Source organism: Clarias gariepinus, chromosome 6 (assembly GCF_024256425.1).
Source record: "Clarias gariepinus isolate MV-2021 ecotype Netherlands chromosome 6, CGAR_prim_01v2, whole genome shotgun sequence".
In the NCBI taxonomy this organism is placed as follows: domain Eukaryota; kingdom Metazoa; phylum Chordata; class Actinopteri; order Siluriformes; family Clariidae; genus Clarias; species Clarias gariepinus.
In genome coordinates this window covers 8,183,406-8,246,431 of record NC_071105.1, presented here as the reverse complement: position 1 = coordinate 8,246,431, position 63,026 = coordinate 8,183,406, and the positions used below count along the sequence as shown (strand labels likewise).

General features: G+C 38.2%; 2 protein-coding genes across 3 annotated transcripts; both read right to left on the bottom strand.

Moving 5' to 3' along the window:
- Window positions 1–21,485: 21,485 nt before the first annotated feature.
- rgs16 (regulator of G protein signaling 16) lies at window positions 21,486–23,122 on the bottom strand. Its single transcript, XM_053498907.1, has 5 exons — window positions 23,028–23,122; window positions 22,832–22,921; window positions 22,639–22,700; window positions 22,237–22,403; window positions 21,486–22,135 (listed from the first exon to the last, which is right to left on the bottom strand). The coding sequence occupies exons 1-5, from the start codon at window positions 23,069–23,071 to the stop codon at window positions 21,932–21,934; spliced, it is 567 nt and encodes a 188-aa protein (XP_053354882.1). The 5' UTR covers window positions 23,072–23,122; the 3' UTR covers window positions 21,486–21,931.
- Window positions 23,123–41,673: 18,551 nt separating this feature from the next.
- Window positions 41,674–55,661, bottom strand: rgs8 (regulator of G protein signaling 8). 2 transcript variants are annotated; one of them, XM_053498794.1, is made up of 6 exons: window positions 55,554–55,661; window positions 55,202–55,261; window positions 46,929–47,039; window positions 46,729–46,790; window positions 43,713–43,879; window positions 41,674–42,295 (listed from the first exon to the last, which is right to left on the bottom strand). In XM_053498794.1, exons 3-6 carry the CDS (start codon window positions 47,027–47,029, stop codon window positions 42,101–42,103), a joined length of 525 nt encoding a protein of 174 aa, XP_053354769.1. In that variant the 5' UTR covers window positions 47,030–47,039; window positions 55,202–55,261; window positions 55,554–55,661; the 3' UTR covers window positions 41,674–42,100. The 2 variants fall into 2 exon arrangements, with proteins under 2 accessions (XP_053354769.1, XP_053354770.1); XM_053498795.1 differs by lacking the exon at window positions 55,202–55,261.
- Window positions 55,662–63,026: the final 7,365 nt, after the last annotated feature.

The following is a 63,026-nucleotide window of genomic DNA, read 5'->3' as shown; positions in this document are numbered from 1 at the left end:
GAAAATATAAGTATAAATAAGTATATGTACAATAATACGGAAAAGGGTCACCTTCATATGAAATTAATTATGTAGATTATTATGTCATTGAATAGATCTTTACAATGGGTTACTAACTAAGTACAAACAGTCAAACACTGTTGGGAAAAGATTTTTTTTTCACCAGTATACTAATCACTGGCCCGATCATCTATCATCATCTGCACCTAGTTCTCACTGGTTCATGCCTTAAAGTAGATGTTTTTTTCTTATGCTGTAATCATTCATAGATCACTGTGTGGCTTAACAAACAAAAACATTCCTCTGAAATTGCTCAGGTAAATGAGAGCCAAAAATATCCTCTAGCCTGGGAAGGCTGGATAAATTTTCACTGGGGTGGGTGGGGGGGGGTGCTTTGCTTAATATACTTAATGCCAGATAAAGCTTGGAATTTTTTGGAAAAATATTTTTTGATAGCCAGAGACAGACAGACAAACAGATAGATAGATAGATAGACAAACAGATAGATAGATAGATAGACAGATAGATAGATAGATAGATAGATAGATAGATAGATTGTGTTGCATCATCTGTTTTTCCTAGAAATCAGTGGAATCTAACTGAAAACAGATGGAAGGAAGTGGTTTAAATTACACTAAGGCTAAACTCAATCCATTTAAATGTAGATCTGTGCAGAGGGCAAGAGACAGGTAAGTGGAAGGTACAGTATATACAGCTGCAGTAAATATAAATAATTAATATTCTGTGCTGTCGTTGGCCATGAAGCAAATAAAAATGGGGCAGTGTGAAAGCTGAGCAGCGTGAAACATGTCTTGAGATGTATGTGTCTTTTATGTATTCCGAATAAATGCTGAAAATTGCAACCAAGATTCCAAGGTCATGTGATTCCCTGGTGTGATTTCATGTCCTACTTTTACAGGTGCTGAAACCCTGGAATCAAAGATACGTCCCTAGGAGTCCTTTCATTTGCAGACATTGTTAAAACCCTTACTGGCCTCCACCAAATCCAGCACTGTAAGAGCCTCTTAATGCACTCAGAGCAGCAGGAACAGTTCTGATCTCTGCACATGAGTCCGGTTGCCAGATGCAATGAAGGTCTAACTCAAAAGTCTAGGTCAAAGTGTTTTTTATTGTCATTTCAACCCTATACAGTAAGTTTAATACATACTGTAGTGAAATTAATAAATGTTCCTCCATGACCATGGGACTATAACATTGTGCTAATATAATAACATAGAACTATATGAGACTCTAAAAATTATGCTAAAACTACATAAAATGAACAACCACACTGTACTGTAGGACAGCAAGCAAGACAACATCCAAGGCAATGGCAGTTAGGGACAGTGCATTAGTGACATAGCATTGATTGCGCCCTGACCAGAGTCTGGGACTGGCTATCCATTATCCATTACTATTCAGATGTTACCTACCTACTGACTGTTCTTACTAAGAAAGGGATGCCAGATCCTATTCAGTGGACGTAGTCATGCCTGCAGGCTCTTGTTGAGATTAAAGCTGCATGCTCCCCAATGTTTTACATGCTTCCATCTCAAGATTGTAGGTGATTGAAGGGAATTGCCCAGAAGTTCATCACAGCTTGTCAGTATGGTTTCAATAAAGTTCAGGACAGCTTGCTGCGGTTATTTTAGAGAAATCACAGCCATCAAAAATGTTTTACGACATACTTGAACATTTTAAAATGTAATTGCTAACTAAAATAAACATTATAGCATTTGCATGTTGATTGTTGTAGTTCTTTAGAACTTCATGGGTGGTTCATGCTTTTTCTAATCATAGAGCCCAAAAAAATAAACCAAATTCCGACAATTTGCTTCAATTTAACTAGTCTTGCCAAACTGTCATGATTTTAACTCATGATTATACATGAATTCTAAAAACTACAAAGAACTACACTTTACCCCCCATATTTCTAAAGATTACAGAGACATGTGTGTTGTGAAAGACTTTGATCTATGTTAAGGTCAGGACTTTGATGTCTAACCGATGTGTGAAAATGATAGCTTATGCTTCTAAAAGCATTGTTTCACAATTTTAGCCAGAAAAATCATAGCATTGTTCTCCTGCAATATGGCCTAATTATTGCCATAATGTTGTTAAGCCCAGACTTGCCCACCTGAAGCAACCCCATATTATAACACTTCCTCCAGACGCTTGTACAGTGGTCCCTATGCATGATGGGCGCATTGCTTCATGTGATTCCCTTCTTACCATGACACCGCGTTGCTCTGGAGTGGGGTTAATCAGAACTCACCAGACCACATGACTTAATAATTTAATGTAAGTACAAGAGGGTGAGTCTGATTTGGGGCTGAGCTGGTTATTCTTTTCATATTTACTCTGCTTTTACATCATAAAAAATAGACCCTGGATTTGTTGTAAATAAGCCAACCTGCATGTTAACTTGCAGATTTTGCCACTGCTAGCTAGCTAATGGTGCACGATGTAACCTATAAACAAAGCATAATAACTGATGCTCAAATACAATAGTTTAAACTTAATGCAATGTGCAATGAATGCACAATTAATTAATTAATTTCCCCTGAAATCCAATTATGCTGGGTCTTTGTACAATTATTTGGCTTTAAATATCTGACAACACTGTACTGCACTCCGATCATAGACTGATGTTATGTCAGAAGCGAAGCCAGGCTGAATTGACTTTCCTTGGTTTAAGAAAAAAAAAACTAATCAGGTTTGACAAACTGTTATCTTTCAAAGCTATGCCAAGGAAAGCCAGATTGGCTTCACACCAATTAAAATATAACAGCATGTATGTTTTGGTCTATGTCTATGGTCTTTGTCTAGTTTTCTATTGTGTATCTATGTTTGTACAGAGCTGTGCATGAAGAGGAAGTAAGGAAAATTATGTCCTAACACAGTTGCTAGATTTTAATTGCTAAACTTGTGAAATCTCCAAGTATTTCATACTGTAGGGGTGAATATGTTTAGGTAACAAAGTTCATTACATGTTGTGAAATTAAAATTTACAATAATAATAATAATAATAATAATAATAATAATGCAATAATAATAATAGAGTAATAATAATTATATATATATATATATATATATATATATATATATATATATATATATATATATATATATGATTTTATATATTTCATTGCCTTTTTATGCATGCATGCATGATGTGTCTGATGTTCTCTGTTGATTATCAGCAAAGAGAGCATATCAGGTGCTCTGTGTCAGGTTCGTCCCATCCTGTACATCAAAAGAACAAAAGTATTTAGCATGTAAGTCAGAGACCAGGAGACAGACAACAGTGAACACCTTATCATTTCCGGGTTCTCCAGAAGTCATCATGAGATATTTGCATGCACGTTTGTCTGGCCACAGGATATAGGAAGTATTACCATATAAGGAATTAGGAACTTCAATAAGAGGGTTGTTTTAAAAGCATACAAATGTTACACTACCTTAAAGTGAGCTTCCTTTAGCATGCCCTGCAGGTAGCTGGGATTGTGTTTAAAATGCTTTTTTTTTCTGGTTCATGCGTATTTGTAAGTAGAATATCAGCTGAAAACAAATGGCACCCCAATTAATGAATTGCCCGTTACCTGGCTCCATTTGCTCCCTATGTTGTAACTCTTGGTCTATCTTGTATCTTGATAGAACATTAACAATACGCCAGGCAGGCACCACCTATCTCCCATGGAGCGCCAAAATATTGTGATAGAACTCAGGCACTACACCATAGGCAAACAAAAGCTTCCCACTGAGCCGACTCTTTGTTTCTCATGTAAATGTGATTAAAAGAAAATCATAATGATATTAAGGTGTAATATAAACCATTAAGCAGTAGTAAGAGTTTGTCATGTGAAAGTAATGAATGCACTCTAGAGCCATGTTTAGCAGGGTGTAGCTGCAGTTGTGGAGCTTAAACAAATATGGAGCAGCTATTTTTTGAGTGGTTTGTTTGCTTCGTTGCAGAGGATATCAACCAGCTTCCTGGCACAATGGACCATTAAAGAAGCTGTTGATGGATTCTGCCCCATTGAACGGCTGCGCGATTTGCAAGAGTGCATGTTTAAACGTTTGGTGAGGCTCCACTCATCTGTGAAGTGAGCACATTTGGAGATCGAGCTAAGAGTGCAAATGTGGACTTTAACTAACACTTGGTGGGCGAAAACAAGTTGCTTTCAGTTTGTAAATGGTTTTGTTGCAAATGTCGCTGCTTGGCAGGATATTCCTCTATTTAAATTCATTTGGCCTTTGTTTTTCTCCAGAGTAAGAGGTTTTAGAATCCCATCTAACCTTTTACTTGTTCAATGAGCTGGAGATAATAAGAGTGGTTAAAGTGCCTGAATTGACACCAATGACCAGCACTTAGGGAAAACACAGACAAATAAATAGAAGTATAGACAATTGTCTTTAAAACATAATATTACATTATAGATGTCATCCTTTCAGCTGATCCCATCAAGGACCATGTGACCTGTGCATTTTAACTTACCATAGATTTGTGCACATCTTGACACAATTTTATTAGAGCTTGGGACTGGCACAAGGGTGACCTGCATCCAGTGACTTGGGTTTGGGGAATTAACTGGGAACCTGGATTTTCCACATGGCAGGTGAGAAGTCTTATATTTAAGCACCAATTAGGGTAAAAAAAAACAACAAACAAAAACAACTCTAGACATAAAGACGCAAAAAAACTTTTCAGTGCTTAAATCCAGTAAATTCTTAACAATGATGCCGCTTCCAGTGATTATCAGCTTCGATTACAAAGGCAATGCTTTAAACTTCAAGAGCTAAATGTGGAAAGAACATAGATTGTGCAACATTTGTAAAGTCATATTAACAAGCCTGTAGTGTAAACGTCTTTACCACACTTCATGTTTAAGATAACAGACAAACTATTACTGGTTGCCTATTGAGGTCAGATGTTTACAGTAGTAAATATAAATTGACTTGGACAGTAACACATAAGCGATCAGAAAACTATTATTTTTACTCTGTTTTCCATTAGTGTGTTGTAAGAAGTGACTTCTAGTACATAATTTTACTGAGACTATTAATTAAGGGCTCTCGAGAAGAATTCAGAAAGCAACTGCAAGTGGACTGACACAATAGATAGATAGATAGATAGATAGATAGATAGATAGATAGATAGATAGATAGATAGATAGATAGATCGGTCGATCGATCCTGAATTAAATTCCAGGCATCCAGCAACAATAGAGACAGTAACACAATATATATATATATATATATATATATATATATAAGTAACACAATATATATATATATATATATATATATATATATATATATATATATATATATATATATATATATGTGCGCTGACCAAAGTTACTAATGCAATGCTAAAACCAACAAGATATATAAAAATATATATAGTAAAAGCATATAAGTCACAAGTAATAATAATAAAAAAGGCATAAATTAATAACACAACAAAATAATGCAGTGCAATCTTTGATGTACAATAATATTTATGACAAAGTGATAATGAGTTAAATAATTATGTTGAAGAAAAAAATACATAATTCATACAAAGTTCCTCCATTTTCAAAGACTGAAACATATTTGGAATACCTACAAAAACAACAGTTTAACGTTATTTATATAGATTATTGCTTTAGCGATTACAAAACACAGTTGTGTGTGTTCCCAGGTCACATGTGCAGTGCATGTAGTCATAAAACCTGCCACAGATTTGATCTTGTTTATGTAACTGCAGGAGGTTGCAAGGCGACAGTGCTACACCAAATATGGTCCTGAGCTATAAAGACTGTAACTTGTTATTTAAAACAATGATGTCAATTATTCGCAAAAATAAGTATGTACCAGAATTACCATCTCGTCTGCTGCTAAATAAAACGCAGACCTATCAGATATGATACCAGGCCAGAAAAAAAATGGCTGCCAAAACATTATTCTAATGTGTCTTTAGGAATTCTAGATTCAGACCATAGCAACAGCTTCTCCTCCAGGATCCAGTTAAAATCTTCAGATTCTAACAACAATAATAAATGCCTGGCCTTTTACTGAAATAGGAATGTTTACTGATGTTACCTGCACGACAATGTGAATTTTAATAAACCAAAAATAGTATATTACGCAAATGCCAGGCAAATCTTGTTTTTATTATTTTTCAATCTAGTTTTGGTAATCTGTCTGAAGATCTGTTAAGCTTTGTTGGCTAATTGGAAATTCTTCACACAGAGAATGTTAGACTTTGATCAAGTTGTTCAATAGCTACGTGACACAGACCCAAGCCTAATCAATTGAGATTGTAAACAGTTTGTGTCAAAATGTCAGAACAGAATGTTTGAACGCTTGTAGTTAAAAGAAACAACATTCCACCACGTGACAAGACCTCCACACATATACAGTCCTACAACTATTATGTAACCACTGAGTATTTATGTATATTAATAGGGGAATAACTGCATGTTAACACAACTTATCCAAAAACTACAACATGTACCTTGAAAAAAAAGAGAAAAAAAGGCCGTTTTGTCAAACATTAAAGTGGTTACTAAGTATTTAAATAGTTACTAAATGATAAAACACTTTGTGCAGAGAATGTTAATGAAAGGTAACATGGGATAAACTCACTCACTCATCTTCTATACCGCTTTATCCTGTATCGCATGGACCTGGAGCCTATCCCAGGAGACTGAGGGCATGAGGCAGGGTACACCCTGGACAGGGTGCCAATCCATCGCAGGGCACACACACATACACACACTACATACAATTTTAGGGAACGCCAATTAGCCTAACCTGCATATCTTAGGACTGTGGGAGGAAACCGGAGTACCTGGAGGAAACCCACCAAGCACAGGGAGAACACAGAGACGGGAATCGAACCTGGACCCTGGAGGTGCAAGGCGCCAGTGCTAACCACTACACCAACGTGCCCCACTAATAATTATAAGCTAATAATTATAGCTTATTAATTTTTTTCCCATATTTTTTCATTTTGTAAAGCTGTTTTGTAACAATGACCACTGGTAAAAGTGATGAAAAAATTTCAAGTAAAAAAACGTCTCTGACTATATAGTTAAGGGCCTTGCTCAAGGGTCCAACAGTGGTGATGGTTGGGCTCAAACCCTAAAATTAGCAACCAAAAACCTCAACCGTATAAACCTGTACTTCAATAAAAAACTAAATAAGATGAGATTTTTCTTATATGAAATACTGGATTAGTTTAGGCTGATGTTTTTAGGATTAATATCTGAAAAGAAAAAAATTAACTTCTTTTAATCCACTGTTATTATTGCTTGAGTCTATAGTTTATAGACAATAGTATGCTCTTTTTTCTTCCACTCAATATTATTCTGCCTTGGCTTTGTTTTTTTGTTTTTTTTGGTTCATTCCTCAGTCATTTTATCACACACATCTGGTTCAAATCATTATTTACTAAACATAGATGCCTGAAACTGTTTACTGTGATGTATAACTTGAAGTATGTCAATAGTGAGTTTATCAATAATGGTTTAGAATATTGAATTTGCTTTGGCTAGTCCTTGACCCTTACACAACATCGCTGCCATTTGTATTGGTCTTTTTCGCCAGTTAACCCGCATGTACTGTACATTCAAACCCCTGCCTGTTTATGATCGTATCATGTTGGCACTGTATACTGCAATGAGTAAATGAGAAAAGAATGAATAGGATCAAGAGCTTTTAGGGGTATTTAAGTGAAAAGTGATGCAGTCGCTTCGATCAACATTCTCTAAAAGAGGTCTTGTGCTCTGCGAAGCGGCTAAGTGGATATAAATGCGCTGCCAGTGAACAGATTATGATGATCTATCACTGTATTTATGATCATAAACTTTACAGAGCAAAGGTTAAGCAGAGCGTCAGATTCACTACTGGATGAGTTTGGGAATCGCAGCTTCACAAACACTCTAGCCGCTTGGAGGAAATTAAAATTCTTTTCCCACAGTGCGATTAATTGATTTTTTAATAAAAGGAGTTTATTTGCTATGGATCCTGTCCCAAGTAGATCCTGCACTAATAAAGAAATAATTATGTCCATGTAAGCATAAACTAATAAATAAAAAACAAAACAAAATAAGCTCAGTTCCATCAGTTACATAAATAAATACATTTTATTGTTGGGAAAAATCTAAAAGTATTACAGTACATGTATCTGTTTGTATGCGGGGTTAGAGGGCTTGTTTTTATGATATACACTATATGTACAAAAGTATTTGGCCAGACCTGCAATGACAGTGTATCCAAATAAATGTTATTATGGGATGTTGTAAATGTTATCATGAGATTATAATGCGAATATTTGAATGTTTTGATGGATTATATGGAGCATCCAGCTTCGAATGTTGTAAAAACAGAAACAATAATTTATTAAAATGAATTTATTAATAGAATCCTAGTGACAACACATTTCCAAATTGATTTTGTCTCTGTCTTAATACACTGATGTATGCAAAGATAATTTGCCCTAATTATAACTGATTTGAATTACTGTACAAACAGGAATATTGTCAGAGCTGCTGCTTTAGACAGTTAATAACCACATTCTAATAAATCAAGTTTGTTATTAATAGAATCATGCATAGATATTACTCTTATTATTAATGACTGTTAAGCACCTGACATCATTTAACATATATAAAATAAATTAAATATACTATAATAACTACGCCACTGTGTATTGCTCCTATAGGAAAATCTGTCCAAGACACATTCAAGACAAAACAGGACTAGTAAGCAAATTTTTTGTAAATTTAGTGAAACACCTGATGCTTGCCTCAAACTTGTCTCTAACTTCTGGAAGAGACGCATAGCACATTACAGGACGTCGCTTCAAGCCATTCCCACATGTTAGGGCCACTATGGGAGAATTTCTAGGGTGACTGTAGAGAAATCGAGAAATAAGGGTAGTTTTTACTTTTATAACTGTACTCTGCACAACACAATCAAAAGTCCCAGTTTGACTTGATTTATCTTATTCATGCAATTCAGCAGTTGAAGATCAACGGCCTGGGGCGCAGCAATGACAACCTGGCATTAGATTATGAAATTACAACTTTCTGAAGAGTAACCCCACATCTTAACCACTAATCCAATTTTTATATTATATAAACTTTATTATAAAAAGAATTATAGATGGAGGAAAAATAGCACAAAAGGTTATTCACTAGCGCCTGGTTTAGTTTGCATTAATTTGAGAAGATGAAGACAGAAGTCTTATCTTTTCCCAACAGCCCTTCTGTGGGAAACATAAATATCTCCCACCCCACAGACCTCACTAATCTTTAATCTTTAGCTGGAATAGAAGGAAGTGGAGAATAAAAGCAGTTACTCACATATCACAAAAGAAAGAAAAAAAGTCTCAACTGATTGCATTGTAATTGCCTATGCACACTACATGTCCTAGAGCTGTGATCATAATGTTTTGGATTTCTTTTTAATGTTCTGTTATTCATGTTTAAAAACACCAAGCTATCTATATGTTTTACTAGTACTTATTTAAACAAGTATTATTATTATTATTATTATTTAAAAAATGATATTAACCTTGGAACACATTGTTGATTTGGAAATTCCTGTATTTGCTTCTTTTTGGAGGTCAGTAGACAGCGTTAAATTAAAAACAGGCCCCTTGATATCTGCAGCTTAGGAGATATGTGAGTTCTGTACATACATGTGCTTTTACCCTCTGTTTGTCCCGTTCAACCTGAAAACACTTGAGGCATGCTTACGCCTTATATAGTAATGAGGCATGCACTCAAAGTCTGTGTTTTTCAAATAACATACGTTCTCAATTACGCTGCCTGCAACCAGCAGGTCAAACATTCCTTAATGTCAGATGTTTCCTGGATTTTTTACGGAGTCCAGTTTATCAACATCCAATGATCTAAGATGCTGTAATTTGATCTTCCGAAACTATCTAGTTCTTCACGTGGCTTTGGCAAAACAAACATGATACCTTGAGCTGACTGTATTCAGCATCCATCATTGTCTTTTGCATTAATAATTATAAAATATTATAAACTTCAGTATACGGTAATAACAAAAAAAGGGGAAAAATTATACGAAAAAAAAGCACTTTTGGAAAAATTTAAAGTAGCTAAGAAATGTATGAGAATTAATAAATGAAGACTACACAGAAGACTTCCCAGCCAGATTGCTGCTTTCTAAAGCAATGTGTCTGTATCAAACAGACTAGTCAATAGACACTTCACACATCTTCATTGGGACTCTGGATGAAAACCTCGATGTGACAACTGGAGAGCTGCAGTCAGCCTTTTATATCATGTCAAGTGACCAGAAGTTCACTTTTCTATTGACATTTTATTTTGCTCCTGTCATTTTATTTTTTCCTCCAAAGGCTTGCTAACAGTTTTTTTCCATTCAAAGTCCAGCAGGTGATATTATACCCTATCATTTACACTGAAATTGAAGACTTGATTGAGCTCAGGCGCATCCTGTTTCCCCTGATCATCCTTGAGATGTTTCTGCAGCTTAATTTGAGTCCACTTGTAGTAAATTCACTCAATTTTGCAAAGGCTGTGAATACTTATGTACATGTTCTTTCTCATTTTTTTTTTTTTTTTATAAATTTGCATTCATGTTGTCATTATGGGGTGTTGTGTGTAGAATTCTGAAAAAAAAAAAAATTAAATCCATTTTAGAAAAAGGCTGTGACATAACAAAATTCTTTAAAACTTCTGCGCCAATCAAATGTTTTAGAGCTTGACGTCTTTTGTAAATGAACATTAATTTTATGTCTTCATTTACAAGAAAATGCAACACAAGTCCCAGGTTCATTCCTGTTCCATGGAAAGGAAAAATCTGTCCACTTAAGAAATATATGTAAACTGTTGCCTTTTTGCTATATAAACTTATAAGTAGGTGCTGTGAGTTTATTTATGTTACGACTCTAGCGGCAATGTAGGATCCTAACTTTAAGAAAAGGCTTGACCAAACCAAAACTCCTGGGCTCGTATTCACGAAGCTTCTTAAGCATAAAAGTTACTCCTTGTGATGAAATTCTAAGAAAATTCTTCAATTATGACATTTGACAAGATGAATATGATTCACGAAAAATCTTAACCCTAAAAAGTAAAAATTGTTAAGAGTAGAGAGGAGGACTTTTATGAGGCTTACGAGTTTCTATAGCAAAGGACAAAATAGTAGAAATACAACTTAAATAGACTCTCCTATAATCATGTAAATTTTAAAAGCTGAGCCATTTTGCTCCCATCGATCTGAAATGGATTACAAGTAATAAAATCAGTACGGTAAATAAATGTAAGAACTTTAATATAGTAACTACTGTGTGGGAATTGGTTGCTTTAAAAGTAGACACACTTTCAACATTTGGCTGTTTAATTACCTTTAATATATTTAGCCTATAACAGACACTGTGCATAAAGTAGCCTGTAGTCATAATTATACAATTACATTACATTCAAACATTATGATTTCACTGTCTCATCTTTGCAGAGGTCAAAGTTTTTTTTTTTTTATCAACTAATCACAGTCCTTGAATTGCTGCATCATCCCTAGCAATGGGGTCAACCACACCTCCTCACTAAGATAAAGGTTTATCTACTTTCCTTACTCAGATTCGCTCTAAAAAGTTTCCTAAATCACTTTTAATCTAGGACTCCCAGCTAGGACTGGTTTCTTCTTAAATAAAAAGAAGCTGATTTTATGTGTATTTTAAGTGGATGAAAATACATTATTAAAATTAAATTCCAAGCATTAAATGATTTGTAAAAGTGTGTTCAGCCCCTATAAGAGGGCTAAACCACATGGAGTATTGCTTTAAATAACAGATGGCAGCGGCACTACGATTAGAGCATGATCAGCTGGTACTGTAGGTACGCACGCAAATGGCAGACCAGCCCTTTTCCTGTTTACCGTCAGCTCTTTTAACATATTCCTTCCAGACAATACAGCTAATCAAGCAAACCAAACAGACGTTAAATGCCATTACTTGTACTAATACACTACACTGGTTACACCCTTTCGAGTTAATGTTTTCAGGTTGTCACTAAAGAGTGTGAAGCCTTTTCATAGACTGGTATCGGTTTTAATAAAACACTCATTCTTTTACACTTATGATTTGACTTTTTGGAAACGTATACTGACAAAGTTAATGAATAACTGAGATGTTTGCACCATAATAAAATTTCATTTCACCTTCAGTGTCAAAAAACTACTTGGTCACTACCACCAGTCCAAGACCTCAGTGTTAAATTCATACCTTACCACAGTGCATTGCCATAATGCTGTAAGAGAAATGAGAGATGGAAATTAAGGTTAGAAATGTGACCGCAGACACAGTAATCCACATGAGACCGAGTCTCCAAAGCCCTCATGACCAAGGTCATTGCATAACACGGTTTTCCTCAATCGCAGGGGACTAACAGTGGACCTTTTCCCACGCTTTTCAGTGCTGGACACAGTAGACTATGTCCCCTGAATGCTGATATGATTGAATTACAGTTTCTCGTGTCCCTTTGTTTCGTACTCATGGTCTCCATAAGAAGCTCTGCAGATCAGTATGATAATGTGACACACACACACACTGCAGCACACACTGATATGGTAAGGAGGAATAAATGTGACATAATAGAGGAGAAGGTCAGGGAGTTCTAGGGTCGTCCTGGAATGCTCTGCTTTTTGTATTAAACAAGTGTTGGATTTTCTTGAACAGTTTGTACTTACAAAGGTCACAGCTGACATCCAGGAGATCACTTTAGGGAGTCCTTGTTTACATCAAGCTGGACTCATTGCGTATGCTTCATGTTATCATTGTGTCTTTGTAGTGTTCTGAGTTATAGCTTGTAATTAACAAGGACGGAGTGGGCTGTTATATGAAAAATAATCAACAACTGACCGGTGTCATGTGACTTGGTGCAAAGCAGTTCTATTACTGTTACTATCCAAACTTATGTTTTTTAGTAACTTCACATCCAGAAGTTCTTTTTTTAAAAAAGAAACTTAAAGTATTACAGAATACAAATTAGTGTTACAAATTATTTTGTGCATTAGTTTTAAAGAAAGCACAAATGTCAACTTGTGACTATGTCTAATTGGTTGTTAATTAGATAAAAATGAGTAAATTTTTGCAAAACGCTATACAGTAACTCGACCGACCGCAGTATTGTCTCTATGGCAGGTAAGTAAAACCAAAAAAAAGGTATGGAGTTTTTGTTATACATAGATGATTAAGTACAAATTCTATTAAAGATCATAAGAAACATAAAAAAACAATATAAAAATTTTAATTTGTCTCTTTACCCATCCAGTTTCAGTTTCTCTTAGACATTTCCTTATCTCAGTACAGGGATGCACATGCAGTATGCACTGTATAAGATTTGCTTGCGCATCAAACAACTTTCTATGCATCTGTGATCTCATGAAAAAAAACCTGTATATATATATATATATATATATATATATATATATATATATATATATATATATATATATACTGTAGCAGTTTTTCAACAAAAAACATTTTGCCATAGACAACCTTGTGTGCTTGAGATAATAATATGAGTAAAAGTCTAAAAATAGCTTTTTTTTATCCCTTTATGCTGTTACACTGTTAATTAATTAATTAATTTGTTTATTTTATTTCAGTCCGTTGGATTATGTGGATCACTGGTCATGTGGATGAATTGTTACTATAGAAACAAGTGCATTTTGTTACTATTGTCAATGAACACTTTTGATCCTTGATTTAAGAATTTAACAGCACTGTGGTATATTACTAATAACTACAACTCAGAAGCAACAGTTTCACACAAACTCATTTCTAACCCCAGTGACAGTTTAAACATATGCTTTAAAGCTGTCATCAACTTTTTTATGTCCCTGTCTAATTCTCTGATATATGTTTGCTTTCTGTATGTTTGTACACACACACACACACACACACACACACACACACACACACACACACACACACACACAATGTAGGGAGACGATGATTGAATCTATCAAAATACTAAACTAGGTGTGCTGTTTATGGCTTTGATTATGCCATGATGATGATGATGATGATGATGATGATGATGAGCAGATAATTAGTTTAACAGTGTTAAGAAAGAGTCCATCTCTTCAAGAGTACAGGTATGTATGGTCCAAACATTCAAGCTAGCAATTTGTTAATCCTGCTTTTTTTAAACTTTGCATTGCAATATATTTTCTTATTCCTTTTTTAAATTTTCTACTTTATTTATTTATTTATTTATTATTTATTTATTGTTTAACTGTTTTATTTGCTTATTTTCTACAATGAGGTTGGACTTTTTATTGTTGTGTATTGTTTTATTTGGATTAGGATTTTATTTCATTTAAATTTTCTTATTATTGTCTGTTTTCATTGTCTGTTCCTACAGTATGTCTGCACATTATATTTCAGGATTGTACAGAACATATATAACATTAACTAAATTTACAAGTGTATTTTTTTGTAGCAGTTCAAGCTGAATCTCAGTCCTTATTATTTATTTCTGTAACATTTGTTGCCCTCTAGTGTCAAAGCACATGCAAGTTACAATAAAGTGTGGATGTGGATGGAAGTGTGATTTGGAAGACCATTGAATACCTTTTACCACTTCATGTAAATAGCATCAGTCTGTCTGAAATAATACCATTGTCCAATGTCATTGTTATTGATTTTTTATGATATTTACCATATCTACAAGTTAAACTTGACTTTAGGTCGTAGGGAACCTGTTTTGGGGGGATGATGAATTCTGAAGACGAATGAATGCATTAAGGGAATTCGTTGGTTGTTGTCAATAATGTTATCGTGAGGGCAAGCTAGTTAAAATAAAATAATCAAATTTAACTGTTTTTTTTTTTTTTTTGCATCTGTCTAATTCCACAAAACCTAAACCACCCTCTGGGCATGTACAAGAGACTCACTTACGCATTTTAATAAATAATAAATCACTAGAGGTTTTAAACGCTCCATCACCAGGAAACTGTATCATATCTCATGTCTAGAATCTAATAAAAATAATAGACATTCAGTTATTGGACATTTATTGGATATTTCTTTCCACCAGGTGTTTATTTTTTATTGAGCCAAATGTTATACACAAACACACTGCTGCCAAATAAATCAGTTTAATGTGCACACAGGCCTATATTTCCACCAACTACAGGCCCCTAGTGGGTCCTTTGCCTATAGCAGAAGACTGTGATCCGGATCCGTGGCAGATGGGATGTGGATTTGCCAGAGGCAAAGCGGATCAGAGTCATCTGCTATATGTGGGTACTTACAGTATCAAGACTTCATCTTGCTAAAGGATAATCCTATGAACCAATAAAATCCGCAGAATGTACTCAGTGGAGAGGCAAGACTACTGAGATAACTGCACTTGAACCTGTAAATAAAATTAAGCGTGAACTAGTACTCGGGAAATGGTGACCTCTGCAGGCAGGGGAGGAGGTTTCTATCTGTGACACTGTGTGGATTTACCAAAGAGAGAAAATAATCTGTTTGTCTTTAGTCTGTGGGAAGAAACCCACTATGCACGGGGGGGATCATGCAAACTCGCATGCACACAGACCCGAACGTGCACACAGACCCGAGGTGGGAATCAAACAAACAAAAATCTCGGCCACGGTGCTAACCACTACACGACGGGCCGCACAGCCGTTGCATTTAAACAACACAATACAATAATACAATTGTGCTTTTTGCAGCCTAAAAAAGTTATTTTAAATATGTTGATTATATTTAGGCAGCACGTGGCTTAGTAGTTAGCACTGTCATCTTGCACCTCCAGGGTCCGGGTTCAATTCCCAGCCAGGTTCAATTCCCAGCTCAGTGAGTTTGCATGTTCTCCCCTGTAGTGTATGTGTGTGTGCCCTCCTGGGATAGGCTACTGAACCCCCATATACAGGATAAAGCTCTTTCAGTTCATTAAGAGTTTATTACTTTCCATAACACATTTTAAACTCTAGTCTCTCTCTTGCTTAGTGATAGATAAGGACTTTTGTATATTTTTTCAATCTTTCTAATCATAATGCTAGGCACTCAGGCACCGTCCACACTTACAGTATATGGGTATTTCATTTCTTTTCCTTCTGTTATTCTAAAAAAATAAAAAATCATTATGTCAAGATCATTTTAAACCAACAGGTCACAGTACAACCATAACTGTAAAGTGATGATAGGAAAAATATTTGAAAAAAACCTGGAAAAGTTAATACCATGTAGGTAACACTCTGATATTATTCAATTGAATTGAATTAAATTTTATTTATATACAGTTTATATATGATTTTATGTGCAACAACACAGTTATTATTTCTGTACAAGGTTGCACTACTTTTTGGTCAAACTATGGAAAGTTTTTAAGACTTTCATTTTTTTTTTTAGGTAGTGCATGCAGACAAGGCCTCACTCATCAGTACTATTCTTGGGCGTAGTCACTGTCATATAAAACACGTAGTATAGTTTTTTCTTGATCTGAGATTACAAGACAGTGATAAAGAATCCCACTCTGTTCAGAGGATATATGGTACTATTTATACATGCACCAATATTGTAATATACTGTATTATATTGTCAGTATTCAAATTAGGATCAAATCCTGACTGTATTATACTGTATTACATAGTATGGCTGGTTCCAAAGCATGGCTCTGTGGAGGGCAATAATTTTAATAATCTCCTCAGTTGCTTTCTTTGCTTGATGAAGGCCAATATTTTGACCCTTCTAGAATTCAACCTCTTTCCCACAACTATTCAGGTACGTCTCACAATATCGGATGGTCCACTGTGGCGACCCCTTACTGGGAGCAGCCGAAAGACCAACAACAGTAATCATCCAGTCTATGGTTCTTAAGCACATGCTTATTTACATCCAAATGGCAACTTTATGATTATTATTATTATTATTATTATTATTATTTTTATTATTATTTATTTTTGTATTATTATTATTATTATATTGTTTTAAACGATGCAGTGTACCTCGTAACCATTGGGAGCTTGTTTTTCTAAAGACAGGTAGTTATATGTTCGTTGACTGAGTTACAAAATATTTCAATAAGAAGGTTGTTAAGCACTATGCTGAGGTGTAGTAACCTTCACTGATTGTATTTTTTTTATAATTTTTTTTTTTTTTTGCTGTAGTAACTGGTAGATTATGCCATCTTGCACATCACCTTGAATTGTTTAACCTGAGTGATTCATTATCACTGTAGCTTGAAACAGAGGTCTATGCACCCTCTCCTAATGCCTTGGAATAGAGCTAAGAGCAGTAGAAGAAGTTCAGTAGCAACTGTACTGTAAAAAGTGTGTGATATTGCTTATGAAATTTTATCTCTTTATCCATAAGAAATTTCAACAAAAGATCTGGTTTGACCTGACCGCTTTAAATAGATATATGCGAAAAACAAATACAAACAAAATAGAGATTGTGAACTTTGAGGTTATAACCTTTATTTTTGGAGCCATGCTTTCTACTTGTCCATTGTACTGTATGTAATAGACTGTAATGCGTTATCATTGGTTCATCACTTGGTGGCGATGTTGGTCTTTGTTTCAAAAGAAAAAAACATCAACAAAACACACATTCATAACACATGCATAAGTGTCGCATGAATATTTTAGAAATACTGAAAAAAAATGTAAGTTTGATATTGAAATAAGAAAACAGAACAATTTTGGACATTGCCACATCTTTATGTGAAAGAGAGTTATTCTGCACTATTATTGTATTAAACATATTAGAAATCAGTATTTTGCCTTTATTCCATTGTTCTATTTGATTATCCGGAATTACTGTAAATGATTTTGAGTGTTTGTTTGTTGTTGTTTTTGTTTATACCTGTTAATGTAATTTTTACCATACTGTAAATTATCATTGTACTGCAAGGGGGCAGCACGGTGGTGTAGTGGTTAGCACTCGCACTTCCAGGGTCCGGGTTCGATTCCCGTCTCTGTGTGTATGGCGTTTGCATGTTCTCCCCGTGCTTGATGGGTTTCCTCCGGGTACTCCGGTTTCCTCCCACATTCCAAAGATATGTAGATTAGGTTAATTGGCATTCCCAAATTCCCCTTAGTGTGTGTATGTATGTGCGCCCTGCGATGGATTGGCACCCTGTCCAGGGTGTGGGTGTACCCTGCCTCGTGTCCTAAGTCTCCTGGGATAGACTCCAGGCTCACTGTGACCCTGAATACTGAATAAATTGGTATAGACAATAAATGAGCGTGAGTCTGTTTTTTTTTTTTTTTTAAATAAACTATCTAGCAATAAACAGGTTAAAAAAAGTGCAATCTAGCAGAAACCATGTAATCTTTATATTGTAAAGCATTCTGTAGAGGGACTCTTACGATAAACAGTTATGGAAAAAGTTTCTTCTGTCATTAATTTGACGTTTTTTTAAAAGCTTGAATGACAGTTTATTGTGACTTTTAAAAACTTATTTCATCATTTCAAGAGAGTAAATAATTATAGAAATAACTCAATGATATGTTAGTTCCTTTCTGGCTATGTTACAATTTTCAGAAATTGTTCGTACAATACAGATGTGGTCAAAACTTTACAGAGATGCATCATAAAATTAATTTGGGGAAATTAATTGGGCTTACTTTGAGTTTAAAGGAAATAATGTAGGCATGTCAAGATGATCTGCTAAAGTTCAAACAGAGCATCAGAATGTGGAAGAAAGTTGATTTAAGTCATATAGTTGTTGGTGCCAGTTGGGCTGATCTGAGTATTTTCAAAACTTATGATCTTTTGGGATTTTCAGACACACCCATCTCTAGGGTTTACAGAGAATGGTCTGATATACAGTAGAAAAACTTACAGCTGAAAAGCATCTCTGAATGCACATCATGTTAAAACATCGAGAAAATAGGCAACACCAGCACAAGACCACATTATGTGTTTCTTCGGTCAATAAAGAACAGAATCACCAAAAATCAGACAGTAGAAGACTGGAAAAAACATTGCCTGGCCTGTTGAGTCTCGAATTCTGATGCAACCAATTTGGATGTAATGATCAGAATTTGGTGTAAACATGGTGAAGGCATGGATCAATCCTGAGTTGTACAATACTTATGTTTCAGGCTGGTGGTGGTGTAATGGTGTGGAGGAGGTTTACTTGAGCATCATTTATAAGCCACGGTCTACAGTACATGTGATGGGTACATTCTTCTGACCCTCTGTGGAATTTCATACGCACAAAATATATGAAAAAGTGAGCAAATTCAAATTAGTTTACTTCTATTAAAAATGCACATTGTACAATAATTCCTCCCCAGATAAAAACCGATTCAAAAAAATCAATGAGAATCCAACATGAGATGCAATTTAAGTTCATGATGAATTTATTGAAACTTCTGTTTGTAACTGTATAATTTTGTTTCCATAGCAACAAATACGTAGTTTGGATACGTGTTTATTAATGCTTTGTAAGTAAATAATCTGTAAATAAATACTATTATGAGGGGCGTTCAAGTCAAACCGGGACTTGACGTCTCATGAGTAGAAGAATGACTTCGAGTACAGTATGGTGATGAGACTCTTAACCTCAGTAATACATTTCAATAGTGAGAATGTCTTAATGAAGGCTATACTTTTGTGAATGATGATCACAGCAGCCCACTGCAGTTGTTTCAACCTTTCATACTGTACAATCATGACCTCGCTCCAAGTCCTTCCCAAATGTTTGGGCCACTAAAGGAGTTCCTGGGAGGCCAGTGTTTTAAACATAAAGCAGGTAGTCCAAGCATGGTTCTGGCCTACTGAGAAACTTTCTACCTTAATGCTATCCAAGCTCGAGTGGAACTCTGGGATAAGTGTAGAAGGTTGATTATATAGAGAAATAAAGAAAGTTTTAATAACTGTATTCTGTTATCCTGCACAATCAAAAGTCCTGGTTTGACTTGAACACCCCTCATAGATGGTAACTGGATCCTACGGGATGTTTATGTGGTTAACATTGTGACATTCATGAACAAAAACAAGCTTGATATACTGTAACACACAATTTTACCCAACACTGGATTTAAATGAAAGCAAAAATGCTTTAGGTCCTCCACATTTCTTTTATGTATTTGTTAGAAACCATGCATCAGTGATTTTAGCTGAATCTCCTTAAACCTCATGCCGAATCTGGAACGTGTCCGTAAGTCCGGCGTTACATAACATGCATTAACTCTTAGCTAATAGATTATAAAAGCCTTTCATATTCAATGTCATTTTTGAGTGATTGAATTTCTCAAAAAGAGAATCTGTTCTGCAGCTCTAATAGGTGTGTGTGCATGTGTGTGTGTGTGTGTGTGTGTGTGTGTGTGTGTGTGTGTGTGTGTGTGTGTGCAGTTTAATCTGTTGGAACATCTGAATTGTGGTAGACATGGCTTAGAACAAAACCCACATATAATACACAGCTAGACCAGGGACTGCGTCTCCACAGGGTGGTGAACGCTGAATATTACAAACATGTCTACTGTACCATCTGTCGCTGGCCTCTTAGCTGATGAAATTGCAATATTTACCAATTCTGATTCGAAATGGTTTAAACATATTACCTTTGTGATATGTCTGTTGTAGGCAGAAGTAATGTTGTGAATATTAACTGTATTACATGAACATGAGAACAACCGATGTGATTTGATTCTGCACCCCCAACCACCCTCACCACCCTCACCACCACCACTACCACCCTCACCGCCACCCTCACCACCGCCACTACCACCCTCACCACCACCACCACCACCCTCACCACCACCCTCACCACCACCACACTGATGTTTTTTTGTGTTTTGTTTTTTTGAAGTAAAGCCTCATACTTGGCTCTCATGACATTATGTTTACCTTTAGGCCACCCTGGAAATGTGGAGATGGCAGATTTATTATGTTAATTCCATGTGAGTTATAGTTTGAGCAAACACAAAGACAGCGGATCTGCTTTCAAATACGCAAATGCCTTATCAGAAGCATTTTCTTTTATATAAGTATTGGCATTCAAGATTGTTTTTTCCCAACACTTTAGAGACAACAAAACAGGAAAAAAAAAAAAAAAAAAAAAAGGTGAGGAAATGGTCTGGGTGTTTTTTTGGGTTTGGTGCCAAGCTCAAACGGTTGTGTTTTCCCAATTATTTATTCATTTATTTATTTATTGAAAGAACAGCAACCAGCACAGACTTGTTTTTCACAGTGCATGAAGTCTGGTATGTAGACATACGCATTTACACCTTATCGAAATGACAGCTAAAACTATATATAAAATTATTATTATTAATATCTATCTATCTATCTATCTATCTATCTATCTATCTATCTATCTATCTATCTATCTATCTATCTATATATTAAAATTGCAATAGCATGAAATGCATGTAATAAGGACAATATGAGAACTTCATCTTTCTTTCTTTATTTACTTCATAAAGTACAATCATAATAAAAATATTGCACACATTCTACAAAAGAAAAAAAACATTTAAGTTAAATAAATGAGTCCATAAATAAATATAGAAATAAATAATCACAATTTAATTAGCTTCCTTATTGAAACGTACGTGTTAAAAAAAATATAAAATATTGATTGTAATTTGAAGAGCTTATTTGCATATCCAAATTGTGGATGGTTTAGTCCCAACATGTTGGTGTGGCTGTGATGGAGGTGCTACACAAGTCCTTTCCATGACTTTGTCTTTCATGCCATTAAAGGGAAACAATAACGGCAAGGTCTTCTCCCACCCTAGGCTGCTAGAGTTTATGATCTGAAGCCATCAACTTTGTCTTCATCTCCAGTTACAGGCATGCTGTCCTATATCAGGATCAGCACAGGGGCCGTCTCAAAAAGTCTAGGCTCCAAGCCATCAGAGGTTCACAGCACTTCTTCTGTCATCTTTCCGCTTCTTTACACATTTTTGGAAAAGCTTCTCATGCTTTTTTGATGGCAGCTTTGGCGTGTTTTTTGGTTAGCTGCATCACCAGGTCACGGTAAGCACTGGAATGGAGGAATCGTGGGTAGCAGTCCTTTTCCATGAGGATGTAGATTCGGTGCTGAGCTTGATCAAAGCAGGTTGATGTAGGGAGCTTGATGTTGGCCTGGGTGATGTCTCGAGTCTCGTGGTCAATGTTGACCTGGAAGAAAGCATGAAGTGAGTTTGTGTGTGTCTAAATACAATTCTGCTATCAAAATATAATGATATACAGAAACATATCATAACCATAACATTCATCACCTCTCTTGGAGCTTCACTTCCAATGAATTCGTTGTAAATCCTCTCGGCTTTGGCTTGGAGTTTAGCTTCGGATTTTGTGTTTTTATAATCCTTGCAGGCTAGGTAGAAAGCGATGTTCTCCTCACTAAATTCAGACACCAGAAAAGCTCTAAAGGCATATAGTCCATCTGTTAGAGAGAGAGAGAGAGAGAGAGAGAGAGAGCACAGATTACTTATAACATGCTGCATAATCTTGCATGATCCTGCATAGATTACACATCTGTGCACTACACTGACATTGCTAAGATTAGAATTGCATCGCCATCAGCATCCTACCCATGTCCCATTTGTCCCATTATTAATCTGCAAGTTAAGTTCTTAGGTTTTGCAAACTGTACTTTTTTTTTTTTGTAGGTTACTTACGTTTGCTAGAGAGCAGATTTTCAAAAGACTCCTTCCATATCAAACATTCCTCCAAGGTCAGTCTGAAAACAAAGGAAATAAAAATACTGGGTCAATACACGCATACTGTACACATCCTTCCCATCATAATGCATGCAAAACACCACTAAGGATAACTGGGTCACACAAACGAGATGCAAAACGACATGACTACCTTGGTTTTCTCAGCTTGCAAGCATAGCACAGAATCTTCCAGTCTTGCTTCAGCAAAAAGCTGCTCATGCGTGCTTTTAACCCTTTAGCCCTGCAGAGTAAAATTATATTCTGTTATTACACCAATACACATATAGACGTGTGTTATAGAATGTGAATTCAAAGATGTGTGCTAGTGCAAGGTGAAAACTCTGTACCTTTCCAAGCAGATATTTTGGAGTGCTGCTAGTCCTCTGCACATTGTGTGTCCAGGGATGGTAGAAATATCCAGATAAATGTAGTGGGAGTTTATCAGCAGTCTGGCTATGGACGAGCAGCTAGGAGTTTATATAGAGCAGGAAGAGAATCGTCATCCTTGCTCTGAACCACTCATAGTGCAGCTCACCCTGCCCCACTTTCTCTCTCTGACTCTGTGTGTGTGTGTGTGTGTGTGTGTGTGTGTGTGTGTGTGTGTGTGTGTGTGTGTGGTAAACTTGGGAAATGGAAAGTCCGTACCATTTCAATGTTGTGCAATATTTATTGGTTGAAAGAAGAAGAGAAGTGTTTGCTTCTGGAATGTCTGGTGGAAAATGGTGATATCCAGACAGAGAGAGAGAGAGAGAGAGAGAGAGAGAGAGAGATGGGGGCGTCATCCAGCAGGGAAAGTGTTTAGTGAGAAAGTTTTTCTACTATTTACCAACTTGTTTTTTTTCCCCTGGGAAATGTACATTTTACTAGTGCAGTGTTTCTTCTCTAGTGGTTAGCGAGGGTTCGAGTCTCGTCTTCTTGTCTATGTGTGCGGAAGTTGCATGTGCTTGGTGGGTTTCCACCAGGTACTCTGGTTTCTGCCCACAGTCCTAAGACATGCACAAATGTCCAGGTTCACCACCACTGTCCAGGTTTTGTACCTCACCTTATGTTTCCTGGGATAGGCATTGTGGCTTCTGAGACTTTGTACAGTATAAGTTGTATGGAGAGAGAGAGAGAAAGATAGAGAGAAAGAGAGAGAGAGAGAGAGAGAGAGAGAGCAAGAGCTTGGTGTGATGGTGTTGGTGAGTTTTAAAGCTATACCCAAAAAATAAGATTAGCATCAGAACTCACCAAAGACAAACCAAAGTTACTTTAGGGTGAATTAAATCTCACACTAGGGAGCTCAATTCCGAGTTATCGATCCTGCCAGGAGAAAGGTTAAAAAAAGACAAGAGGCAAAATGTCTAACCTCATACAACAGCATAGACCAAAATGTTATTCCTTTTGTACTAAGAGATTTCCATTGATAATTTCTTTCTATTATATTTCTGCTATTTTTTCCATTTTTATGTCGTCTGCCTGTGAGGCATAGGCGACACGTAGGGATCACCGTCCATCATCTCATGTCAGCGTCATCTGTCATTATCACACATTTCTTCTATCTTCTATTCTCTTGTGAAAGCTTTTACAGGAATCTGGGCTTTTTCTTTCAAGCTCTTTCTTTCTTTTTCTTTCTTTCTTTCTTTCTTTCTTTTTTCAAAACATGTCAAGTAAAAAAAAATTAAAGAGGAGGGTCTATTCTACTATCTACAACTCCTCCTAAACCACTCATTGGAACTTGGCCAGTGCCTTTTTCAGAAATAAAAGATGTGCACTATTCTATTCAAAAGGTCCGAACGCACTGTGGGTTTAGATATTGGAAATACTTAAATTAACGTCTCAAAAACTGTAACATCTCAATACCAGAATTATTCTTTTAAATACACTTCCTGGCCAAAAAAATTATAATAATAAAAGTTGCATACTCTATAATTTTATTATAATTTTATAATTACAGCACACAATGTGTTGTCCAGTTCATGTGCAGAGATTCCTCTTGGTCCTAGAACAACTTTCACATTCTTAGTCCTTAAACCCATGCAATCAGAATAAAAACTCCATAGACATAAAAACCTGGTCTTTCAGTACATTCAGGCCGTCAGCTGACTTCATTTTATTTCCACATAACACTGCCGCCAGAGGATTGTACAGTACAGTATGCATGGTGGCTTCATCACTTCATGTGCTTCCCTTTTAACCCTTATGCACACATCACTTTGGAATAGAGTCAGTCTGAACTCATCGAACCACACATTATTGCCACACACCTCTGTCGTCCCAATCCTGTGAGTTCTCATCACGTTGTGTGTGTGTGTGTGTGTGTGTGTGTGTTTGTCAATGCTCTTACGATCACTATTAAACACAGCTCTGGTTTTTACTGTTGATATTTTTCTTACCATACAACTTCAAAGTGATCTCCAGTAATTGTTACTTTTATGATTACATTTCTTACACAAAGTTGACAGTTCATCACTAGGCTTTGATACAATCATACATATCATCATCAAAGAACAAAAAAACAAACAAACAAACAAAAAAAAACATTGTGACTCTACTCTACCTGTGACTTTGTTAAGCAATATTTAGCTTCTTGAAAAAGTTTACGAGTGTAGCATAATTGTGTAGTATATATATATATTTATATTTATATGTGCTTATATGAGCGCCTTGCAGGTGTTTCAGACCTCAAACAAAATTTTTTAAATAAAAATTCAGGTCATCATATTACCTATTTTATGCCTTAAAAAGGATATGTCCGTCTATACTGCACAGTCCTAAAAAAACTGCAAAACAAATAATGACTAAGATGCTATGAGCTTTATCTACAGCAGTGTAGCACATTTAGTGGGCAAGTGACGCATGGAAGACTCACATCTATTTTATTAGTTTATAGTTGTGGAAATTCCATGAAAGAAGTTCCTGTTTGCAATTATTTTATAACAGTTATAAACATTACTCTTGTCATCATCCTCTCACCTTTCTCAGTCTTAAAGCTAAAACAAACAAACAAAAAAATCTAGACCCGTTTTTCAATAAATAAATAAATTAATAGGTAAATGAATAAACTAATGAATAATAAAAAAATAATAATATTAATAATAAAAATAACAATAATAATTATAATAATGATAGTAATAATAATAATTACTATATATATATATATATAAACATATATTATTACAATAATATATAACATGATCATATAAATTAATTTCCCAGCACAGAAAGTAATAAGTGTATGCATCAGACGTGTCTGAGTTGATCATGTGGTGCGTATCATTGTCGCCCCTTAATCTGGTAATACTTGATCATTTGTGGAAAGGAAAAAATAAGCCTGTTATTTCCTCTTTCAAAGGTACCATTTCCTATTTTGAGGTAGCATGCCCTCGAGCAAGACAATCACTCTAATACAGTGAAGACGTGTTGAGGAAAGACGAAGAGGAGATATTTTTTTCTACTTACCCTCAGAACAAGATTGGAGTGGACCACCTACAGTTTGTCCAAAGCTCCCGGAAATGGAGACAGTGTTGCTCGCGGTTGAAGTATAGAAGGAGAAATACTATTTAGGCCATGTAAGGATAAATCTTATATAAATATATCTGTATGTAGTGTATATTTGTTTTCCAACTTCTGTTTAAAGTTTTTAGACCAAGTCCAAAAGCATTCGCTCACCTGCCTTCACATGCATATAAAATTGAGAAACATCCAATTCTTGATCCATAGAGTTTAATATGATGTTGGCCCACCCTTTGCAGCTACACATGCACTTCTGAAAGAATGGCCAAAAATCCATATGCACGTGAAGACAGGCAAAAGTTTAATTTCGGCAATATAGTGTAGCTCAGTAGTATCATCGGTTTTGTAAAACTAGTACGTGACGAAGTGCAGGCCATAATTTAAATGTAATCAATTTAGCTTACATAATTATTTACGCATAAAAATGGAATGGTTGTGATTGCATGTTTCTGTGAAACCCTTAGCTTCAGTGCAACCGTAGTGCAACCTCAGCAGTAATGCACCTGTCCCTTAAAGCTCCCCGAGCTTATTAGTGTATACAAGATGAATGGAGCTTTAAAAAATCTGTAACAGATATGAAACTGGGACAGATGTTTTCTGCCAGCGCTACACTGAAGTTGCGACTGTCTGAATACACTTTACATTAAGCATGCATCATGCATTCAGCAGCTACAGTATGAGGATGACCAGCTGAGAATAACCAAGTTTTAAGACAGAACACTATCTGTTCTAAGGAATGCATGGTGGACTTGCCAGTCCCTGATCTTGTGAGATTTATGCCTGCAGCACATTCCCATTTTAGATCTCTTTATACAACTGAACATCTTTTATGTCTCAATCCATAAAAGATATACAACAAAAGCTTTCCACTGCACTGCAACAAGCAAATAATTATTTTGGACTTCATTTCAGTTGTCTTATTAATCTGCTAAAGTGGGTTATATGGGTTTGGATATTTGAGATTTAAGAGTGAATCTCTATTTAAAACCATCTACACTTTACAAAATATGTTTCAGAGCATCTAAATTTGTGGGACAGAATCATGAACAAGACACAAGACAATAACCAGAAATCTCAAAAAATTCACATTGGAAAATGGCAACACTCTGTAATGATGATATGATGAGTGATGACCAAACTGTGTCCAGATGTCTTTTGGATTACAAGTAAATTTCAGTATTGCATTTTGGAGTGTCTTTAATATTTTTGTGGGTGCAACCGAAAACATAAATGTTCTTCCATGTGTGGATTTAAGTATGATCGACATGGGAGACCACCTTTGGTGGCATCTTGTCATGGGAAGCACACCTAAATAAAACATAATTTATTCACTAATTATTTGTAAATATACACTGTACTATAGGCACATTTCACCCACTCACTCACTCACTCACTGTCTACATCGGTTTATCCTGTATTATGGGTGACGGGAGACCTGGAGACTATATCCCAGGAGACTTAGGGCACAAGGCTGGGTACACGATGGACAGTATGCCAATCCTTCATAGGGCATACGCACATACTGTACACACAGTCCTATCCTTATTCACATCACACACTATAGGCAATTTGGGAACACCAATTAGGTTTATCTGCATGTCTATGGACTGTGGAAGGAAACACACAGAGGGAACCAACCAAGCACTGGAAATCATGCAAACTCCATGCACACAGACCCGAGATGGGAATCGAACCCGGACCCTGGAGGAACAAAGCGACGGTGCTAACCACCTGTGTGCTAGCAAACGTGCCACCCAGGCATATTTCATTCTTCTGTTTTGTGTAGAATAAAATATAACCAGTCTGGACACTCCCAAGGTGAAATAATTTATGCAGCTCTGTCATCCCTTTATGAGTATCATATTATGTACATAATAAAACAGGCTAGTATAACATTTATGTTTATTAACCTGTGTTGCTAAGTTGCTGTTGTTTTGTTATGAAGGTTTTAATTATTTATTTGTGTTGTTGCAAATGTCTGATTAAAAAGGAAGAGCAGATTGATCCTTTTTACGTCATTATGTGATTGAAATAAACATAAATGTAAGTTATTATAAATACAAAAAAATAATAATGCTAGATATGTGTTTTTGAAACCTGGATCTTTAGGAAGTCAATAAAAACTTTCACAACACCTGTATTTTTTTTAAAGTGCATCACCAAAGCATTTTGGATGCAGATGAGGTTTACAATAGATCGGTTTCCCCCAAGGACATTTTGATTTAAGAACCACTGCTTTATTCCTGTTCACTGTTTGTGTACATTCTATTAATTACACACTAATGGATATTATTCTTACGTAAAATTGCGGTAGACAGTACACAGCAGAATACACCTTATACTGTACGTGCAAAACCGTAACCTGTTATATTTGATTTAAACTTGATGCAGAAATGGGTACAACATGTTTGTCAGCTTATTTTTCAGCACTGATTCTTGTTTCCTAGCAATGTAGAGAAAGGACAGCTGAGTGCTAAGCCCCAGCTCAAGGTATATTTAACCAGGATTGTCAGTCTGGAGTTCATGGAGATCTTTCTTCTAATATAAAATGATACAAACACAAAACAAACAGTATTACAGAGTTCCATCGTTTTATTTTCAAATTCTCTTTCTAAAATAAACCTGGCAAGAGTTTCCAATCTTCAGTGACCTACTAAATCTGAAACATCTAACAGCTGTTTGGTTTCCACTTATTACTGGGATGAAAAGCTCATCCAGTGAGATGAAGTATAGTCAGTTTTGTCCGTCTATTTTGCTTTCTATAGCAGTGTTTTTTTCAATGCACGAAAATAATACTTTCATTGTTTTTTTTTTTTGCTTATGAAATATGAACTTTGATTTGAATGAAAAACTAAAAGCAACACAAAAGCCTTGATTTCCATTCGTAGTATCCTGAAACCCCCTGACACACTTTCACACCACTTTTATTTCACTGTTCAGTTTAATGCATTCATGACCTTTTTATTACTAACACTGTTACCATTCATCAGCATTTAAAGTCTATCTTCTCCCCCTTAGTAATATGTTTAGGAAATTTAGAATTCATTAACACTTTTATTGTAGGCAAATGATGCACAGCACAAAGCGTGAGCATTCCACCCTCCTGCCTCAAGTTTTTTACCTTTCCATTAAAGATTTCTCAGTTTTTCCCACTTTTCCAGTGAAGAACTTGGAAGTCTGCTTAGACAGCGCTTTGTATTTTAAAGTCAAAATACATCCATCTTCATGGCTTTGCATGCCTCTGTATAGTCCTTCTCCACAAAGCAACATTATTTTGTCCGCTCCCACACTGATCACTGGAATACTCTTCTATCTGGTCTACCACATACACTTCTCCATAAACATCAGCTGATTAAAAAATTGATCAGAGTCCCTGCGTACAATATAATTCATTACCTGCAACAATCCCTCCGGCTTTCCGATAAATTCTTCATTCTCTTTTCCCCTCCAGAGCTCATACACTTCAACACACCAACCTGATTTCTTTGCATTCTCACATTGGGGATCCTCTTCATACCCCAGAGTTATGAAGTTTATAACTCTTCTTATTTGAATGAAATAGTAACCTTACAGTCAATTATTTATTGAGCTTGTAAAGGCAATGCAAAAGCCTTGATTTCCATTCTTAGTAGGAGCCCAAAAACCCCTGACATACTTTCACGCCAACTTTATTTCACTGTTCAGTGTGATTTATTTACGGTATGACCTTTTTTGTCACGGAGCGCTAGAGGGCGTGATGGATCCAAGCGCAGAGTTAGACCTGTGATTTGTGGTAGTGCTTGTGTAGCAGACTGAGCCGGCCGAGTGGATCAAAGAAAAAGTGCCGGTTTAGCTCTGTGCTGTGGCGTGAGCAGAGTCTCGCTGGAATGCGGAAGCGCGTGTGAGCGCTCTGTGTGCAGCGTGGACCTGTGAGGAATGCTAAAGCGTCGCGAGTCGGCGAGAGCGCCTTGTGTGTCCTGTGCAGGAATGCGGAAGTGCAAAGAGCCGGTGAGGAAACTTGGTGTGCAGCGCGATTCGCGCAGTGTTGCAGAGACGTGGAGAACCGGCGGGCGAATGGAGACGCCGCACAGGTTGGTGGCTGGTTTTGCAAAGCTTTATCGTGGTCAAAGGTGAGCAAGGTTCAGAGCCAGAGAGACAAGAGAAGGTCCGTGATCCGAATTCGTGGTCGTTGAGGCAAATCCAAGGGTCGATAACAAAACTCCGTGAGCGTGAAATCCAAACGTGAGACAGTGGCGTGGTCGAGAAGAAACGAAGCGTGGTCGGTAACAGGTAGTCAAGACATGAAAGTAACGCTGGAAAATTGGGCTACGAAAGGCACACAATAATCTGGCAACGTGACTGTGGCAGAGCGTGGTTTAAATAGGTAAGGAGGATGATTGGAGATAATGCACAGGTGTGTTGAGAGCGGAAGGTGAGGTGGCAAGAAGCAAGGAGTGGTTGGGAACGTGGAGCAGGAGTGCTTATATGATCATGGCAGAGCTGTAGCTTGACGGTTTGTGACAGTACCCCCCCCCCTAAGAACGCCACCTGGCGTTCTAGTAGGCGCCTCAGGGTGAAGTCTATGAAAGTCAGCGATTAGGGAGCGGTCCAGGATGAATTTGGCTGGTACCCAACTCCGCTCCTCAGGGCCATAGCCCTCCCAGTCCACCAGGTACTGGAGACCACGACCGCGGCGGCGAGACCTGAGGAGTCTACGGACTGTGAAGGCTTCACCTCCGTCTATGAGTCGAGGGGGGGGAGGGGGATGGATGGGTGGAGATAGTGGACAGGGGACCAGTCGGCGGATCTGGGAAACGTGAAATGTAGGATTGATTCTGCGCATAGAGAGTGGTAGAGCTAGTCGGACGGAGCATGGATTTATGATCCGGGTAATGGTGAAAGGGCCGATGAATCTTGGTGAAATCTTCTTGGATGTGGTCTTGAGGGGGAGGTCACGTGCAGACAGCATGACCCTTTGGCCGACAAGATATCTAGGTGCTGGTGACCGATGACGATTAGCCTGGCTTTGGAAGGCACTTACGGTGCGCCGTAGTTGGTTGCGGGCACGCTGCCATGTTCTCTTGCAGCGCCGGATAAAGGTTTGGGCTGAGGGGACGGCTACCTCCTCTTCCTGGGTCGGAAAGAGGGGTGGTTGATAGCCCAGGCAACAGTGGAAGGGGGACATGCCTGTGGAGGAGGTAGGAAGCGAGTTGTGGGCGTACTCGACCCAGGGTAAAAAGCGGCTCCAGGAGGACGGATCCCGGGTGGCCATGCATCTTAAAGCTTTCTCCAGCTCCTGGTTGACTCGTTCCGTTTGGCCGTTAGTTTGGGGATGGAAACCGGAAGAAAGGCTGGGGTTAGCACCGACGAGGTTGCAAAAGGCTTTCCAGAATTGGGCAGAAAACTGGGGGCCTCTGTCCGAGACGATGTCGACTGGGAGTCCGTGAAGTCGGAAGACATGGTTGATTAGGAGTTCAGCTGTTTCCTTCGCAGACGGGAGTTTCGGTAGTGGTATGAAATGGGCAGACTTAGAGAAGCGATCCACAATGGTCAGGATGCAGGTATTGTTTTGGGATGGTGGTAGGCCGGTGACGAAGTCGATGGAGATGTGGGACCAAGGGCGGTGGGGAATGGGGAGCGGTCTAAGGAAGCCCTCTGGAGGGCGGTTGGTGACCTTGTTCCTGACACAGGTGTCACAGGACGCCACAAAGTTCTTGACATCCTCCTTCATCGTGGACCACCAGAAGCGCTGTTGAAGGAGGAAGAGAGTGCGTGCTGCCCCAGGATGGCATGCCAGTCTGGAACTGTGAGCCCAGTCCAACACCTGTGGTCGTACAGAGACTGGAACAAAGAGCTTGTCAGGTGGGACGGTGCTTGGGCCTGGTTCCCGTTCGAGGGTCTGCTGGACAAGCTGCTCCACAGTAAGCCGGGTTATTGCCACAAGACATTGGGGAGGAAGGATAGTCTCCGTGGTGGATGCGTCCTGAGAAGTGGAGAATTGGCGAGAGAGGGCGTCAGGTTTAGCGTTCTTGGAACCAGGGCGATACGACAGCGTGAAGCGGAAACGAGAAAAGAATAACGACCACCGTGCCTGGCGTGAGTTGAGTCTTTTTGCCGTTCGTAGGTATTCTAGGTTCTTATGGTCAGTCCACACAAGAAAGGGGTGGTCGGCCCCTTCCAGCCAATGCCTCCATTCTTCTAGGGCCAATTTGACCGCCAATAGTTCACGGTCCCCAATGTTGTAGTTGCGTTCAGGGGGTGTGAGTCTGCGGGAGAAGAAGGAGCATGGGTGAAGTTTGTTGTCCTCAGTGGACCTCTGGGACAGGATGGCCCCCACCCCAGTTTCGGACGCGTCTACTTCCACGACAAACTGGAGAGAGGGGTCGGGAAAGATGAGGATAGGTGCAGTGGTGAAGCGCTGTTTAAGATCCCTGAAGGCTATGTCTGCCTGGTGGTTCCATTTAAATGAGATCTTGGACGACGTGAGGGTCAAAAGTGGGGCCGCGACCATGCTGTAGCTCCGGATGAAACGGCGATAAAAATTGGCGAACCCTAAGAAGCGTTGGAGTTCGCGTCTTGATGACGGTACTGGCCAGTCGGTGACTGCCTTCACCTTGGTGGGGTCCATCTGGATGCCCTCAGGGGAGATGCAATATCCCAAAAAGGATGTGGACGAGCAATGAAACTCGCATTTCTCTGCCTTGACGTAAAGTTTATTCTCAAGTAGCCGTTGCAGGACCTGGCGAACGTGGGATCTGTGTTCCTTGACTGAGCGTGAGAAAATCAAAATATCGTCCAGGTAGGCAAAGACAAAGACATTGAGAAAATCCCTGAGAACATCATTTATGAGAGTCTGAAACACTGCCGGCGCATTGGTTAAGCCAAAAGGAACCACTAGATACTCATAATGGCCGGTGGGTGTGTTGAAGGCAGTCTTCCACTCATCACCCTCCCGTATCCTGACAAGGTGGTAGGCGTTTCTCAGATCCAACTTAGTGAAGACACGGGCGTCCTGGAGAAGTTCGAAGGCTGATGACATCAGAGGAAGGGGGTAGCGGTTCTTGACCGTGATCTCATTTAGCCCTCTGTAATCAATGCAGGGTCTGAGGGATTTGTCCTTCTTTTCCACAAAGAAGAACCCTGCCCCTGCTGGCGAAGAGGATGGGCGGATGATCCCTGCGGCAAGTGACTCCTTTATGTACTGTTCCATGGCCTCTCTCTCAGGGCGAGAGAGGGAGTAAAGTCGCCCCTTGGGGGGAGAGGTGCCGGGAAGGAGGTCAATCGCACAATCATAAGGGCGGTGTGGGGGTAAAGAAATAGCCCGTGACTTACTGAACACCTGACTTAGGTCATGATAATCTGTGGGAACCCTGGTTAGGTCGGGGATCACCTCTCGTGGCGTAGACAAGGTTTGGCCCATAGGGGCGGAGCGTAGACATGAAGAGAGGCAGGTGGGACTCCAATCCAGGACCCTTCTTTTGACCCAGTCAATGTGTGGGTTATGCAGCCTTAACCAAGGGAGGCCTAAAACAATGGGTGCATGAGCATTATGAACAATTAGGAGCGAAATGAGCTCTGTGTGGTTTCCTGAAAACTGTAAGGTGATGGGGGCAGTACGGTGGGTAATCGGGTTTAATTTGCTGCCATCAAGAGCCTGAACCACGAAGGGTTGATGCAAGGGCGTGAGAGGAATATTGAACTTGGAGGCAGTGCAAGAGGAGATTAAGTTCTGATCGGCCCCGGAGTCGACTAGTGCATGAGTGACGTGGGATTGGTCGTCATGGGTCAAAGTCACGGAAAAACATGATCGTTGGTCCGGGGAAGAAACAGATGCGGGGCCCCCCTGCATCCCCAGAACTACGGGGGGGCCTGCCCTTTTAGTGGGCAGGAGTGCACAGCGTGACCGGTCTGGCCGCAATAGAAGCAGGCGCCGTTATCTCTGCGGCGCTGGCGTTCCTTGGGAGAGATGCGTGTGCGGCCTATCTGCATGGGTTCAGGGGGTGCCTCGGAAGTGTCTAAGGTTGGTGCAGAGGTGCATGGTGTGAAACAAGGCTGCCGTTCAGACCGTCGAATCCGCTTGCGAGCGTCAACACGTGTTGCCAGGTCAATGAGTCCCTGCAGGTCCGAGGGGAGTTCACGAGCTGCAAGCTCGTCTTTCACTGAGTCTGTAAGCCCATGGAGAAAACAGTCAAAAAGAGCTTTCTCGTCCCAGTCACAAGAGGGAGCTAGAGTCCGGAAATCAATGGCATAGTCAGAGACAGAACGTGCTCCCTGGCGTAACTGAAGTATTTGGTTAGCTGCCTGATGTCCTGTGAAGGAACGATCAAAAACCCTCCTCATTTCCTCAGTAAAAGTTCTATAAGTGAAGCAACATGAAACTTGAGCATCCCACAGTGCCGTTCCCCACTCTCTCGCCTTTCCAGAGAGGAGAGTGATGATGTAGGCGACCTTAGAGCGCTCTGTGGGAAACGACGTGGCCTGCAGTTCCAGAACGAGCGAGCATTGGGAGAGAAAAGAGCGACATGTGGCTGGATTCCCGTCATAGGTAGGCGGAGCAGGGAGGCGTGGCTCATGGACTGGAGAGAGCACCGGGGGGGGATGTAGCAGAGCGGGTGCAGGAGGTGGCTGATTTTGAATCTGAATGGAAAGAGACTGCAAGGTTTCGGTGATGGTTTGAAGTGTAGTAGTGATTTGTGTGATTTCCTGCTGATGTGTACCTAAGAGGGTTCCTTGGCTCTCTAATGCCCCCCTCAGGCGAGCAGCCTCTGCTGGATCCATTCCTTTTGGCCAGATTATTCTGTCACGGAGCGCTAGAGGGCGTGATGGATCCAAGCGCAGAGTTAGACCTGTGATTTGTGGTAGTGCTTGTGTAGCAGACTGAGCCGGCCGAGTGGATCAAAGAAAAAGTGCCGGTTTAGCTCTGTGCTGTGGCGTGAGCAGAGTCTCGCTGGAATGCGGAAGCGCGTGTGAGCGCTCTGTGTGCAGCGTGGACCTGTGAGGAATGCTAAAGCGTCGCGAGTCGGCGAGAGCGCCTTGTGTGTCCTGTGCAGGAATGCGGAAGTGCAAAGAGCCGGTGAGGAAACTTGGTGTGCAGCGCGATTCGCGCAGTGTTGCAGAGACGTGGAGAACCGGCGGGCGAATGGAGACGCCGCACAGGTTGGTGGCTGGTTTTGCAAAGCTTTATCGTGGTCAAAGGTGAGCAAGGTTCAGAGCCAGAGAGACAAGAGAAGGTCCGTGATCCGAATTCGTGGTCGTTGAGGCAAATCCAAGGGTCGATAACAAAACTCCGTGAGCGTGAAATCCAAACGTGAGACAGTGGCGTGGTCGAGAAGAAACGAAGCGTGGTCGGTAACAGGTAGTCAAGACATGAAAGTAACGCTGGAAAATTGGGCTACGAAAGGCACACAATAATCTGGCAACGTGACTGTGGCAGAGCGTGGTTTAAATAGGTAAGGAGGATGATTGGAGATAATGCACAGGTGTGTTGAGAGCGGAAGGTGAGGTGGCAAGAAGCAAGGAGTGGTTGGGAACGTGGAGCAGGAGTGCTTATATGATCATGGCAGAGCTGTAGCTTGACGGTTTGTGACATTTTTAATACAGAAATATTAAATATTTGCTTGCATTGGCCTCCGGAGGCAACATATTATATAACTTCCCCTACCAAGCTAAATCATTTGTGTCAACTCGATCTCAGTTCAGCTAGTAAAAGCCTGTATGCACTCACTTTTATTACTTTTTATTAATCCATTATATTATATCTGCAATTAGTCCAATCCTTAAGAAACCTGGTGCCAACCCCAGAAATCAAATTTTTTTCCTACCCAATCTCAAATCTTAAAGCAGTATTAATGTCTAATAAAAATTTGATTGCTTGAGTGTAGCCTTTGACAATGTTTTGCACAATATTTTGTGAAAACACTTAATTGTTGCTACTATTGGCATCAGTTACATCCTTCTTCTTCTATTTTACTTATACTTCACCCACTTTGTTCAACTAAAACAAAACAAACTAACGAATAAAAATACACCCATTTTCATTATCAGGCTTTCACTGGCAGAACTTGTTGGTGTTCCCTAAGGCTGTGTTCTAAGCCCTTCTTGTCCTCCTAGTCTATTTTTGTCTCCCCTTAAGCACATTTTTAGGAATTTCGTATTCATTACCGCTGTTAAGCAAATGATGCACAATACAAAGACTGACTCTACAGGTCTACCATCCTGTATCAACAACTGCTTTCATGAAATAAAATTTGTTTTTTCTTCACCTTTATCATATAAAAATAAAAAAGATGGAGGTTAGTTTAACATATACTTTTTAAAAGCCTGTCTTTTGATGTTTTTTCAGTTTCTCCCACTCTTCAAGTAAATAACTAGAAGGTCTGCTTTGAAAGTGCTTTACATTTTATATTTTGAGTCACAAGTCAAGATACTCTTATCTTCAAGGCAAGTCTTCATGCTTAACTTTTTCTAGTCCTTACCTCACAAAGCAACGTCTTTCTCAGACATGCTTTTGTCACCTCCCTCATAGATCATTGGAATTCTCTTACATTTACATTTAGTCACTTGGCAGACGCTCTTATCCAGAGCGACTTACGTTTTTATCTCTTTAGCCATCTAAACAGGCCTTACTCGAAGGCCCAACAGTGACAACTTGGTAGTGGTGGGGTTTAGACCTGGGACTTTAGAACCACTAGTCCAATGCCTTAACCACTGAGCTACTGTTTGTGGCAATGTTCTAGAGATAATGGGTTATGTAGCTCTTTTTGGCCAGTACTGACTTGACATGTCTTTATAACCTTTATGACCAATCTATACTGCTACAGCGGGTAACTAAACTGCTAGGGTAACTTTTTTCTAGTATTATTTAATGCCATGTTTAATAAACCAGGATTTTAAAATAGAGCTGACACTGTAAAAGTGACACTACATGGAAAGTAAAAAAAAATAAAAAAAATAAATAAATTTAGTGAGCACTGTTGCTTTGCACCTCCAGGGTCTATCTTCGCCCATTCCCACCTCAGGGTTGTTTTTTTCGTGGAGTTTTTAACTTCTCCCTGTGCTTGGTGGGTTTCAAGTTTCCTCCCATAGTCCAAAGACATGCAGATTAGGCTAGTTGCCCTTAGTTTGTGAATATGCATTTAAATGTTGACCGGAGGTCCTACCATGGTTGTAAAAATAGAAATTAATACAATGGTCACCATTGGCCTTATAACCAGCATGCCCAAATGTAAAGTTGCCCTTTGTTTACATGGTAAAGCAGTGCTGAAAGAACAGTGCCCATTCAGCACCTCTCATGTTTTAGTATAAACAACTTGCTATGGGCTATGGAACTTTCTAATTCTCTAATTATTTCAAGACTTGCAACTGCAACTTACTCTTGGCAGTCCTGCCTCTATGAACAATTCGTCTTCTGCAGCTGACCCAGAATGAAGCTGGAGCTTGTTTTCCATCTTCCTAACTTCTCCCCCACCACCCCGATTCTTCGCTCCCAACGCTCTTCCTTTTGCTTCCCGAATCAACCTTAAGACACTTCAAAAATGGCCCAGCATCCATTTACCTTAAAGACCTTATCACATCTTGTACTGCATCATGTTCTTTCCGATCCAGCACAGCTTGACTGGTCCCACCATTTTTCAGGGAATTGAGGACGACTGTTTTCTGTCTTGCCACTTTTGAACTTCCTCTAGATGTCACTGGTAATATTTTAGTAGGGAGTAAAAACCTCTAAAGTATTTGTGGTACCTCTCTTCCTCCTCCTCAAAAAAAAAGACATCCCAACAGTTTGACTGATGGCACTTCTAGTTAGCAACCTAGTAACCCATATATCCAATGATGGAAACTTCAAAGCACCTTTGTAAGTCGCTCTGGATAAGAGAAGCTGCCAAATGCCCAAATGTAAATGTAAACTAAACAAATGTGACGGTAGACATAGACTTTATAAAAAAGAAAAAGCCTAAATGTGGGTGATTTGGCTGTTACCATCTCGGCAGGAGTTGACTTCCCCTGGACCTCAATTAATCCATAAATTTGAAAATAAGTGTAACATAAGGAGCCTGACTGTTGATTGGAATCTGCCTACCTAGCTCATTTACAACCCACAAGCTAGCAACCTTAGCTTTACCTTAGTTGAAATGTGATGGTGATTAACATTTATTTGTATGCTAATGCATTTGATTAAACTCCTTCATACATATTTTAAACAATAATCTGTGTCGATTCATACATTTCTTGTGGTAAGTTGTGCATAGCAGACAGTTAGCAGGTTGACACCTGCAATGCAGCTGTCACTCCCCTTGGCAACAAATAATGATCCAGCTGCCCCTGATATAAAGGCATACCAAACCATCAAAGGGGTTAGTGTGCAATGGGCTAATGTCATGTGTCATATTCTCTACTCTACAGCTAGTGACACTGCTGAGCCTCCCCTGCCTATAAACAATCTGCCAATACTTGACTAGCCTTGAAAACTGACTACTGTCTCAGCTTCCTCCTTGTTGGCCTGTCGCTACCATCAGTATGCTTAGTGTCTTTGTCCTGTGCAGACCGAAGGAGTTATTTTTTTTCTAGGACTGAAATTGCGTTAATCATTTAAAAGTACTAAAACTGTCAACTGCACCATCAGTGCCATGTCCTGAAAGAAATCCTGAAGCGCCAATGCTTTTTGTGGATAAAAATATCTCAACACAAAATGTGACATACATAATTCATATGAGAGTACTAAGGTTAATTCTTGCTTTATTAAATATATATTTTTTATTTGCACAAAGCAGTCTTTGGGATTTGGTCTTTGATATTCTACAGTATCATTAAGTTTTATATTTGGCTGCAAATACAGATGCCAATCTTCTGGGACCTTATTTTTTTCAATCAGGTTTACACATCTGGATCCTTACAGTACATTGTTACCTAATTGTCTATGCAATATCAGAGCAAATAGAGACCTCATGTCTTAACTAGATTTAGGTTGGGCTTTGACTTGGCAATTGAAGTTTTTGGATTTGAACTTAAGCAATTTGCTAAGGCTCTTTGTTGCTTAAGGTTTCTTTTGGAATTATGCTAATGGCCTTTTTCTCCATCTGTGTTGCTATTATGCAATATGACACTACCACCAAAAAACAGTGACTTCACTAAGGGGACGGTATCCTGAGTGATTATCATATAGTATTGCATTGTGTCTTGTTGTTATTGTGTCATTTGCATGTGCACTTTATGTTGTCTTTTGCTGTCTTTTGTATTGTTCTGTTAATTTATGATGTTAATTTGTTTTCTCTTAGCTACTCAGCTAATTAGGTTTTGTCATGGCATGCGCCTGTGATGGGTGTGTGCCCAAACCTAATATCGCTCCTCGCTCACTCCTCACTCACTAGCTAGACGGCCTCCCCCAGCGGAAGAGCGGCATGTATGCAGGGCAAATTAAAGAGGCGAGTGGGAGTAGTGCAAACTGCACAGGAGCTGCTCTCTACGCAGGCCCACGCTGCCACTCTGCCTGCGCCCACATCCCAGCAGGGCACTACCCACCAGACCTGCACAAGCACAACATTCCTTCTCTTTCTTTCTGTCCTTCCTCCTTTTACTCTTTTCTTCCGTATTTATCCTAAAGTAAATTACCCTTTTTCCCGTAAGACCTTGCCTCGTGTCTGTGATTTAAGGTGCTGCCTGTGCAACATGGGTCGAACCCTTTACAGTTTCTTAGTCAGCTACTTTTTTGTGTCTTTTACATTTTTAAACAATGTGTTTGAGGGGACCCCAACCAGTGGTACATCATTTAGGATATATGTTATAACCGAATGATGAATTATTTACTCTTAAACACTGTCATAGACCTGTTTTGGTAATTCTTTGATGCTACCATTTTTTAAAATACATTCTCAACCTAACTTCAGTTGCACCCAGATTAACACTATTCTGCTATTTTGGTACCTTGTAATAATATATTGAAAGTTTGTGAGACTTTTAGAAATTTGAGATAGAAAAGAGATAAAAGTATTACACTTCGTCATTTATTTATTGAGGAAAAGTATCAACACATCTGTGTGTCAAAAGTATGTAAATGTCCCAGATTACTAGTTAATATGAAATTTATAATCAGGTGTTATCAATCATGACAGTGTGAGCAGGGGTCCTGTTTAATTTTATACAAGAACATATGACTGATCTTTTTTTTTTTTCAATTATTCATTTTATTTACCACTTATCATGTGTACAGGACCATAAGATACCTGGATCTAATCCCAGGAGACTTAGGGCACGAGGAGGGGTACCCCTTGGATAGGGTTCCAGTTTATCGCGACACACACACACCCACACACATACAGGGCAGTTTTTGGGAATGCAAATTAACCCAATCTGCTTGTCTTTGTACTGTTGAAGGACCCTGGAATACCTGGGAGAAACCCACTAAGCACAGGGAGAATATGCAACTTCCACACGCACAGACCAGAGGTGGGAATCAAATCCCACCCTCTGGAGGTGCAGGTGCACAATGCTAACCACAACAATTTTGTGGATGTGTTTCATGGCCTAAACAAAGGATGCTTTTGAGGACCATATGTACTGGCAGTTATTGCTGCCCAAGAAAAGGTTCACATGTTTTTTTTTTTACGTTTTCTTTTTTTTATAATGGCATTATGAGGTATTGTTTGTATAGTTTTAAAGAAAATAATGAATTTAATCTATTTTGGAATAGTGCTGTAACATAAAATAATGTGGAAAAAGTGAAGCTCTGTGAATACTTTCCGGGTGCACTGTAGTCTATGGTCATATTAGTATGGTCATATACAGTATAGTTTATAGTCATGAACTTCCCATGTTGTCCCAACTTACAAGACCAGCATCTTTATGGACAGAGGTGAGGTAGACTAGAGCACCGTGGTCCAGCTGGGAAAATGATAGAATGCCTGTGACAGTCAAAATCCATATGGAGGTTCACATGTGGCCCTCCAAGTGCCTCTCCTCTCTCTCTGTGAAGGTCAACATGGCAACCTCTAAAGTCCTTCTGCCAGTCGGAATCACCATGGTGCTCACTGCCGTCCTGTTCCCTTTGGAGGCCAGTTCTGCAACCCACTAAGCAGACCACCAGGCAGATGTGCTTTTACAGCATTTCTAAACCCTGTTTCCACCAGAGCTTGATGAGGTTTCTCATAATAAAAAGAAATATGATCCGCACTGTTAGCTGGTAGAGAATCCAAAACTGGCAAATGTTTACAGTTACCTGACCTACATTCAGCACCATCTGTTGAAAGGAAACCTGATTGTTCCATATTTATAATTTTTCATGGATGCATATCCTCACTAGTATGTGATACATAATTGATCTTATGGGAGTATTGAAGTTCATCCTTCTTTTATTCTGCTCATGCTATATTTTCATGGTTGCAGAGATGGGGACAATATTTTAACTATGTGGAAATGACACTATTTTCTTACAATTCTACAGTTTCATGCCATTTATCAGGTAAAAAAAAATCACAACAAAAGTGAATTAGTGTGGAAGGATTTAGCTTTTTTTTATTGACCAGAAGCTGGGTAGTGAATCCAGGAATATAGGATTTAAATCAATAAATCCACAGACTTGTTAATATTTGTTCTTAAATGTGTTGTGCTGTTATAGTCTATTTGTATTTTATGTAAGACATCAGCAACAACCTAGATTTCTCAAAAGTGGAACAAACTAGGGAAACAATGGACAAAATAAAGCTCTGTCTAATTTTAATCCTCATGATTTTACCAACACAAAATCATCTGTGTTAGTGCTGGGAAGGAGTACATGGGTGCACAGTACAGGTTATACAGTACTGTATATACAGCACAGAACTCTTTACAAGTGAAAACAAGCTTCACAGTTCTACAATGCATATTTAGTCAAACTCAATATGTGTAACAATAATGGTCTGCTCTAATATATCTAATGGTTTTACCCACACAAGCAAAAAGTCATAGAGCTTTCTCTTTAAACCGACTTCCTCTGAGAGTATATCTGTGTCCTGTTTAAAAACTCTCGGTAGATTTTTGATCGAAGAAACCTAGGGTAGGAGTCCTTCTCCATGAGGCTGTAGACCTTGGCTTGGATCTCATTAAGACTAGAGGATGTTGGTTCCAGAAGTTTCTGTCTGGTTTCTTCCTTGGTCCTGAAGTCTATATTAACCTGCAAAGAAGGTGAAGAGTCACAATGGCATCATTTATTTATGGATACCAAATTCCATCCAACTGAGAGATATATAAGTCAAGTCGAATAGGCTTTATTGTCACTTCAACCATATATAGTTAGTACACATTGAAACGAAGCAATGTTCCTCCAGGACCAAGGTGCTACATGTACAGTAACATAAATTCACAGCATAAATTAACAGAAAAGCTAGCTAGCTACATTGACTAAAAAGCCTAATTAGCTGGCTAGCTGAGACAAGGCAGATTGACATAACATAAATTAACAAAATCACTCACTCACTCACTCACTCACTCACTCACTCACTCACTCACTCACTCACTCACTCACTCACTCACTCACTCACTCACTCACTCACTCACTCACTCACTCACTCACTCACTCACTCACTCACTCACTCACTCACTCACTCACTCACTCACTCACTCACTCACTCACTCACTCACTCACTCACTCACTCACTCACTCACTCACTCACTCACTCACTCACTCACTCACTCACTCACTCACTCACTCACTCACTCACTCACTCACTCACTCACTCACTCACTCACTCACTCACTCACTCACTCACTCACTCACTCACTCACTCACTCACTCACTCACTCACTCACTCACTCACTCACTCACTCACTCACTCACTCACTCACTCACTCACTCACTCACTCACTCACTCACTCACTCACTCACTCACTCACTCACTCACTCACTCACTCACTCACTCACTCACTCACTCACTCACTCACTCACTCCAGTACAGTTACAGAGACTTGTGTAATATACAGTGTGTCATATCCTACTAATGAAGAAGTTGTTGGATCGTCATTCACGGACGTACTATCTTCTTTAAAATGTATGCACCATTCAAATATTTTTATTCAGCGCTGCACTGGAAGTCTTTTATAAATGTTAATCGATTTTACACCTCCCTTTATAAGAAATGTCATCAATTTCTGCTTTGATTTAAACATCAGTCATAGTACACCAAAAGTTAAATAGTTTATTCATGTAAATTGCATTTAAACAGTTAATAAAATTTGTGAAAGAGCAATACTAAAGAACATTAACAAACCTGACAACTTATCTAATTAGACATATTGGACATATCAATGCTAGCAAGCTAGCTAATTATATAAAAATCTGATGCAATTAAACAGAACTATTGAAGTGTAAGTAAGTATATAGTCAATGCTAATAGATAGATAGTTAGTTAAAGCGTTGACAGAAGATAACTTGAGGCTTTATATCTCCTGGAAACATGATGAATTGAATGTTTTTAGAGCATCCAAAAAGCATTTTGCTAGCCTAAAATTTTTGAATCATAACTTACCTTAAACAGGTCTTCTTATTAAACAGTGATGTGAAGTGTTGTTGGTGTTATTATAACCAAACTCACCTCTTTTGGTGATTGAACATCAATAAATTCCCTGTAGATCTTGTTGGCTTTTGACGCCATCTTTGCAGGTGATTTGATCTTTTTGTAGTCCTCACAAGCCAACCAGAAGTCAATGTTCTCGTCACTGAACTCTGTTTTAAGGAATGCTCTGAATGCCGCCAAACCATCTTTAAAACAAACAAAAAAATTATTCACATTCATTATGTACACACAAAAAATAACTTTCTGCTGTACAGTACAACACAGTACAGGTTAATTAAATTTTTTTTATTGCATTTCTTTTATTCATATTTATTACTTATTATAAGCTTTAATTCTCTTTTTAAGGTCACTGGCGGTTGTGTAAGCATTTTACTACATTTCGTACTGTGTATGACTGTGTATGTGACAAATAAAATTTGAATGTAGAAAATAAATAACAAAAAAAAACAACAAAACACTGAATTAGAGGGTGAGACCAAACTTTTTTACTCCATTTTTTAATTAAATTGTAGCCCTTTCTTTGCTCACAGTACACCTAATTTAACAAATTGACTAATTAACAGTTTTTTTATTACTATTATTATTTTAGCGAGTGTGATAGGGCAGAGGAACACTAAAATATTCAGCGTAGTTGTCCCAGAGGAATAAGGTTCAGAACCACTGGTCTCCGCCATGTCAGGTTAATATAGGCCTAGCAGAAATTTATTTCGACAGTATTTACGTTATAAAATATCAATACCTAATAGATAATGTTCATAAGGTCTTCAAAAACTCCTTAAGGCATTTTTACTTTGAATGACTTTCTATTACGTTGCCTTCAGACCTGTGGGTTAGAATATATTCACAGGGTCATACTTGTTGTTCTTTTTTATCTCAGCGGCATGTCAGGAGGTCATGTTGTGCAACTTGCATTTCTGGGATTTTGTTATTTCCTTTGTATTCTTCTTTATTTGGAAGGATGTTTATTTACTGACAGTATCCCAGCATGAAGTTTGCTGATTAGAACGTATTATCTAGGAGAGAAGTACACCAAACAATCATCAAATATAGATTTTTTTGTGCTCTTTTGGCTCAGCATGTGTCTGGCAAACACTTATGTAAATGTTTCACAAAGCAAACAAGGTTTAACTAAATGTAATAATACATTAGTTCAGCACTGTTGCTTTGTATCGCCAGGGTTTGGGGTTTGAATCTGGACTGTGTGTGAAGTGCACAAAGTCTCACTTTGCCTTCATGGCACAGTGGTAGGTTTGTCTTGGGTGCCCATGATCATTGCACCAGTTTACTGGTAGTGTTAATTTTAAGGCTAATACCCTAACAGCCTTAAGGTATAAATAAGTGTATAAGTGGCCATTAATAATGACAACAATTAAGAATAAACTCATAATTTACTAATTCTGTTAATTAATATTATGGATGATTAATAAAGACTGTTCTCAATATTAAAAATACATATATACAGGTATTTCGCACAAATTTAAGATAAAAAAAAGTATTTTCTGTAAACTAATTGTCATTTACCATTTGTGTTGACTGTAAACATTATCTAATGCAATTCATGTAATGAAGCACAGAAATACAAATACAGTCAGCATACCAGGGGCACATGCCTGCTTTTTATCCTTTGCTCTAGGCCTATAAATGTAAGAAGCAGCTAGTGCAGATAGAACGAAACCATATACAAATGGTCTTGCTGGTAAATACAATTATAGTGTTGTTCAGGAAATTCAATAAAAGAACAATCAAGAGGTGAGGACAACAGCGTTGTGTCCCTGGGCTACAAAAGGAACATATAATTCTGTTTTCTCTGCCAGTGTGACACAGTGACAGGCACATCTTCATGGGATCCGAAACAGGAAATCAAACATATGACTTCTGTCCCTGTCTCTGCATATATATATATATATATATATAAATATAAAACTTTAGCTGTATGTATTCATGTATGGACAAAAATTAAAGCTACACTTAAATTGAAGTTTTTGACAATTAAATATTTGTTATTGTTGATCCATGCATTATACTTGGATATATAGTATATGCTCCAATTTTTATTGTGGGTAGATAGCATATTGTATATCTGTGCCATCTATGCCCTTTTTAAAAACTTAACTTGAATTATGGCAGAAATGTGTAGTATTTTGTTTACAATATATACAAAGAAAATGTATACACACTTAAAAAAAAATGAACATATAATGTATTTTAATAAAATATGAATATGAATATTATTATTAATCTCATTTATATATATGAGATTAATAATAATAATATTGTGTATATATATATATATATATATATATATATATATATATATATATATATATATAGTATTAAAATAAATTATATATTTTTTACTTTCCTGAAGTGTGTGCATTGTTTTGGGTTGACTCTCAAAATCAGCTGTTTAAGAAACCTTAATTAAGCAGTATCACTTAAAAAAGGAACAGCTGACCTTTTGTCTTTTTAATATCAGCATATACCTTAAATATAAGTTTGTGGTGCGGCCATAGATATAATAGCATGTCATTTTTGAGTTTGACTTTGCTTTTATATAACAGTTTTACAAATGCCATTGGTTATTAAAACATTTTAATGTGTTTGTTTATTTAATCAGTTGTTTTGGCAGTCCTAGTGTTGAACTGATGCTCGACCGTGTAATTATCAGGCATGAAAGTAGTTTTAAATATTTTCCAATACTATGTAAACCATGGCGGTGGTGAAGTGGTGTACAGTCCTGAGAAACTTACCTGGTCTACTTTTGCACTTATTCTGCTTTAAACGATCAATCAACTTCTAGGGGTCCCTACTAGAATCCCAAATATATTAAAATGAAAAGCTTGGTGAGGATAGAATGTAAAATCTCTGGTCTGGTTCCACACACCAAGTCCACCTTGATCAGGGGTAAACAAACGTTGATTTGCCCTTGTATTGCCACTCTTCAGTTTTTTCAAAGACTAAGCTGTCATTTGGTATGATCTTTATTTCTACTTACAACATTCCACAGTTTATTTTATGAGTTTACACAACTTACACTTGTTTGACAGAAGAATATCAAACGAATCTGCCCATTTGGTCACTTCATCTGTGGAGAGCCTGAAAATATTAAATTACATGGATAATTACAATTTTACTGTATATACTGTATAATGCATAAAAATGCTATTTTGTATTTCTTTATACAAATTGAATTGCTTTAAATTTATTTAAAAAAAAAAGAGAGTTATCACTCACTTTAGGTATCGTGTGGATCTTTCTGGTCCATGTGGTAAAAATTCTGAAAAGTCACTGCATGAGTCAGATTTGTTGGATAGGCAACCGAGTCTCGTTTTCATGGTTGTGTCTCTGAAACAAAAAAGACATGTTTGTCAGGGTAGAGGAAATGGAAACCACACTAGTGAGGGGAGAAGATGGCTTTAGGTGAGTTTGTAGAATGGCAGTCTAAAATAATACACAACCATAAGAAGTGACAGAAACATTACGTATTTGATGATAATCCAAGATGCTTTAATATAATGATCCTTATTTACTAAACAATTATAGTTGAGGCATCATCCTCCTATAAACTGCACATGTTTGGCTACTTCTGAGAATTAATCAGAAATCAGCAAATACACACAACTAAACAGCAAAAATAGGTCTTGGAAGGGTTTCTCTAATAAGATGTGATTAATTCTTTTATAAAATACTATATTCTCATGAGGAATTGAAATCCTATTAACATTTATTCTGCATCATTTTCAGAGTGATCCTGCTTGCCAGCAACTAAATGGTCTAATATTCTCTATGATGTGTGCACTGCAGTTTGGCGCATTAGCTGGCTGGCAAGGCTAAAGCTTTGGTTTTGTAACATGCAAATGGCCTGTGGGCTGCCCCAGATTTAAATTTTTTATCACTGCTTTTCCTCATTTGTGTTCAAGCATCAGTCCGGTCTATTTTCTGTGTATGTTTCTCTCAAAATCTTTAAAAAAAAGGAGCACAATGTCCAGGTAAATTCAAAATAACCTGCAATTATAATAACCGATTGATCCAGAGCCTCTACACAAATACAAGCACAAAATGTAAATGATAGACTTGTTCATGGCCAGCTTTGTTTATAGCCCAAATAAGGTGACAAAGGATGCATGATGCATGATTTGCACACTCACTGAAGGGATCCTTCACAGTTAACTCATTCTCTAAGAAGTACAGCACATTCTTCAGTGAATGCTGGGTGTGAATCTTGCTGCTATATGGCTTTTCTTGTGAGATTGCCTCCTGCTGTGCTTCTACTGCCCACAATTAATATGCCTTGCCATCTGAGCTCCTTCCTTTACTCAGACTATTTTTTGCATTTAAGCCTGTCTGCTTGTGCTGTGGGGAAACTCAAGGCTGGGCATTTACTAGGGGTGTTCAAGTCAAAACAAGACATTGATGGACAGAATAACAGTCCAAAAAACAAAGGTTTTGTCTGGTTTTGTCAGAATATTGTAGAACCTGTATATTGGGAACTGAAAAATTTTGTTCATCTGTCTGTTTCACCAGATGAGGTCATATCATCACGCAAAAAAAACTAAAAAAAAAAACTGGCTGAACAGAATTCATTTAAACTTTGACAGTAGTTTCTTATCTGCCTGAAGTTAAATCTGCACCATAAATGAAATCAAACTGTTGAGTAGAAGTTATATGTCAAATTAAATCCCTAGAGGTGGGAATGTCATACAGTATGCATTACTCAACAGAGCCAATCAACACAATAGTTTACCATGTATCTCTCTTTGTTGCGGTCTGGGAAGCGATTCCGCTCCCTGAAGGCCAACACAGAGAGACTGAGGAGGAGCTTCTTCATGCAGGCAGGAAGCATATTTGCACAACCATTGCCACTTTCAAACATTATATATAAATTTTTTTTCTTCTATATTTCTATATTTTGTAATATTTTTATTATGCCCTTATTTGTACAGTTTATTTTACTATTTCAATTTATTTTCTTTAGCATTTCTCTTTATCCATATTTATTTCTTACGTATAAGTTTTTATTTTTATTTATTTTTTTGAAGGTCACTGCCGGTCGTATAGCATTTCACTGCATATCGTACTGTGTATGACTGTGTATGTGACAAATAAAATTTTAATTTGATTAGATTTAGATAGGGTATGTGAAATACACAAAAATACCCATAATGTACCTACAAGCTGCCCAAATTCTCAAGAAACAGAAACAAAAGCATGACACAGCATGACTTATTAAAAAAAAAAAAATACAAGTAGACTAAAAATACTGAACCTTCAAAGATGATTGGACAGATCAATGTATGTTTATTCTACCTGCAAAAAGTTTAAAATCAGTTTGTCTCATTTGCTGAAACCATGCTGGTAATAAAAAGCAATAATATAAAACACCACTATGAGATAACACACAGGTCATTTAAGCAAGCAAAGCAAAAAAGTAAAGGCATGATAAATACTCGACCTGTGAGCCTAGTGGTATGCACTAAAATCAAAATATTAAGAAAAAGTGAAGTTATAAGTAGTTATGTGCCAGTTGTCATAGCATTCATGCAGAGCTGGCGGAATTTTAAACTTCTACAGAACTTAGATATCTGCCTAAAGTTTAACCTGCACTATAATTGAAATCAGGAATAAAAGCAATGTTACTGTATAAACAGCTATGTGCCAGATTTAATAATCTACTTTAAAATAAGCTTCTAATATGCTACTTTCTCAATATAAACATGCACCAATGAGTATTAAATAGAAAAGCTAAACTGAATATTTTACCTAGGTTTTAATTTAATAGTTTTACTGCTGAAATAATAGCACCGAGGTAGTATAAATTAATTCTGTCATTTAGGTGGGCTCCCACCTGAAATAACATCACTGATTACATTAAACTATTTCTACAAACTCTTTTCCCATCAACGATGGGTACATACACTACAGTAGCTCCTCAATATAACCCTCCGCTACACTAATGCATTTCTCCCAGCATTTCACTAGTGCTTGGATTCCTTTAAGGAAGAGTGCTTTCTCAGGATGCCTGAGCCATGATCAGATTGCATGCTTCATGTCTGAAAAGCAGGCCTCCCAGGAACACTTTTAATGGCCTAAATACTGTATGTGGAGATGGCTTGGCTCAGTTTTACTTCTTTCATTTAAAATTTTTTTACCAGGACTATTCCTCAAAGGCTGCTTTTGAAGTTACTCCGACACAGTTGTCCAGCAAACTCAATCCAGCCCTTATCAAATATTAAGTTGCTCAAATTTTTAAACTTGGACTTTTTTCTGCTTCCAACACATTGACTTCACCCACAATATTTTTACTTTCTGCCTAATATATCCAGGTTCCACTGTAACAAGATAACACACATTATTTACTTTACCTGTCATTCGTGCAGGTAATATCATAATGTTATGGCTGTTTGGTCAAGTATACTACATGTAATTTTTCAAATGCATTTTCATTAATTAACATGCAAACACCTGTACTGTGTGGTTCAAAATTCCAAGAATACAAAATCTGGGATTTGTCTATATTTAAAACTAAATTAACAAAATATTTTACAATTAAGAAAAAGATAATGTGCAACATCTGGACTATTCAATGTTTAAGATGAATTTGTGATATTAACCATTTTACATCCTTTGTACAAAAGGTCAGCTTTCCAATGAGAGACTTCTTCTTCCTCTCTGGTAGAGGCATCTGTTTAGATGATTTGATCAAATATAGCTCATTAGGTTTTACACTCTCTGCATCAGAAATATAGTGGCGATTGGTTGATTTTTTTAATTTGAAATGGTCAAACAGGGTCAAATCATTGGCATTGACAAACTCAGAGCACACACATATAGTGCTGAAGGATGTTCAGTTATGTTGTGGCTTAATGCTCCAATATGCAAACAGTTTTTTTTTTTTCATGCTACAGTATTTCTCAGTTACGTGGCTGGGGTTGTGTCAGATGGAAAAGACTGCAGGAAGCATCATGTGCCATTACTAAACTATTTACAGTGCTATCAATTCAACTGAGATTTCCTGCCTGACCTCATTTTTACTCTGTGCACAGGAAGCAGGAAGCAGTCTGGTCCCAAGCCAAATGGCCTTAGCGACACTATTATAGATGGATGGATGGATGGATGGATAGATAGATAGATAGATAGATAGATAGATAGATAGATAGATAGATGGATAGACAGATAATCCTAAATAAACATCAGAACCTCATTTAAAACAAAGTCATTGTACCAAAAATGCCAAGTATTATATACACGACCTCTCATTTCGTCATATTCTTCATATTTAATTTAATTTAAAGATCAAAATAAATGGGAACAAATGTTGCACTGTGAGAAGCTTCAAAGTGCTTAAAGATAAAATTTAAAAATGTGCTGTATTGTACCACCTCAGCAGCAACCTCTTTTCCCCTCTCGTCTTTTGCAACCACTCAGCATTTAGCATCAGCAGTATACTAATCACCGGCCTGATTATCTGTCATCTTCTGCACCTGTTTCTCATTAGTTTATGGTTTCAGTTTTTTTTTATGCTTTATAAAGTGAGGCTTTAAATAACAAAAATATTGAACTTTGGAAAGTGCATGTAGAAAACCTTTCATGCCTAAGACCACTAAGGCAGGTTAAATTCATTAATTTAAATACCTAGTTTTATAAATTAATAGTTTAAAAAGATTTGTGCATTACATTCAGTCTTTTTTTTTATAGCAGTTATGTAGTGATATAGTGATATGCTTTGGCTTAGTATGCACCTTATGTTTTCCGTTAGTGACATGCATTTTTTCACGAAGACGGTCCTGTCCTCGGCTGATGCAGACAGCTGTTTTCTGACTTGTGACTGCTGTCGCTTGATAGTTCATGACTGGAGTCTCCTACAGTCTACCTGAACGAACTGGACTTCATTTTAACCTAAACACATCTCCTGTTATACTGAACTTCCAGTCACACAGTATGATGCAGATCAATCCCTGCTATCCATTATCACCCAAATGAGGATGGGTTCCCTGTTGAGTCTGGTTCCTCGAAAGGTTTCTTCCTATTGCCATCTCAGGGAGTTTTTCCTTGACGCTGTTGCCGTCGTCCTCGGCTTGCTCATCAGGGACAATCTTATCATTTTGATGCATACGCGTTCGCATTTCATACAAACTTAAATAATTCTATGGATTGTGTAAAGCTGCTTTGCAACAATGTCAATTGTTAAAAGCGCTATACAAATAAAATTTAACTGACATGATTATAACAAAATAATATATAATAAAATATAATAATATGAAATAATAAAATGCTTCACTTCCTACTGTCAGGTTATATGCCTAGTGTTTAGTTCCCTACAATTTAATTCTGCTGTGTTGGTTCATGTGGTTAGGTGAGGACATGGCAGACCAGGTGCTGATTATTCCATCCTGTCGTGAATTTTTATATCAGGGTTTAGTTTGAACATAAGAATTTGTAAAATGTGTACCTGCAGATTATTTCCACTAGGACCAAGTCTTCTCTTACAGTATATCACCCTTTTTCATTATCCAGATACAGGAAGCCTAAGAGCTAAGGGCTGCCTTCACAGCATGTGTCACACTTTGGTATGACAGGATTAGTGCACCACTGGGTCACCGACCCCACATTGTGCTTCTTCTGTCTATTTCTGGAGCTGCCCTTTTCTCTTGAAACCCTCCTTTGCAATATGACAGCTAAAGCTACATCAAATAAATATTTTGTTCGACGATTTGTTACAACCAAGGTCACCTGTGCTATATTTAGACATATTTGAACTGAGGCTGATTTTCTTTTTTTTTTTTTGCTGTTATAACATCTTTGGGCTTGTTTTGTATTTGTTAAAAATCACATGCTATATCAGGAAGTTCTTTTCTCTGTTTGGCTTTTGTATTTGACACATGCCTTCTAGAGGCATGCATTTTTAAATGCTTGGAATGTAATGTGTCTGGAAACCCTCTTTTGGCTTTGTTGTCCAACACATAAAAAATTATCTTCTTCATTTCATCTTCTAGACAGCTTTAGCTGTACACGGCCATGGGGGCCCGGAGTACCAATCCATCACAGGGCACAGCCACACAGTACAGGAAATTTTAAACCAATTAGCCTAACCTGATTACTTTGGGCTGTTGGAGGAAACCGGAGTCCTTGAAGGAAACCCAGCAAGCACAGGGAGAACATACAAACTCCATGCATACAGACCCAAGGTCGGGAGTCGAACCTTCCACCTTGGAGGTGCGAGGCCACAGAGTCAATTTTGTGTAATTTTGCAAAGTGCTATAATTCCACTTCTCACAGTCTTACCAAAATGGCTAAATCAGTCTGCAGTTGTATTTGTGGTAATTTAAGTGTGCATTTTGGTAGAACTAGCAAACTCATATTTTGGTTGTGTTTTTGTAGTCAGTCACTGGCAGCGAATTGGAAATAGAAAAATAAATATTGTTGCACATAAAACATTTCAATTACAAAGATTATTAAGGAAGTGGAGTGTATTTTTAATGAATCAAACAATAATAACTGAAATACTCCATTTACTTAACTACAGGGTGGGCCATTTATATGGATACACTTTAATAAAATGGGAATAATTGGTGATATTAACTTCCTGTTTGTGGCACATTGATATATGTGAGAGGGAAAACTTTTCAAGATGGGTGGTGACCATGGTGGCCATTTTTAAGTCGGTAATTTTGGATCCAGAGGGTCATGTGACACATCAAACTTATTGGGAATTTCACAATAAAAAAAGAGAGTTAACTTTAACGTTCTTATAAAATGTGTTTAATGTGCTAGCATTTCTCCTGCAGTGTTGCTATCAGTGTGTGAAGAGTGGGAGAAGAGGGTTGCATTGACAATTCAACACAATGGGCAGCACATTAAACACATTTATAACACATTTTATACGTGGTCAGAAACTTGTAAATAACTAATAAAAGAATAAAGTTACGTTAAAACCAAGCACATCATTGTTTTTTTTGTGAAATTCCCAATAAGTTTGATGCGTCACATGACCCTTTTCCTATTGAAAAAAAACAAAAGTTGGATCCAAAATGGCCGCCTTTAAAATGGCCACCATGGTCACCACCCATCTTGAAAAGTTTTTCCCCTCACATATACTAATGTGCCACAAACAGAAAGGTAATATCACCAACTATTCTCATTTTATTAAGGTGTATCCATATAAATAGCCCACCCTATATATCCAATTAACATTGCCCAGCCAACTTTGCTTATGAGGAAAGTCAATGAAGAATAACCAGATGGGTTCAAGCAAGACCACCGTAACTCATATACGCACATTGTATAATTTTAATGAGATATAATTTTAACAACACATTGAACCCTGAGATGCATGTGTTGCAGAAGCAAAAGATCACACCAGGTAACGCATCTGTCCCCCAAGAACATAAGGCTGAACCTTCAATAGGCACAGGTTCATCAAACTGAACAGTTTAAAATTGAAAAATTATAGGTTCGTCTGATTAATCTTGATTTTTGCTGAGGCACACAGATTTGTAGCAGACACACTGTAAAGTGAGATAAGTAAAGAGGACGGTTCTTTTAAAATGATATGGCAATTAAAAAGAGTTGGCTTCGTCAAGGTTTGATCCCGTTCTCCACCCATCCATCCATTTAAGAAGTCTAATTAGGGATCATAAAGGCCAGTGGTAATTACATTATACTTATTCTCATTTCACAACAGTGGTGAGACCTCCAGTCAACTTTAACGCATGCATTCACACAACAAGAGGAATTTGGAAATGGCAATTAGCCTAATCTGCATGTCTTTGCAGGAGGAAACCGGAGTACCGGGAGGCATCCTATATTTGTTTTTTTCAGGGGACCTAAATTCTCCAATGACACCCCTGAAAGCTGATTGGAATTCTAAACTATTTTAGAAACTTAAGGGACCAGGCATGGTCAGGCAATGGATTGTTCGAATGGATTTTAATCAAAAAAAATGCTCCAACATCATGGGAAAGGGTGTGTTGTTTTGAGGTTGTATTTTTGCAAATTTGTGTGTGGGTTAATCATTCAATGTTATCTCAATGTCATTTTACCTTTTCAAAACATTGTTGTACTTACTTTTACATTAATGTCATCGCAACACCATTACATGGTTCCTACTAATCAAATTCTAGAGGTGATCAATACCCAATGTACGATGAAAATGGCATTATATTTAGAATAGAACTGTGTGACAATTTCGTATTTTTATATATACACGGTTACATTTTTAAATACTGGAGAGCAGAAAACAGTGGTCTAATAAATAATATCAAATTCTATGAAATCATCTTAATTATGAGAAATCTTTTCAAAATAATACTTGTTTCCACCACAACTCTTGGGTTGTGTACTAAGGTACTCCGATTTGCATGACTGCATGCATAAGATTCCTCACTTCTGAAGGGTGGAACACTTATGATGTGTACAATTGTAAATACAAAGTGCCCTCCTGCCATGCTTTAAAAAAAAAAAAAAAAAAAAACCTGTAGGTGGCATGAGTGGGTGCATCAAAGTCATACCTGATCTTTGCCACTTCCTTTTACTGACATTTACTGTTCCCATTAATTCCTGAGCTCTTCCTGCAAATAAGCATTTGATGTACACTATACAAAGCCAAACTTACAAATGACAATAAATGTTCCAGTACACATCATTAGTATAAATGCATGCCAGATTTGTATAGAACACCATACAGGTAAGGTTAAGTATATGCATTTTTTAATATTGGTGCAATTTCAGGAAAATTTTATGAAATTCAGATTATATTTATAAAGTTTAGCAGATTAGCATTTAATGTTAATAATTTTAGAAAGAAAGAAAAAAAATACAATGAAACGCAACTACTAATGGTGATGAATATGGAGTACTCACCTTAATCGGTGTGCTGTGCAGGATTTGGTGTCTTTTAAATGGATTTATTCTGTTTGGTTTCTGTAGATGTGGATGCAGTGATGCTTTGGTGTGCTGTGTGCTGAAGCCCACATGTAGCAGCTAGCACTTGGCGTATTCATCTGTGCGAGAATGTGGGGAAGTGAAAGCAGCGAGAGGAGGGAGAGATGACAGAGGAGTGGGGAAAATACAGTAACAGAGTGAGAAGCTCTGCAAACATGCAAGGCTCTCCAAAAATTCTGATAGGGGTTCAATGTTAAAAATTTTTAAACTATATACACTCATCGGCCATCTGTACACCTGGTTAACTGATTATTAATGCAAATATCAAATTAATCGATCAAACACTCAAGGGAACGCAATGCATTTAGGCATAATTCCAAAACTGCTGATTCACTGCCAATTTCATGCATAACCATCTCTAGTGTTTTCAGAGGTGTGTCAGAAGTTAGAGGGTAATGGTTCGAGCTGAAAGGAAAACAACAGTAAGTAAATAATAACTCATTACAACTGAGGTATGCCACAGAGCATCCTTGAACACACAACACATCGAACCAGGAAGCAGATGGGCTACAGCAGGAGAAGAGCTCATTGTGTGCTACTTCTGTTGGCTAAGAACAGGAAACTGAGGGTACATTTGCATTAGCTAACCAAAATTGGACAATACAAGATTGAAAAAACACTGCCTGGTTTGATGAATCGATTTCTGCTGTAAAATTCAGATGGTAGAGTTGGTGTAACCAACATTAAAGCATGAATACACCCTGCCAGCTCACGCTGGTGGAAAGGGTAACAGTGTGGGGATATTTTTTTGGCATACTTTCGGACGCTTTGTACTAACTGAGCATTGTTTAAATGCTACAGCCCAGTATTGTTGCTTACTAGGCCATCCCTTTATGACCACAGGATAGTGCACCATGTCACAAAGCTAAAATCATCTCAAGTTGGTTCCTTGAACATGCCAATGAGTTCACTGTACTCAAATGGCCTCCACAGTCACCAGAGCAACTTTGGGATGTAGTGGAATGTGAGAGTCGCATCATGGTTGTGCTGCCGACAAATGTGTGACAAGTGGAACCTTGGATTACGAGCCGGCTCATATTTCAAAACACTCGTAAATCAATTCGAAGTTTTCCTATAAAAAATAATAGAGACTCAAATTATTCATTCCTTCTTCTTCCCCTCTGTTGTGGGGCCTGGTGGGCTGCCCCGGGCTCTGCAGTGGCCGGTGGGGCCGCTGCCATGGGCCCTGGTTTGGATGGGCCTGGGCCCCCGGCCCTGGGCGTTTTTTTTTTTTTTTGGGCAACGGGGGTGCCTATGGGGGTCAGTAGGGGAGCTGGTACTTGCCTCCTCTGATTATTTTCTCCCCATCCCCGATGCTTCCCTCTTCCCGCTCCATCACAACACCATACAGGTAGGGCTTTGGGGTGCAGGGGTGTTGCTGGGATGCAGGGGAGGTTTTCCTTTCCTGTCTCCTTGTGACCACCTGCATCTCAATTTTATATCACATCTTAGACACTCTCATTACTTACTGTCATGTTACACATACATATAGGGCCTAGGGGGTGGGCACACTGAATGGCGTCCAGAGGGCGGGCTGTTTAATTAGCCTTACCTCTGGTGCCAGTGCTCACTTCCCAATTTTAAGTGGCACGTAGACATTTAGGGTTCTTGGGAGGGGCAGAGCTGACACGAGCTGCCGGAGGGTGGTTAGTGTCTTGCCCCTCCCTTGTTTTAAAGCACTTTAGAACAACACACACCAACACTACATTAGAGCCGGAGGAGCGAAGCGGGGGTCTTCCTTTTTTCCACACCCCCGTTCTCTATCCGTGGTCCAGGGCCGGGGGCTGAGAGGAGGAGCTGGCCGTTCGGTCGGGGTCTGGGCTGGTGGTCCTTTCCGCTGCTGCGGGGACCAGGGGGGTCTTTCTGTCCCCACGGCGGAGGGAAGTGGGTATATGGGGAGTGTGAGTGTGTATACTGTCTATTTTTGTGTGTCTACATGTGTGAGTGTGTGAATATTTGTTTGTGTGTATGAGGGTGGGAATGTATGTTTGTGTATGTGTGTGCCTGGCTGTCTACGTTTAGGTGTCAGGTCAGGTCCTAGACTCCACCTCTCTCAACATCCCAGGCCCCCCCTGCTCTGCCACCACACACAGCTGTGGGGTGCCCCCAGCCGCTGGTGGGTTGTTGGTTTCTCGCTCCGGGGCGGGGCGCTCGGGTGAGCGCTGGCTCACTCGCGGCGGTCGCTGGGCGGGATCTGGCTCTCCTGGCTTGGCGGGGCACCGGCTGGTGGATGGGGGGGACCCTGGGATCTCTGGACCCAGGGACCGGACTGCCTCGGCGGAGCCTGCGGTCCTGTCAACACGGCCCCCTGGGGCGTCTGCACTGGAGCTGCTAGATGACCCCCCTCTGGGCTCTCCGCTGCCCCTTTCGGGGTGGGGGGGCTGTCCCTGCGGTGGTTCTTCTGAGACTCCTGTGCTCTGGGGGGCCTCTGGATGTCTGGGACCCGTGTCTCCGCCATATCTGCTCCATGCCTCGCGGGATGGGACTGTGGTCCCCCACACACACTATTAAACATTTACATGGAGGAGCCCTATGAAAACAAGCGCGCTCACACACACAGGTGTGCACACAAACGTTCACACTGGTGTACAAACAGGTGCTCACACACACACTGTCTTTGCTGTTGCTTCAAAACAAAATGTTTATTTCAAAATATTTTATTATGTGCGCGGCTCAACAGGTTTTGGGATTTGTGGTTTGCCGCAAGTCGTGCAGGTGTTGGTTGTGGCTGCGGTTTCTCTGCTGTTGTTTTTTCTCTTTTTCTTCGGCAGGTGCGGAAGCGAATTTTGACTATATTCTCTCCCCCCTCTCACCCCCCCCACTTTTTTTTTTCTCTCTTTTCCCTTTTTTTTCTCTTTTCCCTTTTTTTTCCCTTAAATGTTTGTTTGTTTATTTATTTTTATTCTTTATTTTTTATTTATTATTATTATTTATTTATTTATTATTATTTTATTTTTTTTGGTTGATTTTTTTATTTTATTTTTTTTTTTACTCTCTCTTCTCTTTTTTTGGTCCCCGGTCTTGTCTGTTATAATATGGGAAACAAACAAAATAAATAAATAAAATAAATAAAAAATGGCTGTGAATGATGATAGAACAGCTACACATACTCTCTGCTATGTGTTATCTGTGATACTGACAGGCCGGGAAGAAAAAAAAAAATAAATAAAATCATTCCACAGCCCCAAAAATAAAAACATAAAAATAATTTATACAAAAAATGTAAAGTAAAAATAAAACAAATTAACTTTACCTTTAAATAAAAAAAAAGTAAAAAATAAATCCAGACAGATAAGTGTTTCCATTTATGCGTGAAGGCGAGAAGAGAAGGGGTGTGTGTGAAGGGGCATGGAGTACATTGACAGAGAGAGAAAATATGGATCTTTAACCTCTCTATTGAGACTTTCTTTTGCTTTACACGCACGCACACCAGTGTGTTATAATAAACAGTACATGCGCGCTGTACACACGCTTACAAACACAAAATAAAATATTTTGCGCGCACATGTGCTCACAGTGTTATAGTAAACAGTATACGCGTGTACAGATGTTGATTATACCAGTAAGAGACGATCACTAAGACCCAACAGGGAAGACGATTACCCACAATTCCGCAGCCCAAGAGAGAGAGAAACACCGTTGGCTCAGTCGTGATCACGTGACGCTCTCCGTCAGAACAAGAAGTGCATGCGTGCTAAATGAGACTCGGTACTTGTAAACCAAGACTTGTTTGTTTTTCAAGTCAAAATTTATTAAAAATCTTTGCTCATCCTGCGGAACACTTGCAAACAGTGTTACTTCCAATCAGAGGTTTCACTGTATATCTATATAAGAAAATCACTTTGATGATCATCAATAAATGGTGTCAGTGTTAATAAAAATATGTACATATTTAAGTAAGTAATATAATTTAGTTCTGATGAACATTAAGGCAGTTTTCTGCATTGTTTTGCAAGTTTACTGTATAGGTGTAAAAGTAATAGTATCCAATGAGTTCATGCAACATTCACTGAAGCACTATTTTCATGCAGCATTCTAGTTTTTCTTCTTGATGGCCTCAAACATACCCTGAGTCGACACTGAGGACATACTGGCCTCATTTGAAAGCTCTTATGTGGACAAGATTGGCACGACTTAGAAAGCACTCTGTTCTACCCATATCACAGCCAAGGTGGCAGACTTTTTGTTGTGTGGATTATGGGCTAGTGTTTGTGCATGTGTGCATGTGTAATATCCATCAAGGAATATCCTCTATAATCTACAATAATGCTAAATTAAACAGTAACATTTGTTATACCACAATGCACATTCTCAAAACTGAGCATTGGTGATTACTTTTCAATAGCATTCAGACAGTAGTTAAAGCTTTTAGACAAATCAAAGACATGTTAGACATGCGAGCAATCTGATTGGATGAGACACATTCCATGAGTGGTGATTTAACTATATAGTGGACCTGTAGGTATATGTACACTACCACTCTGTGTCACATGTGTTCTACAGACGGTTGAAGCAGGGGTGAAAGTAGGTCTGTACAGAGCTGCGAGAAAAGAAAGAAAAACACATCAAACCAGTCACAGAGGCACTTTTAGCAAGAAAACACATCTGATAATTTTAATGTGATCTTAAACACTAATTAAACTCCTCATTATATGCATATAAGGTGAAAATTAGTGTGTTTTTTCAACCTTGTATAAATATAACAGAAACTTGTAGTTTGGTTTTGCTTATGCAAACAATTACACACAATTTTGTCTAAAGGTTACTAAATGATGCCAATTAAACGTGATTTTAAATGGATAAAAAGCATTTGCAAGATATTGTTTAATGTATAATAATGATTTGGTATAAGGGCGAATTATCAACTAGTCATGTTCTCCTATTAGGAAGTAATCAGTTTGTGGATGGTAAAATTTGCTTTAGATACAAAAGGAAAACAAACATTAATTTTTAGATTTGTGAGAGGCTCTGCTTTTCAAACACTCAAGTTTTCCATTTTTATGCAAATGCACAAAAATGACTATTAGTGTTACTTTTCCTAAATTCTCCAAATGCATTCTCAGCTAATCAGGCCCAATGCAAGCCTCTGGAGTGATAATCTCCTAGCAACAGGGCCATTTCTTCATCTTGCCTCTGAAATGTGTACATCAAATCAGCCACAGTGTGGGAGGAGTAATATTTTAGACATGGATTTTTTTTGTTGTTGTTCTTGTTGAATGTTACAGAGTGATAAAAACTGCATCAGCTTCAACTTAAAATTGTCTTAGTGCTTAGATTATTACAATAATTATGACACTGAAAATTTGAGACAAAATATACTGACAGCATACTGACCACTACATGTTTAATTCAATAAGAGATTTGGAAAAAGAGCTTTTAAGATTAAATTATAAAAAATTAATAACACAAGTCTTTACATGCAGAAGTCTTTACATGCATTGAAAGAATTGTGTAGACAAATTCTGTCTATGATTTTTAATGGTTAGAATCATAGCACTTCCTGTCAACTTGTGTAAGGCAGAAGCATAATAAAATATACTAATTTTCAGTCATCCTCTATACCACTTTATCCTGTATACAGGGTCGTGGGGGGGACCACGGGGGGGTATCCAAGGAGACTTAGACCACAAAGCGGCGTATACCCTTAAAGGGGTGCCAATTCATAACCGGGCACATACATACACACAATCGTTTACACACTAGGGGCATTTTGGGAACGGCAATTAGCCTAATCTGCATGTCTTTGAACTGTGGGAGGAAACCGTAGTACACAGAGGAAACCCACCAAGCTCGGGGAGAACATGCAAATTCCATGCACACAGACCCTAGGTGGAAATCAAACTCTGTGTCGCCTAATAAATGTGCAAAAATAGTAACCTCTTTTTTTTAATTCTTAGTTTTTGTATAAAACATAATACAAATCATCTGATCACAGTGGGTCTTAGTATTAGGATAATACAATTTCAGATGAACAAAAACTTATGACATCTTTTAATATAAAAAAAAAAATGTGGGAAATACTAATTACTAACCTTCCACAGGATTTAGGAGAGTTCTTATCCCGTGTGCACCATCTCATGCTGTGTGACTGCAGCACTGGCATAAGGCTCTAGCTCACATGTCAGAGCCACTTTTCCCTCCCTGAATAGAAAGACATGGCTCTATTTGCATGTATATGGTTCTTCCTAATGGAGATATACCACTGATAGACAGCTATAGAAAAAAAAGTGCATGGAACTCATTTCATCCTGTTCCAGCCTATTTAAGGTTGTACAATTATCATATAAACAGTGGTTCCTCCAGTGTAACGACTGGGTTGTGTTTTTGCTGTGTTATATATAAAGAATCCAACTAAATGAAGCATAAAGTAAACTGGGTCAAGTAACATTTCAGTCTCCTTTGTGTGTTGGTGACAAAGCATCATTTCCAGGCTCTCTCCATTGAGTACAATGGTTTTGTAGCCATATACCATGAAGCATCATGAGAAGGTGGCTAATATGACGTATATCTAATTTTATCCTGTCTCCTATATCAATAGAAATGTATTATACCTGATCTTTACTATTTTTGTTGCTTTTTTTGTACTACTGTATCCTCACTTCCTTTTGACATCATGGGTCACTCAGCCGTATCAATCTTCATCCCCTTTTTTTATTTTTATTTGGTTTTGTTCACATTCTGCTTGGTTCACTGCTCAGTGCTGTTTCTCCATCGTACAGTTTCCGCAGCAACGTCAACAATTGGCCATATTACCTGCCCAAAACGTGACCAATTCAAATGATAAACCGTAGTACTGATACCATCAGTGGTAATGCGTTGAAGAACATTTGAGAAACCACCTGGCCAACACTGTCATTAAATTAATCAATGCTCTCAAGTGGCAAAAAAGGGTAAAAAAAGAAAAGATTATAATTTTTTGTCATCTTCATCAGAATATTTGCTGTTAACCAGATTTTTATGAAACCAGGTGCAACACCACCACCTGTTATAACTATGAAACTCATTCATCTGTGCGACCTCTTAAATATTTTGTGATTAACGAACAGCTGGAGCAAATGGTGTAGACAGATGCACTTCTCATTATTTAATGGTGTTATAAAATCCTTTAACACTAGGTATAAACCTCAGGGCTGGAGACAAATCCCATGGTGCCGAGTCACGCTAAAAATAACAGCAAAGTGCAGGGATAGACATACAGTGTCGCCATGTTTTTTAGTCACAGGCTGTCAGTCGAGAGGCACTCAGACAGATGAAGGTCTGCTGGCTTATCAGAACAGACTAAACAACTTCCCACTCTAGTTATCATCAGAGGTATTTCTAATCCAGTTTTTACACAGTGCATCTATAAATTATGCATATGATACATACTGCATATGGCACAATACAAAGAAG

What these genes read in the sequence shown, in the direction of transcription:
- rgs8 (XM_053498794.1), bottom strand. Translation starts at nt 47,029, where the DNA reads ATGAAAACGAGACTCGGTTGCCTATCCAACAAATCTGACTCATGCAGT. An exon ending in AGATCCACACGATACCTAAA is followed by an intron (nt 46,791 to 46,928) that starts GTGAGTGATAAC and finishes TAATATTTTCAG; the next exon opens with GCTCTCCACAGATGAAGTGA. An exon ending in TATTCTTCTGTCAAACAAGT is followed by an intron (nt 43,880 to 46,728) that starts GTAAGTTGTGTA and finishes TTTGTTTTAAAG; the next exon opens with ATGGTTTGGCGGCATTCAGA.
- rgs16 (XM_053498907.1), bottom strand. Translation starts at nt 23,071, where the DNA reads ATGTGCAGAGGACTAGCAGCACTCCAAAATATCTGCTTGGAAAG. An exon ending in CAAAATATCTGCTTGGAAAG is followed by an intron (nt 22,922 to 23,027) that starts GTACAGAGTTTT and finishes TTTACTCTGCAG; the next exon opens with GGCTAAAGGGTTAAAAGCAC. An exon ending in TGCAAGCTGAGAAAACCAAG is followed by an intron (nt 22,701 to 22,831) that starts GTAGTCATGTCG and finishes CTTTGTTTTCAG; the next exon opens with ACTGACCTTGGAGGAATGTT.